This window comes from Marmota marmota, unplaced genomic scaffold, assembly GCF_001458135.2.
Source record: "Marmota marmota marmota unplaced genomic scaffold, marMar, whole genome shotgun sequence".
Classification (NCBI taxonomy): domain Eukaryota; kingdom Metazoa; phylum Chordata; class Mammalia; order Rodentia; family Sciuridae; genus Marmota; species Marmota marmota.
Genome location: NW_026000242.1, coordinates 20266157 through 20338245, shown reverse-complemented (window position 1 = coordinate 20338245; position 72089 = coordinate 20266157). Strand labels below are relative to the sequence as shown.

The 72089-nt window shown below is 37.5% G+C and overlaps 1 protein-coding gene across 1 annotated transcript; it reads right to left on the bottom strand.

Moving 5' to 3' along the window:
* Positions 1-15371: 15371 nt before the first annotated feature.
* Positions 15372-57407, bottom strand: Mmp20 (matrix metallopeptidase 20). Its single transcript, XM_015490058.2, has 10 exons — positions 57276-57407; positions 49851-50098; positions 45875-46023; positions 44168-44293; positions 43219-43380; positions 40952-41093; positions 31942-32078; positions 30807-30963; positions 16956-17059; positions 15372-15948 (listed from the first exon to the last, which is right to left on the bottom strand). Exons 1-10 carry the CDS (start codon positions 57399-57401, stop codon positions 15848-15850), a joined length of 1452 nt encoding a protein of 483 aa, XP_015345544.1. The 5' UTR covers positions 57402-57407; the 3' UTR covers positions 15372-15847.
* Positions 57408-72089: the final 14682 nt, after the last annotated feature.

Here is a 72089-nt window from a genome sequence, read left to right as displayed (position 1 = left end):
TCAGGGTATCAAAATGAACTTCCCCACGTCCCTATCCATTCTCTCTCTAGATTGCGGTGCACCTCTATTTCTTGGAGGTAGGTATGGCTTACCTTAATTTCTATCTTCTGAATCTTGTGGTGATCTGACCCCATTTAACCAAGTCTCTACTTACTTTGAATTCACTCCTGGGCCAGTTCCACGTTTAGGGTGCCATCATAACGAGGGTGACAGCCAGCATCTCATTGAAGGGTTCTTCTTCTCACCCAGGAGAATGTAAGCCACCCGAAAACTTAAAGTCTTAAATAATTAGTGAAGAACAAAACACAAATAGTCAGAAATATATTTACAAAAGCAAAGCCCCTGATAGATCTAGTTCACATGGGTGCTGAAACTAGAGAAAGAAAAGATGGCTCCTGTGGTTTATTTAAGAGGGTACATCAAAGGCATGGGTAAGTTTTCAAGGGTAGAGTTCTGCTTCCTTATGTCTTGCCTTCAGCGGGTTGATTGACATCTTGGCAGGTCACACCCATCTCAGGTACTGTGTGGGTCACGGCAGAGCAGGATAGAAATTCATACTGTCCCTGGCAATTGACCAGAGAAATGTCCACTGGTCATTCCCAGACATCAGATGTTTCTATCCACTAGGCTTCCATGTGTGGTGACCCACATGCAACCCCCAGAAGGCTCATGACAGCTAAGGATTTCCTTTTGTCTACTTTGTTTTGAAGAAACTGCATTCACATATGGTGAATAAAAGACTTCTCTAATGTTTACTATATTCCCAGGAAGTAATTATAATATTATATTTTATACCAGTCATTCTTTTTTCTTTCTTTCTTTCTTTTCTTTTTTATTTATGGACACAATATCTTTTTTTTTTATTTAAATAATATGAAATGATTTACTTGCATATATAGAAATGTATAAAACAAACTAACTTTATAGAATAATAATGAAAAAAAAATAAGTAAATACACATTAGCTTTTAAAAACGTTGTGAACAACCAATAGCATTCAATCTATATTCTTTGGGGAAAGAGATGAAAATCATAAATTAATTTAAAATGGATAGATGAAATATGATTGGAAAATGACATATTGCTAAATAATTTCTGGGCACCCAAATAAGTGACAAAACAATCTAAAGCAAATAAAAAAGCAAGCAGATCAAGAAGTTCAGAACTTGGACACAATATCTTTATTTATTTATTTTTATGTGGTGCTGAGGATTGAACCCAGTGCCTCCCATGCGTGAGGCAGGCGCTCTACCACTGAGCAACAGCGTCAGCCCTATACCAGTCATTCTTGTCTGAGGGTTTTCCAAGGTATTTATTTGTACAGTCAAAAGAGTTCCCACTGATAAACATGAAACCCCACTAGTTCTCCTTTCCTGGGAACCACTTTATTTACTGAACGTCCCGTGTCCCCATATCTAGCTCTTGTCACACACTGATCTGAAATGACATCATGTCTCCATAGATGACTAGCAGAGCTATTTTGCATGGGGAAAAATATCTTTCCTTAGGGACCTATGTTTGATATATGCTTATGAATTGGGAAACAATTTCATTTCTGGTAGGTTGTAAATAATGTAGGAAGGTAGCACAGTGCTGGAAGAATTGGTGCAGCCCCCATGACAGACTCAAGGCCAGGTCTGATTCTGCTTTGTGTTCATAAAACTGGTTTGTTGACTCATACGCAGGAGGCAATATAAGGCAGCAGGAAGAGTTTGGGCTTTGGAATCAGGTACATCTGCATTTAAATCTCAGATTTATCACATGAGTGGGTTAGTTAACTCCCCTGGGCCTAATTTGTCACCTGGAAAATGGGTTAATATAGAGATTCTAGAACTTCCTTGTCTCTGGTCCCTTGGATCTTAGTTACTATTTATTTATTTTAGTGCTCCTAGGCCAAAATAAATTTCCAACAGTTCTATTTACTAAGTAGGTAAGTCCAAATCAACTTATTAAGCATTTAGTTTCCAGCAACTTAATAGCTATTTTACAAAAGAATACAAATAAATTAAAAGGGAAAATATTCTTATTTTATTCTTAAACAACCACAATTCCTTTCTAATGGCATGTATGTACCTTTTGAACACTGTATAGCATTTCTATTTTTGGAATAAGATCAATTCACATTGATTTTCATATAGTACTTGTTTTATCACAGCTACCAGTTTTTGCAAAGTTTGATATCATTTAAAGGAATGTAGCATGACATAGTATTGAAATTGTGAACTACCTTGAGCTACTAGTTTGTACAGTGTACAAAAGTCACTGTATTTCCCTTGGAAATTTAAAATATTCTGTGAGTTCATTTTTGCAGTTCAAATTGCCTCAGCATGCAGTTTGGGAACCATAGAGTTGAGTGACTTTAAATGCCAGGATGTTACAGAGATGAAAAGGTGAATAGGTGAATAGCTGGTGTTTGATAATTCACAGGTGCTCAGTAAATGCAACTATGGACACACATTTATTGAAGGAAGGAAAAAGGGAGAGAGGAGAAGAAGGTGCATGAAGAAGAATATGGCCCAGAAATTGATCCAGTAATTGTTCCCCTCAAAAATAAAATCCCCTCAATAGGCTGAGACCAAGTCCTCTTGTATACCTCTTGCTCTTGCACTGACAACTGTGTTATGGTGCCATCCCTGTCCCACAGTGAGCAGTGCACTGGGAAGAACCTGGAAATTCTACTTGAAAGATCTGGGGTGGGGAGTTCAGTTTTGCTGTGGTTGCCTGATGAAAGTATGAAGCCCCTTTGAGCCTCAAGTGAAGACGGATCAAGTTAAGGACACTTTTAGCTTTTGGCTCATTGCAAACCAACAGTTAACTGACAAAACAGCCAGAGTCAGGGTGGAAATGAGGAAGAGGTAATGACTGCAGTGAGCTAGAGAGCCACAGCCAGGCCAAAGAGGGCAGTTATGACTCAACTCCAGCTCATTTTTACTAAATTTTCCAACTTTTCAAAAGATGCCAGAATACCTTGTAAGGATACCTCATAAGAATTCTGATTTTTAAAATATCAAATAATTAAAAAAAAAACCAATGCTTTTTGGTCCAACACCATGAAGTTCAAACATAACATACGTTTAGGCTAGTTTTCCAATTCAGGAACCAGACCAATCCCTTTACTTCCTGGTTGACAGAGTCAGGAGCAAACTTAGTGTATATGGTCCATAGAATGAATCATTTTTTAAATATTCTCTTTCTCTATATAACAAAATTATTTTCAATAATAATTGGGAAATAAAGCTGCTGGGGCTCAGAAAATGATACCCCAAAATATGATGTTTTGACATACTGAGCACTTAGAATGAAAGAAAACTGGAAGGTCTCAAAATTTCTCTTAGAACCAAGGTCTCTATAAACTTTCTTTGTTTAACCTTCCCTGGACTCTTTCTTAAGCCCAGGAACGAACTCTCTCTGAAGTCCTTTTATCTAACTAAAGGAACTTCTTCCAAAAGAAAGCAATTGTCTTAAACTCTCTTGTGTTACCATTCCATTACTATAACCAAATGAGATAATCAACTTAAAAAGATAAAAGGTTTATTTTGGTTCACTGTCTTAGAGATTCCAATCCAATGAGTTGGTTCTGTTTCTTTGAGCTTGTGGTTGAGACAGTACATCATGGCAAAAACACAAGGCAGAGCAAACCCGCCTACATCATGAACCAGGAAGTAAAGAGAGATTGAGATCAGGGTTCCACAAATCCCTCCAAGGGCACATCTTTAATAACCTAAGGACATCCCAGTAGGCCCCACCTCTCAAAGATTCCACTGCCTCCCAGTAGTGTCATGCTGGACCACACCTTTTATCACACACACCTTTGGGGGACAGGTTGAAGATCCAAACTATAGCACTCAGCTCTTAGGAATCTCAACAAGTAACCAGAAAAGATTAAATGTTGAGAAAGACACTAAAAGTCATTGTCATTGCCAAGACAGAATTTTTATCTGTCCTTCTGAGGGCAATTCCAAGGGATTACCTGAGAGACTTTAAATTGCATAGCAAGTCAGCCTTTGTTTGCAGTGTTTGCCCCTCTGCTTCCTGAAACTTGTTACCACCTCCCATAGAGCCCAGAGGAACTTTGTCCTAGGCTATTGTCTGTTCTCTAGGCTCATTGGTTTCCCCTAATAATCATTTACCCTGTTAAGATTGGTTATAACACCTTCCCTCTCCCCAGTGGGTATTTAAGTTTCAACTGTCTGACCCTTCTTTGAGTTTCATATTTTGTGTGACTCGGGGTACATGTGCATATTAGTGAGTTTGTTTGTGTTTTCTCTTGTTCACCTGAATATTGTCAATTTGTTTTTGGCATACTTAATTACTGAAATGTCAGAGGGCAAGTTTGAGCTTTCCTGCAAAATGAAGAAGAATATCAACTGGAAAAGAAATTCAGAAAGGGAAAATTTCAGTTACTAAGCATCTTGTAGATAAATATACCAGGAAAACAAATAAAAAATAAAACGAATGTACAAAATGGAAAATCATATTGATGTTGAAAAAAGGAAAAAAGTTTGTCTCATAATAATCTCTCATTGTAATGAATAATGTTACAGATTGTTTTTGAGCCTAAACTTCATCATAATTCATCTTTGCATATTCATGTTCAAAAATACAGCAATCTATTTCTACTCATGGTTAATTGAAGAGCACTTTTTATTAATTTGAATTTTGAAAAGTTTCTTTTATATCGAGCAAATATATATATATATATATATATATATATGCATATATGTATATATGTAAGAAAAATCTTAAACATAAGAATAAATTATCAGAATCATAACGAATCCTGTTGCATATCAATTCCAGAAATTACAATGACTGCTTCTTTGAGATTAATTTTAATAACTTTCATATGTCTCCACTGTTGAAAAATTTAAAATACAAATAAAAACTGAGTGTCACAATATCAGAATCGATGCAATTCAAGTTCTGTTTTCTCATCTTTTTAAATCCTATGCTTCTATATTTTATTTGGAAACTATTCTAAACCTATTAAAAAAGAATGAGTAGTACCACAAAGATTGGAGAAATAAGTTGTACCAGAGTGAGCTGGAACCATTGCAAACTTACTTCCTAAAGGTATCTGTGCAGTCAAGTAGTCATTTGTACCAGTGTGACTGCATAGCCAGATGTTTTTCAAATTAGCTTCCAAGTGGGACACAAGATCTATTAAAAGCAAAAAATATAAGTGTTCTAATTTGCAGTGTACGTATATTTGTTTGTTTAATGTGTTTAATACAGATCCATATGAGATTTTTAGGCCAAGAAGATTTTTTTTTTTAACAATATTGTTTAGAATTGCTGGCATGCTGGCACATGTTGATAATATATAGCAAATGGAGCTTTAGTCTATAGAGACAATGGCATGATAGGAACAAAGGGCAATTGCCCCTGAAGTTTGGGTGGAATAAACTGGCAAGGACAAACAGGAGAAATGGCATATGAATTTATTAACAAAATAGATGAAAAGTCACAGCAAAAGGGAAAAATCACAGAAGTATCATTACCCCCAGCTCAAATTTCTTCAGAAACACGTATATTCTTCTTTTCATAAGTGGAGGGAAGAAGAGGGAAAATGGACAATTTTGAAGAGTTGTTAATGATTTTGGGGGGAACTCAATGGGCTTGGAGAACCTACCATGCATGACCTGGGACAAAGTCTGTTTGACCTGCAGGAGAGATAATTATTTTCTTTGGGACTGAAATAGAAGACAATGGTGTGTGATGAAAGTCTGTCCAGGTGTGTTGATGGACTTCAATCTCTCATCCCAGAATGAATTTAAGTAATGGAAACTCCCAGAAGTAACCAGATTGAACTGTTTCTTCCTTGGGGTCCAGACTTTAAGCAGAGGAGAGAACTTTGCAGAAAGCCTGTCCCTGTGCCAGGAGCGGGAACAATGAGGGAAAATGGGAAGAAGTTGGTTCTGAGTTGGGTTCTGAGGCCTCTCAGGACATCGAGGCACCAGTATTAGGGATATCATTTGCTGAGCTCCAACACAAGTCATCCAAGAACACAGCTCATCAGCAGACCTTTAGCAGAACCCAGTTTTTTGTTTCCTGACACTGAGTACCTAGATGGGCAGCACAGAACAGGGAACATGCTCTCAGGGATTTAGAAAGGAAAAAAAAAAAAGATTAATATTATAGCAATTGCTAACAAATTGATCATTTGTGGTAAACTTGTTAACTAGATTATCTCGATTCTGTCAATAATTCTGTAATCTGTATTTTCATTTTACAAATAAAAAAACAAAGGTGTAGAGAAGTAAATCATTTGTCCAAACCACAGCTCTTACAGGTTCAATGACAGGCCCCATAGACTGGTGAGTTATTAAGGTTTGTATCACTGGAAAGGTAAAGGTGGGTCAGAGCACACTGAAGAACAGAATTGCCAAAACCTGTGAGCTCCTTCTGAAGCTGCCGTTGCCCTCCTGCCTGCCTCCACTTTCCTAGCAATTCACCTTTGCACTTTAGGATTTCAGGAACTAGGCTGAGTCTGAGTTCTGGTCTCTACTTTGACAACCTGTGGGAACATAGGCATGCTACTTAGCCTTCATTGTTTGTGAGTAACGTCATCAAGGGCCCTTCCAAGAGGAAAGCATGAGCCCCTTCTAATAATAACATGTTGACTACAGCAGCTCCCATGAGGTCCAGAGAAGGAGTGGATGGCTCTTGTAAGCTGAAAAATCCTGCTTATATCCGATCTTTCACAGGTTGTCTGGAAGATTTTGAAACTACCTTGTTTCAGGCATCTGGTTCTTGGTCATGCTGCATGGATCAGCAATCATCTCTCTATATGCTGAGATTTTCTTCTCCTTTATCAGTTGGTATTCTTCTCACTTATGCAATGACAGCTGGACTAGAAATTCTGTCCTTCCTTCACAGTATTCTTGAAGTTACTCATTTCTAGTATTTTGTGATTATTCTTCGTATCTAATTTCTCTACCTTGGATGGGCGGAGCACTATGGGTTTCTGCAAAGGATAATTATTAATTTGAGTACTTTTATGAATTAACAGGATACAGCTATATAATAAACATAGGCTGACATATTCAAGGCTGTATTTTTCATTTTCTTCTCTCCTTCCTGGGAAACCTATCTCTAGAACTCATTATCCCCTTGCCTCTTAGTTCCCCTATGAAGGAAAGAAAACTTTTTCTCTAATCTCTGAAAGTTTGATAATTGAGTCTATAAAAAAACACACAAGAGATAGTTTAACAAAGAAAAACCATTTTAATGACATGCATGGGCATGGGAGCCCCACAGAATATGAGACTTTTTTTTTTAGAAAGAATTTTTTAATATCTATTCTTTAGTTTTCGGCGGACACAACATCTTTGTTGGTATGTGGTGCTGAGGATCGAACCCGGGCCGCACGCATGCCAGGCGAGCACGCTACCGCTTAAGCCACATCCCCAACCCCCAGAATATGAGACTTGAAGAAGGATGAGATGATTGAAATTTTTATAACATCTGAGTTACAGAAAGTAATCTAGAGGATTGGAGCTGATGGGTGGTCATTACATTATGAGGGAGGGGAGGAGATGCTGGGTGAATAAAGGTGGTCTTGTTATGCAGATAAATTCTCTCAGGTAATAAAACTTGTTTGGAAATGGCCCTCAGAGGCATAGGTGACTCTGGGAGTGGGGTCTCCTCTCTGTGAGTTTTCCTCCTTGGTTGATGAGATTCTGAGTGGGGAACACAAGGACATTGAGTTCTTTTTGGAAGATCTATCTTCAGGCAGACAGGAACCTTCTTTTGGAAGGTCTAGCTTCAGAAAGTCCCCTTAAGCTTTGGGGAAATAAGAAGGGTGTGAGAGGGGAAGGAGTTCAGAGGAACCATGGCTCTTCTTTAGTGCTAAAGCCCCATCGTATGGAGTATCATTTTCTAAACTCCAACACCCCTTACCTGATATATTGTTTTGGAGAACTTGCACTAAGAGGCAAATGCTAAGAGGTAGCCTGAATGTGTGAGTTAACATCTGTACTTTGGGGAACCACAACTTGCTAGGGACTTGAAATCTGAAGAACAAGTTTTAACCATTCTTCTGGCAATTATTTGTGTTAAAATAGGCAAAAATCTTAACCCCTATGGGCCTCACTTATATTGCTTGTTGGGAGGCAATGACCCCATCTCCCAGAGCCATTCTGAGAGTTAAACTCTAGGCATAGAATAGGGGAACAATAGCATTTCTTTTGCAAGGACCATAGGAAATAGAACTTTATCTTCCAATATCAATATCATGCATCTTGAACTTAGAGGTATGTTTGGTTCTGTTGTAGGTGACATGATTTTGTTAATCAGTTTGATTCCATGTATTTGCTCCAAAATCAAGGGATGCCTTATTCTTCAAGAGGGAAGAGTGGAGAAAATAATTTTTGAATCCTCTGGTATGACCAGTCTTTAAGTTGAACTTTGATCTAATGCCATAGACTTGACTTTTTTAAGGAGACCATGTTCTTAAGAAGTATTTGTATCCATAAGGGAAGAAAAAAAAGTTCTTTGGGTTAAGTGTTTGCTCAGGAAATGGGAAGAGTAGATTATTAACTGCTCTCCTTCTACCTACAGATTCCTGGGATAGGAAAGTATCACCATCTATCCTAGCTGGCAACCCGTGCTGGGTTCACAAAATCTGACTATTCCAATAACTTAAGAAAAAGGTGAAAGAAAGTTCGCAGACACACAGAAGTACTTTTTCAAAATCTGGGGACAGCTCTGTGACTTTGAGGGTCTGTGGAAAGAGAAAGAGCCACTGGAATTCTGTATTCTTATATAGGGGACACACAAAGGGAGGTTCCATGGAACATTATATCCCCAAAAGAGCAAAGGAGTAGGATTACAAAGGAATAGGTGGGTGTAATTCAACCCACCTGGGTGATGCCCACTCCTGGAGCCACACCTTCCTTATCTGAGCGGAGGTAAAGCCCAATGTATTGTGGGGTGCAATAACTGTTCAGTATCCCTTTACTCAGGACTTAAAGGTGTGCCATAGCTTTTGTCTAGAGCAGCTCCCGATAGGAAAGTACAGGCATTTTGATCGCGAAAGCAAGAAAATTTGAAATGGAAAATCTGAAGCTGAAAAAAAAAAAAAAAGAAAATTTGAAGCTGTTAAAAAAGACAAAGTTACAAGAAACAAGAAACAGAGGCAAAGGAAGCTAAGTCAATCTATGGCATAAAGTAATGGGAATTGTATATTTTTCCTGGTGGTCCCAAGGAAGTATTTAAGGGTCTCTGAATTTGGAGAAGTGGGAAAGGAAATAAAGGCAAGAGAAGAGAGTAGACACAGTAACTGTGGGAGATGACCTAGGAACAGAATCAGCCAGGAAAGGACACTGTGATAAGAAAAGATCAGTAAAGTTATAGGAATGAGGTTTGGTAGCCAACTCTCTGTTGTTTCCCCTTCTGTGCTCTAATCTCCCTCTGAAACCTGCAAGTTACTGTTGTCACGAACATTGTGAAGTGGTGAGTTGGAGGTCAAAGGAGGTGAGCTGTGTCCATGTTGAGGAACATCCCAGGTCCAGGAAAGATGACAAAGTACAGGTAAATATAGAAGTGCTCCAGGAAGGAACTCAGAGAGGAGATGATGAGGACAATGTTGAGAAGATAAACACCCCCCTAATAGGGACATTCTCAGAAGGGGTTGGATGCTTGTGGCATTGTAGAAGGGAAAGGGTGACTGGTGACCCAGCGCAGGCTAGGGGCTCTCATTATTATATCCAGAGATTAGAGAAAAGTATAACCTCAAAGGTGGAAATTTGGAGACACTTTAGCTCAAATGTAATACTCTAAGCCAGTTCTACCCAGAGAATAAGGCCAGATCCTGTCCAGATCTCAAAAAAAGCAGAGTGAGTCTCCCAGGGTGCTTCACTATCAAGGGAGCCAAGGGTTTCAAGAGAAGAAACAGATGACCTGTGCACAGAAACTTTCCACTTGTGGGTTGTGGGTTGTGGCACGGTGTTCAGACAGACAAAGGTTCAGGGCAGCCTGCCCGGAGTTTACCTTCAGATGCAGGCGAGGCTCTTCAAAGAGACTGTGGGCTTTTAAAAAAAGGAATTCCCATCAGAGTCATGACCAGCGAAAGACAAACGCTGGTAGAATGAGGAAGAGAGGAAGAAAATTTCACTCAGGAACAACAAACAGGCCCAAAGAACAAAAGGAGGAGTTCCACAAGAGATAACTGAGTTATTTTTCCCCGGGGAAAGGTGAAAGTGTGTGAAAACCACTCATTCCTTTGGGACCCTTGGTGGTATTATCTCAGAGAAGGAAGTGGCATTTGTACAAGTGGCAAGTGCTGAGGGCAGAGTGAGCCAGATGCACAAGCTCTCGGATTCACTGGTGTTCCTTACCTCTCAGCCTTGCCTAGGCCACCCTTCCTTCCTCCCAAATCTCCCAATCACTCTTCACATGCTAACTCTGTCTGGAAGTCCCCAGTCTGTTCTCAGCCCTCCACATTTCCCTGGTGGAACTGATGGCTGAATTATGCACAGAACTATTGTTCTTCCTTTAGTGTATTATGAGTATTTTCCATAATCACTTGCTCTGAGGTATAACATTGAAGTCTTCCTCAGGAAAGGCTCAAAGGCTAAGCATATTGGACATGAGTTCCAGTCCCAGCTATGACTCTAGGATATGTTCAGATGCACATATTGGTCATTTTACTCCCTTCTCCATTAATCTTTTGGTTTTCTTGGTACTGGGGATTGTACCCTGGGGTGTACAGAACTATGCACAGAGATTTGGGAGGGGGGAAGAGTGGCGACATCCTTTGTACAAGGATGAGTTCACTTAACCTGAAAATGGAGAAAACAGTAAAACTCATCTCACTAAATTGTGAAAATCAAATGAAACAGCATGCATAAAGCATTTAAACAGTGTTTGGCACGTAATAAATGCTCAATAGAAATAAAAATCAATAAAGACATTCATACACTACTAGTAGGAGTATACATTAGGACAATTACAGTCATTTTGAAAATGATTTAGAGGTATACATCAAATTTAAACATATGTAAATTATGACGCAACAACTTCACTCCTGAGTATATGTTTCCCTCAAAGCACACATATTAATGATCTTTCACTGCATAACAAATTCATATATGAAAATATGTCTCAAATTTAGAAAAGTGGCACACCACAGTCAATGGGCCATCTGCAAGTCAGATGAATTGTGCTCTTTTAGGTCTTTTGAATTTCATGCTCTGTCGAGACAACTATAAACACATTTTAACCTTAAGAACTGATGGTCATCATTGTATTACAGACCTGAGATTTTTATCAAGACTAAACAAATTGTAACTATGTAAACCAACATGTTGTTTTTCCCCACTGCAGATAATCTTGAGATTGATTTAAATGCAACATTTCTCAACTTTTTGCAATTTTGACGTTAACTTCCTCCTGTCTATTCTCTTTTGATCACTTCCCCATCTCTTGTCATAATAATAACTGCATTGTGCAATAAGTTTAATTTCATCCCCAAGCTTGTTAAAGGACACATGAATTAGAGGAAAGGATATTGGATTAACAGTAATGGAGAAGCTAGGCACAGTGTTGTGTGCCTGTAATCCCAGTGACTTGGAAGCCTGAGGCAAGAGGTTCGCAAATTTGAGGCCAGACTCAGCAACTTAGAGAGACCCTAAGCAACTTAGTGAGAACCTGTCTCAAAAATTAAAATATATAAATAAATAAAAGGGCTGGTGATGTAGCTCAGTGTTAAAGCACCCCAGGTACAATCCCCAGTACCAAGAAATCCAAAAGATTAATGGAGAGGAGAGTAAAATGAGGATATGTGCATCTGAAAAGAACCTTCTTTTGGATGCCAAAGAAGTCCACTAATTTCCCGTTGTAACGTATTCACCAGCAAGCTTTCCAGTCCTGCTCCTATTTCAATTCTAAGAGCTAGATGTTGGGGGAAAAGCTGGAATTATGGAATTTTGTATATAACATGATGCCTTTTGGTCTGATCATGTTGAAAAGCTACTTGGGGATGGACATGAGACCACAGACAGGGTTGGCAATTGGAAGATGACCAGAGGATGCTGTTTCTTTCTTTTATAAAATTAAGGCCCATTGGGGAAAAACGCAAAAAATATTTTGGCCTGGACTCTTCTATGTTCCATTATGGGAGTCTAAAATTTGAACCTATTGATCAACTTTATGCATTTTTCTTTCAAATGGAACTTTACTGGGTAATTTTAGCTATGAATCACAAAGAATCTTCAATATCAGTGTCTATAGAATGAAATGGCTGAAACAGGAATGAAGAGAAAACACCTGGGTGGTATATAAATGGAAGTACCCTGAAGACCTGGCTATCATTATTATATTCAGAATTCTGAATAAAAAGCTGCATAGTTTGTCATATGCTTTGTGGCATAGGAGTCTAAGGTGTTTCCAAATAAGCATTTGGAAAGAAACAGAAGAACAACAAAGTTTGTTCTGGGATTTCAGATCAGACTAGATGGAATACAGCTTGGATGCAACCACTGAAATTTAATGGGAGCTGTGAAGGAATCTCTGCACTGGGGCAAATCCATACAGCTTTTAGTAGCCTTCTGGTGAGCTCCACTTACGTTTATCAAGAGGTTAGTAGGACAGTGCACAGAGGCTACCAGAAAGTGAGTTCTGTCCTGCTTCCTCTTGATCCTCAAAGGAGTACTTATGTGAACCACATGTTGTTCAAAACTGTTATTTAAAAGACACTTTTGCACTTAGTTACTCTAAAGATGAGTGAAGATTACAGTTGTCTCTGTATCTTCAGGGATTGGTTCTAGAACCTCCTGTGAGTACCAGTATCCATGGATGCACAATTCCCTTATGTAAAATGTGACCCCATGTATGTAACCCGTGCACATCTTCCCATATATTTTAAATCATCTCTAGATTTGTTATCATGCCTAATAAAATGTTAATGTTAGTTCTATGTAAATAGTTGTACTGTATTGTTTAGGGAATAATAACAAGAAAAAAAATCTGTACATATTCAGTACAGACGCTTTTTTTTTTTTTGGTGAATATTTTCTGTCTCTGCTTGTTTAAATTTGTGGATGAGTAACCCATGAACTCAAAAGGCTGACTGTACGTGTAACAAAGTTCTTATATCAAAAAGAGTAAGTGCTCTAAGTTATATCACTAATACATACAACCACTGTTTCTTGTGCTTTAAAGAGATTAAATCTTCCCCAAATACACACCTAATTCAACAAAGGAATGATGATTTTTAAGACTTATGTTCTGTAGATGGGAAATAACCACCATATTTTTTTGATAATTGACTTAATTTGAAATTTGGATGAAAAAAATTTCAGGTCATTATCCATTCATATAATATTATAGGTTATAGGATTTTTTAGCTATTTCAAAGGATATTTTCCATAATGTCTCAAAATAATGTCTCAAAATAAAATTAATTGTTTTAGGACAACAATTACAGAGCTCCTATAGAGTTTCAGGAACTACTCCAAGAGCTGTGAATTATATTTATATATAAATATATAACTCACATATATATATTGTGAGTTATATATTTAAGCCTCTATATATCCCGAGGAGGTAAGAACTATTCTTATTCCGATTTTACAAAGGAGGAAACTCAGACAGACAGAGATTCGAGAATTTAAACAATATCACACAGCTAGAATTAGAAGATCTGGGGTTTGAATCCTTCTATCTGTCCTCAGAGCACATGTGTAATGCTTCAGTAACATCCATCTATGCAGTGAAGCGTTTTCATTGTATGCTTCTGGGCAGGCGCCGGACACACGATGATGGCTGCTCAGTACCACATGTCTCGAGGGTGGTGCTTCGCTGCTCTGTGGCCCTTTCAGGATGCAGGAACTTCATGGATTATTGTACCACTTTGGTCTCCCTGCTGGTTTATTTTTTAAAATGTAATGTCTTTATTGAAATATAATTCACATAACATACAATTCACCCATTTAAAGTGTACAATTCAATGACTTTTAATATATTCATAGAGTGTATAACCATCAATATAATCTGTTTTAGAATATTTTCATTGCTCATAAAAGAAACCCCATACCCATGAGCAACCATTCCCCACTCTTCCCTCCTCACACCTCCCAACAAGAACTAGTCTGCTTTCTGACTCTATGGATTTTCCTGTTATGAATATTTCATATAAATAGAATCATATAATATGTGACTTTTTGTATCTGACCTCTTATTATGAAATTTTCAAGTTTCATCCATATTATAGCATGGATTAGTTCTTTTTATTATTGAACAATATTTAATTGTGGGAATTTACCACATTTTACATATCCATTCATCACTTGATGGAAATGTTTCCACTTTTTGGCTATTATGAATAATGATACTGTGAACATTTGTGTGCAACTTTTTGTGGGGGTGTGTTTTAATTTCTCATAGGTATATATAGTGGAGATGCTGTGTTTATGTTTAATCTTTTGAGGAATTGCCAGACTGTTTCCCTCTTTGCTTCTTGAAGTGCTCTTTAGCTCACTGTTTTTGCAAAAGTGACTTTGCTTCTCTTAGAGGCAGCTTGGAAAGCAAGAATCCCAGATGTTGTCTTCAATATCCGACATCTGGTTTACTATAAATAGTGACTTTCAGTAACAGAAACCAAATGGAAAGCTTAGAGTAACCTTGAGTAATTACCTCATTCCTTCTTAAGTCTTTTTAGGAGAATATGAAACAAATTTAATACATGATGGTAACAGTAATAGTTAACATCTGTTAAAAACCATAGGTGTTCCAGGCACTCCATGAAGTATATTACATGCATTTTATCATTCAACTTTACAACTACTAAAATGTTTTAGAATCCTTCCATTCTAGGATTAAAAAATAACCATAAGAATGACAGACAGCCATAATTCTATCTGTATTGATAACTAGGTAGTGGGAGGAAAGATTTAGCTTGAAGAAAAAAAAACCTAAAACAAAAAGATGAACTCCTCTAAAAGGAAAACTATTAAGAAGAGATTTAGCTGGATCAAAGATAGTTTCATTGAGGGTTTATCAGGAACAGGAAATAGAGTATGTTACTGTCCTCATTTCTTCTGGGTATGGGTGCTCACGACACTGTTAGGGTTTACATTTTCTATAGGTACATACAATTTGTTGCCAACAAAGTACTATAGAGGTTAATAAATATTAACAGAAAAGAAAAGAGGAACTGTTCTAATACAACATATTTATTGGCTGTTGTAAAAAGTTTTCCTGTTGCAAAGTGCCCATCTGTTGCTGGGTATGAAAATCCATTTGAATGTTTGTTTACCAACCCACTTCAGACACCAGTGAGTAGGCAAAGTTAAACAAACAAAAACAAGAAACAAACATTATGTGGTATTTTGCCTGTGATATGTTTAAAGTAAAAGTGAGAAAAAATAGAGTAAAAAATGGGTAATTTATATATATCATAATAAACGAGGGCCAAATTATGGCTGCAAAAACCACTGTTTATAAAGAATGACTATAATTCATATGGTATGACGTTTCCTATTCAAAGAGTTATATATCAGAGAATGCACAAGTAGACTTCTTCCTAGAAATAAAAACCAAACTGATTATTTTTCTTCAGTACATTTGATAAAAAAAAAGACAAATAATGAGTGTCTAATTGAAGAGTGTATTGTGTTGATTCTGATTTTGTGTAAAGTTGGCCCAATTTCTCATTTGGAATAAATTCTGAATACACAACTACAAAAAAAAAAAATCAGAAGCATTATTTTCAATGAACTCTAAATTGCCCTTAGAATTGAAGGCCCTGGGAAGATTTTATCCTACATTCTGCTTTAGTCCTTAGGAATCAGTTACCAGCTGCTTGCAGTCATTTTCACTCCTTGGGAAAGACTAGATCTTTCTGTTTAGCAACCAATCCAGGAGCTGGATTTCACCACACTAACCACATCTTCCTTCTCTGTATCATACTTGTATGTTTTGGGTCCTGAAAAGAAGTAAATGTGGCCTAAAAGAGATAAAGTTGAAATTGTGGTTACTGACAATGACTTAAAGATATAAAAATGGGAGGATTTGTAATTACAACTTTCTTGAGGGGCCGCCAATGGAGAATTGGGTGGGAATCTATCAGGTGGCTTGTCTTGTGCATGGCTCCCATGCCCTAGGACCTGACACTTCTAACTTCTTAGCCATCTCTTATCTTACTCTTGCTTCCTGGAACAGTAAAGTATCATCTTTGGGGTCCTCCAACAAACCATCCTCAGTTATGCTTTGTGCTTTTGTTCAGGCTATTCTCTTCAAAGAAGCCCTCTCTCCGTTCCTCTCCCTAGTCAAATCTCTACCCAATCTTCAAAACTACCATGAAATCTCCAATTACTGCTGCCGATTCTAATATTTTTTTCCTCAGATCACCTCTTTCAATTTTATGAGGTCTACTAGGTAAGTTAATACTGAATAATAGACTATCTTATTTTCCAGTAATTTCATCTGTTTTGGGTGAATAGATGTTTCCTGATGATGCTAATAATTCTGTGAGAGCAGAGGCCATGTCTGGAACTATTTTTGCATTTCTGAATAATGTCCAGTTCTGTTCTCACATTCAAGAGGAATGTGTCGACTAAATTTAATCAACTCAGTTCATTAAACTTTCCTAGCTATGTATTAAATTTCAGGAGTTGGCTAATGGAAGGGGGGAAGGCACTGGGAAGACTGAGACTATGTATTTTAAAGACGAAAAAGGTAATCTGGACCTGGGCAGACTTTATGATCTAGCTGACACATCAACTGAAGCTATCTGTACTTCTAAACTTTTCATTAGTAAAGACAGAACTGCAATGGTCTTTTCCAATTCCTCTTTCTAGTGGATAATCTGGTGATCTAAACATAGAGAAGTACCCAAGACCAAAAAATAACAAATGACTCCTATTTGGAAACCCGTTTTCTGTTCCATTCAAGCAAAGCCCAGATTTCTTGTTATGATTTCTACAAAGAAAAATTTTCAGTGAAAATATTTACCATTTAATTCCACAGCAGCATCTATTTGGCCACTAACTCCTGAAAATTCTTCTTCAGTATTTTTGGGGTAGTCTTTATCCATTTTCCTTTTTCGTTCATCATAGCTGAAAGGAGTATTTAAAAAATATTAGTAATTAGAGATTTTTCTTGGTTGTGGATGATGGCATGTTTAGCCAGGGCTGAGTTATGACTTGTTTTAGATGACACACATACCTGCTTGCTCTCTCTGTGAATTTCTTGGTTCACTAAACAATTGAAAGCCTTTTATTGGGGCTTTAATTCATGGAGTTAGCACTATATACTCCTGGAGAAAGGATTCAACAAATAATGTATATTGAATGAATAAATGATTGTGTGAACATTCATCAAATAAGAAGCAAGAAAATCTGTAATAACTGAGCCTCTGCCTTTTAAATCAATTTAATTGAATTCCATTGCTTTTGTTTGCTGGAAAAATTATGCACTTTACCAAACAGTAGATTAGGTTTCCTTCTCTGGATAAGTAACCACCATTGAATGATAATTGTGAAAACTGGTTACTATATCTCTTTGTGATCTAAATTATACCGTATTAAAAAAAAACACTGTGACCCATATGAGTCAGTGTGACTATATGAGTTCAGCATTAGGAAGAGATGACTCTCACCTCTTTAGTGAGACTTTATTTAACATGTGAGAAAGTCCCTTCCTATTTAGCCCAGAACTCCAAATGGGGACATTCCCAGGTGTACATCTCAATCTTTTTCCACCAAAAGGTCAAACAATTTTTCCTGGGCTACTGGGTAGTTTTTTTGTTTTTTTTTTTTGTGGCAGCAGATTATGCCCACCATCTCCTGAAATGTGCCTTTCATGTGGCTCTGGATGCATAGGCCAACGGACAGATCTTTCATGATACTGAGCAGGAGTCAAACTTTAGGAAAGAAATATTTAGCTGAAATTGACTAGGGATTAAGCAGCTTTTTGGAATGTTGGGATGAGGTACGGAAGCTAATTCTTCCAACATATTGACTGTAGAATGTTAATATTTCATTTAAACCTTTCGTATAAACACTTCAAACTCAGGGGCCTATGTGACTAATACAAGGTTGCTATCTTTTCATTTACCAACTAAGAAAAATACTATCAAGTCATCAAAAAAAAAAAAAAAAAAGCCATTACTACCTGTCTTCATTATCATTTTACAAAGAAAAGAAACTAAGTCACCAAAAAGGTAGAAGGGACAGTATGAGACAATTCTTGCTAATAATCTGTCTTTATGTTCACAGAGTACACCTCCATATATTTATTAATATTGTGTATAATATTGTGCTTTTTTTCTGTGAACTAGTGTAAACTTTGTGATGCTCTAACCCTTTGTTTGTAGAGAATTCTGTTAGATGGCTTTGGGTTTGAGTTTGACTCTCATCTGCTGGTTCTGTGATTAGGATAATGTACCCTGTGCTCTGAGCCCTGGTTTCCTCATCTGGAAAACAGTTAGCCATGAGGATAAGAGACAATGTGAACATGTGTGTGCACACACACCATGTGCCTGGCTCATGTGGCATCCAGGACAGACCTCAGCCATAGACTTTGTGATTTATTTTGACTCCGACAACCATTAATTCTGACTTGTTAGTAAAAGACTGAGTGGACTTTGTGATTTGACCTGGAATCTTAAGTCATTAATACATGACTTAATACACTTTCTTTTGTTTTTCCTATTTTTTTCTTTCTTTCTCTTAATCTCTAAACACACTTTATCAGATAGCATTATATACAGTTGTAGGCAAGGTTGAGAAAAGGTGGAAAAAAGGTGGGTAGAAAAGGTTAGAGGTGGTCCAGAAAACATAACCTTTCCCGAAAGCACATGCACTGTTGTGTTGAGATTTTTTTCTCCAGGAGATAGAAGAAAAATTATGGGGAATGAGGTTAATCAAATTATGTTATGAATATGGCCTAATGAATCCAACAATTATATATAATTATAATGCATAAATAATTTGTAATGCATAAAGAAAAAAATTAAATAATAGGTAAGAATCATGGACATTTTGGCATTAAGTGGGGAAGAGAACTAAAGAATGAATGTATGTGAAGTCTCTTTACATTATGGATTCAAAAGACATGAAATACAGCTTCAGATAGCCTTTTAAGCTGTGTGATCTTGAGCTAATTGTGCAACTTCTCTTAGACACAAAGTTTTTTACTATAAACAGAGCTAACAGTCTGTACTTTTCAAGATTGTTGAAAGGCAGATGGGAGAGTGGGAGATTATAAGAGAATATGAGAAAACACCTACCATGATTCCTGACACACACAGGAAATCATCAATTCATATTAGCTGAATTGAAATATTGAAGAAATATTTTTTATTCAGAATCTTTTATGTGCTAGGGATCTGCTAAAATAATTGCATACATTTTTTCATTGAGCTCTTTATGTGAGATCTAAATATCAAACTAAAACTCACAATTTGCAACTATGTTTATTTCCTTTATAAACATTTGTTTAATTTTGATTAAAGGGTATCAATGTTAAACAAATCATTGCTGATTTAAACTAGTTAACCTTTTTTCCAGTGATATAATAGTGCCACATGTATATGATGTAGTTTTTTTATCCTACTCTGCACATTTGTACAAGTCTAAAGACTTAGGGACAATTTTGGTCTAGTGCTTGCTGTTTTGTACGTGCGGAACTTAGATTTGTTAGGTATTTCTGATGGTTTGATTGTGAAGATTTCTATCATATGTCAATGACCTACCTGCTTCCACCTGCCTCCTTTGAAGGACTACATGTAGAATTCAGTCAGGTATAGGATGCTTAAGGAGAATATCAGAACAAATGGTAAAAGGGGATTTAGGGACAAGGTATCTGAGATATTTTCAGGAAGTTTCATTAAGGTGAACTTTCCTGTGTGAGTCAATGATACAGAAATCTCAAATTTCCCTTTGAAGTTATTCATTAACTTCTAGCCAAGAAACACATGGCTTTCATGGAGGAAGGGGCCTTTGTGGTGTATACTAGGGAAGAGTCATGGTGAGAGTGATCATGACTGAAAAGAAGGCAGGAAAGTGAGAAGCTACCTGTGCCATCCCAGATGAAAGCCAGAAAACAGGACCCCATAAGGAAAATGACAGTGAGAAGTTTCTGGACTGAAGCATTTGTAACAATACAGAAAAATATCTATGCATAATATTAAATTTAAAAAGTCAGGTTATAAAGCTATATACTTCAATATTTTAAAATGAGGAAAAGGGGCTGAGGCTATAGCTTCGTTGGTAGAATGCTTGCCTTGCATGCACAAGGTCCTGGGTTCAGTCTCCAGCACGTGCATGCACACACACACACACACACAAAATAAAAAATAAAAATAAAAATAAAAATGAGGAAAAACCCCTGGGGAAAAAATGGAAGAAAACAATACAAATGGCTGTCAAAATATGTAGCAAATGTTGACAATTTGATAATTCCTTCTCTTTTATGTTTTCCATGTTTTCAATAGTACACATCACATGCTGTCCTTTTGACCCCTTCTTTCTGGGCAGCCTTATACTCTCATATGGTCTCAGTTAACCACCTGATTATACAGTGAATTCTAAAATGATCTCTCTAGCCTGAGTCCCCTTGAGCTGAAGACCTATAAGCCCAACTCTCGCCTGGATATTTCCATTCTGGGATCTCACCAGCATGTACGAAATGGAGCTCCTCTTTATTTTCCTGATTCTGCTGCACTTCTCAAATTTGCTACTTAGGTAAATGTCAAAATCAAAAACCATTTATCAAGGACATAATTCCCAACTAGTCGGTTACAAACACCTAAGTTTCTTGTTGCTTGAAAAGAAGTCAGGTCTATTCCTTATCCCCAAACTCATCCTCCTGGGATGGTTCTTGCAATAGTTCATGCTTTCTTTCTAACAATCCAATAGGTTTTTTTTGGGGGGGTGGTGGTGGTGGTGTACTGGGATTGAACCAGGGGCCTCTTCACTGAGCTACAATCCCAGCCCTTTCATATTTTTAAATTTTGAGACAGGGTCTTGCTAAACTTCCCAGGCTGGCTTGAATTTGTAATCCAAGTCACTAGGATCGTGGGCATGTGCCACCGCACATGGCAATAATTCAATAGTTTTTAAAAATATATTCACAGAACTGTGTTTCATCAACACAATCCACTTTAGAATATTGTCACTGCCCCCAAAAGAAAAATCATGCTTTCAGTCATCAATCCTTACTTTCCCCACCACTCTCCACGCCCACTCAGCCTACCCAGCCCTAGACAATCACTAATCTACTTTCTGTCTCTTTAGACTTGCCTATTCTGGACATTTTATATAACTGGAATCATATGTGCGTTTTTTGGTGACTAACTTCTTTCATTTAGCATAATCTTTCAAGATTCATGACTATTATAGCATGTGCCAGTACTTCACTCATTTTTATGGCCACATAATATTCTATTGTATGAATTTATTATATTTTAGATATAAATTCAACCCTTGATGGATGTTTGGGTGATTTCCATCATTTGGCTATTATGAATAATGTTGCTATGAACATTTATGTTCAGTTCTTATGTGAATATTTTATTTTTAAAATAAAATAGCTTATTTCTTTTGGGGTATATATATATGCCTATGAGTGAAATTCTGGATCAAACGGTAATTGTAATTTTTTCAGAAACAGAAAATAATTTTTCAAGTGGCTGCACTAATTTACAGTCCCATCAGCAGTTGTATGAGGGTTCTGATTTCTGGTTTGTCCATATTCTCAATCATATTTATTTGAAATTTTGATTATAGCATCTTAGTAGGTATGAAATAGTATCTCATGGTGGGTTTGACTTGCATTTACCTGATGACTATTGGTATTGAGCATCTATTCATGTGTTTATTGGTCATTTTTATATGTCCTTTGGAAAAATTTAGGTTCTTTGCCCATATTTTAACTGGATTATTTGTCATTTTTTTATTAATTGGGTTACAAGTTTTTTTATATAATCTAGACACAAGTTCTTTGTCAGATATATGACTTACAAATATTTTCTCCTACATTCTAGACTGTCTTACTTTCTTGATAGTGTTCTTTGAAGCAGAAACATTTTTAACTTTGATGAAGCCCATTCATCTATTTTTCATATCTAAGCATCAAATTGCTCAACCCAAGTTCATTGAGATTTACCTCTATATTTTCCTTTAAGACTTTTATAATTTTAGCACTTACATTTAAGGTGTTTCATAAATTTTGAGTTAATTTTTGCATATGGTGTGAGGTAGGGGTTCAATTCCTGGTTTTGTATGTGGCTATCCACTTATCCAGGTACAACGTGTTGAAGAGACTATTCTTTCTACATTGAGTGGTCTTAGCACCTTGTTAAAAATTAATTTGCCATAGATGTTTGGGTTTATTTGGACTATAAATTTTTGATCCATTGATATATACACCTATCCTTATTCTGATAGCATACTTTTTTGATTACTATTTTTTTTGTACTAAGTTTTAAAATCAGGAAGTTTAATTTCTTCAAATGTGTTTTTCTTTTTCAAGATATTTTGGTGATTCTAGGTCCTATATTTTAACATGCATTTTAATTCTGATAGGGATTGTATTGAATCTTTAAACCAATTTAAGGAGAAAAGCTGTGTTAAAAACATTAAAGCTTCTCATGAATGAACATGAAATATCTTTTAATTTAGATTTTGTTTAATTTTTTTCAACAATATTTTGTAGTTTTCAGTCTATAAGTTTTCCATTTCTTTTGTTAAATTTAAGTATTTTAGTCGTTTTGATGCTATTTTAAATTAACTTGTTTTCTTAATTTATTTCCATATTGTTCATTGAGGTGTGTAGAAATATAATTTGATCTTTGCTTGCCGAGTTTATTTATCACTTCAAAAGATTTTTTAAAGAATATTTCTTATGATTTTTATACAAAAGATTATGTCAAATGAAAACAGAAATAATTTTACTTTCATTTCCCTCTGGATGACTTTTATTTCACTTATTGTTAACAGGATTTTTTGTTGCAGAATTTTGTTTGTCACAATCAGAACCTCCAGTAAACATTGAATGGAGTGCTAAGAATGGAAATTTTTGTTTTGCTCTTAATCTTAATGGGGAAGGCAACCAGCCATTTACCAATGAGTACCCCAGTCATAGGTTTTTCATAGATGCTCTTTATCAGGTTGAGAAAGTTTCATTCTATTCTAAGTTTAGTGGGTGTTTTTTTTTTAATTACAAAATGGTGATATATTTTGTCAAATTCTTTTTTTTCACCTATTGAGATGATCATGTGGTTTTATTTTTTTACTCTATTGATATGATAGATTACATTATTTGATTTTTGAATATTAAAACAATATTACAATTTTGGCCCAAATCCCATTTGGTCTTTGTGCATAATTCTTTTTATAAGTTACAGGATTTTGCTTGCTAGTATTTTTGGAGCATTTTTGCACCCACATTCCCAATACAAATTGGTTTGAAGTTTTCTTTTCCTTTGATGTCAGTCTGATTTTGGTATTAAGGTAATGTAAACCTCATACGATGGGTTAGGTAAATTTTTTTTTCTATATTTTGGAGAAATTTGTGAAAAAAATGGCATTAATTCTTCTTGAAATATGTTGGTAGAAATCACCAATGAAGCAATCTAGACTTGAGCTTTTCTTTGTGGATAATATTTGATTACTAATTCAGTTTCTTTCTCATTACTGATCTAATCAGACCATTATTTATTCTTGAACTGGTTTGACTAGTTTGTGTCTTTTTAAAAATTTTTCTGCCTTATTTAATTTATTGGTATGTAGTTGTTCATTGTATTCCTTTATATTTTTTTTTCTATAAGGTCATCAGTAATGTCTTCTCTTTCATTTCTGATTTTAGTAATTTGAGTCTTCTCTTTTTCATTCAATTTACTAAAACATTTGTCAATTTTGTCGATATTTTCTAAGCCACAACCTTTGATTTTGTTGATATTATCAAATTGTTGATTTGTTTTCTATTTTATTTGTTTAACTGTAATTTTATTATTTCCCTCTTTCTGCTTGTCTTAGGTTAATTTGTTCTTGGTTTTGCAATGTCTTGAAGTAGAAATTTAAATTTTTGACTTGAGATCTCTCCTCTTTCTTAATATATGCATGTATAGCTGAGAACTGCCTTTGCTATATCCAATAAGTTCCAGTACAGTATGCTGAGTATTAATTTTCATGTATTTCTAAGTATTTTTTAATCTTTTGTGATTTCTTCTTTGACTTATTGGTTACTTACTAACTAGTGTGTTGTTTAAAACATACATATTTGCAAATTTTCCAGTTTTCCTTCTGTATTGATTTCTAGTTTTATTCCATCATGATTAGAGAAGATAACTTGCATGACCTCAATTGTTTTAAGTTTATTGAGACTTGTATTGTGGCCTAGACGTTCTCTATCCTGGAGAAAGTTTCATGTGTGCTTGAGATGAACCTGTATTCTGTTCTTGGTTGGAGCTTTCTATAGATGCTGTAGGTCTGGTGGTTTGAAGTGCTATTCAGGTTCTTTTCCTTGTTGATTTATTTGTTTCATCCTTTACTGAAAGTGGGGTATTGGAATCTCCAAGTGTCACGGATCTATTGCTAATTCCTTTTTTGTTTCTGTCAGTTTTTGCTTCATACATTTTGGGGCTCTGTTGTTAGATTCACATATGTTTAGAGTTGTTTTCATGGTGGATTGACCCTTTTATCATTACAAAATGTCCCTCTCTATCCCTAGTAACATTTTTTTTAAAGTCTGTTTTGCTCCATATCAGTATAGCCACTTAAAGCTTCCTTATACCTGTGATTTAAATGATATATTTTTTTCATTCTTTTACTTTTAATTTGCTTGTATCTTTGAACATAAAATGTGTCTTCTATAGATATAGTTGGATCTTCTTTGCTTCATCTTCTTTTTTAATTTTTTTTTTTGGTGTTGGGGATCAAACCCAGGGTGTCATACATGCTAAGCAAGTGCTCTACCACTGAGCTATACCCCTAGCCCTTCTTCTTTTTTTAAAATTCAGTTTGATAATCTCTGCTGTTTGATTAAGATTGTTTAAATCCATTTGTATTTAATTTATATTATTGATAAGGTTGGATTTACACCTGTTATTTTACTTTTTGTTTTCTGCCTATCACATCTTTCGTTTTCTCTGTTTCTCCTTACTGCTTTCTTTTGTATTGATGAAGATTTTCTAATGTAACATTTTGGTTTTTTTTAAATAACTTTTTAAATTATATTTTCTTCAGCTATTTCCTTAGTGGTTGCTATAGGGCTTACCATATACAGATTAGCTTATAAAAATCTGCTTCAGATATGTACTAACTTGATTCCAATGAGATACACAAATATCAGCCTTAAATAGTTCTATTTCATTCCCTTCCCTTTGGAGTTTTGTTGTTTTATATATGACATCTCTATATTACAAGTCCCAAAATAATTTTATAATTATAATTTTATAAAATTTAGTGTCTTCTAAAGAAGTTAGGAGAAGAAAAAAGAACAAGTATATATTTGTGACTTTTTAAATATCATCCTTCTTGCTCACTATTTCTGGTTTTCTTCTTTTGTTCTGTGAATCTGAGTTACTATGTGGTGTCATTTCCTTCCCCTAATACAGCTTTGCTCCTACCCATTCTCTTTGTACTGTTGGCATACCTATTTCTACATAATAGTGCCAATGACACCTTATACACACAATGTTTTATACAATACTTAAATTAGTTAAGAGAAGAAAGAGGAACTGTGCTTTTGTACTGTGTCAGGACTAAGTAACTACAATTGCTGGTTTTGTGTGTGTGTGTGTGTGTGTGTGTTTGAATCATTGTCTGAAGTCACTTGCTTACTTTTAGCCTGAATTACCACCTTTAGTATTTCTTGTAAGGCAAGTCTGCAAGTAACAAATTCTCTTGAGTTTATGTTTACCAGAGAATGCTTTCATTTTTCTTTCATTTTAAAGGAGCTTTGCTAGTTATAGCATTCTAGGTTAAGAATTTTTTTCTTTAAGCACTTCAAATATGCTTTTTGCCACCATTTGGCTGCACTAATTTAGCTGGTTTCCCCTAACTAGTTAAATCCCCCTCCAAACCAGTCACGTTCCTGCCTGAGTAATTTTTACGACACAAATCATTGCATTGGTCCCTTATTTAAGATATTTAAACATGTCCCTCTTTTCTACAGAATAAATACGGATCATCCTGAAAGTCACTGGCCCTGCAATGTATACCCTGCTTTCCTTGGGGGTACTCTCTTGTTTAGTCCAAGTTCTAGTCATACTGAACTTGAGGTTTTCCCCACACTCTCAGGCCCTTTTGTGCCTCAGTGCTTTTGCTTCAACCGTTCTCTCTGCCTGGAAGCCTGCATCCCCACCCACTCTGGGAAACTCCTACACAGCTCTCAGTGGAGTTCAATCATCTGATTCCCCTAAGAATTCTTTCCCGGCACCTGTGCTAGAGTTGGCTGTTTCCTCTTTGTTTCGGTCCTCTGATGCTCATGCGGTCTTTGGTTAGGGCAATTTTGGCTCTTAGATTTGTTAATTATTAATCTATGTATTTACTCTCAACCGTATGATCTGTTGAGGGCATTAATCGCACCAACATGAATTGAATGCTTAGTATGTGATTGGCACTTCACAGTGTTTCATTTAATCCTATAACTCCATGAAAGTAAGTGGGTAATATTTTAAATTTCACTTTGAGATGATGAAGCTAAAAGAGAGAGGTGATTCAGATTGTCAGATGATTGCAGGTAGGGTTAAGATTAACACCAGGGCTCTCTTATTCCCGTTCACCCACTAATCAGGCAAATGCTATGCCTTCTCTTGGGTGTCATGGGGACCCATACAGAGCCAGACACATAATCATGCCTGATCAGTATAGTTGAATGTGATAACTCGGTAATGATTTTTTAAAAAATCAAGACATTAAAAGGCAAGATTTCAAATTGCACTCCATATTCTTATTTTTTGTTACTTATTATTTATTTCTATGTGGTGACTAAATATAAAATCTTTAAATAAAATTATCTCTTTCCAGTATTCCTGGGGCATCCCGAAGGAGAGTATGTGGAAGATGTATCTTACTTTGCAGCAATGATGCCTCTAGTCTATCTGTATAAAAAGAGTGACTTGGGGTGGCCATGAGATTGAAAAGGGCTGGACCTGTAGATTTAAAAATCACTTTACATAAAATTTAGAAGTCATTACCTCTCTGTGAAAGAATGATGGAGGTAATGGCAGATTCCTACCCCCCTAGGAACCCCTTGATAGAGCTACTGCTTTGCTATTGGGAGGTGAGGGAGAACATCTATAGGAAGAAATTAGCTAGAAATGACAAAGTAATGTAGAGAAAGAAAAACTGACTGTCGTTGGTGCCCGCTAGAAGGAAGAGGGGGTTTAATAAAAACACATCAGGGGGCAGTAGCCTCACTGGCAAAGTCAGCCAACATGTCGGTTGGTGATGTGGTAAGTGGAGGCATCAACAGGGTCGAGCTTCCTTTTAAGATTTCACTCTGTGGTTTTCTATGTGCTTTTCCCCTGTGAACAACTTCTACATGACCCTTAGGTGTCACTTTAGAGCCTAAACCAACCTGGCTCCAAGCCAGCCCTAGATCCTCTAGAGGAAGAACTTCAATCATTTTCTCATGAGTTTCATTCACAGAAACTGGGTCGAAATCCTAGGAATTCATGGAGTAGCTCCCTCATAATAAGCATATTTTAGTTTTTGTTTTGTTTATGTCACAGACTGAACTCGCATGAGGACCAGCTCTAAGAAGTGATTAAGGAAAATTAAGACCTAACACACTGTCAGTGGATGTCGATGTAGGATTCTTGAAGCTGTGGGCTTCTGTATTTTTTAGTATGGCCATATGATGCTTTGCCCTTCCTTCCCAGCCTTCTCCTTCTTTCTACCCAGAACAGGGATGTGCTAATGGAAGCTCCACTGGACACCTCAATTCATGAGGCAATGTGGGAATGGAAGCCACGTGCTAAGAACTGGGGAGCAAAACATAAGAAGCAGCTTGGGTCCCCAGTGACCACAGACTCACCATACTGACTCTAAATCTGTTGAACTCCTGACTTTTTACATATATTAAAAATAAGCTCTTGGGGGATAGTAGAGGATAGGAAAGGCAGCAGAATACAACAGACACTAGTATGGCAATATGTAAATCAATGGATGTGTAACTGATGTGATTCTGCAATCTGTATACGGGGAAAAAATGGGAGTTCATAACCCACTTGAATCAAAGTGTGAAATATGATATATCAAGAACTATGTAATGTTTTGAACAACCAACAATAAAAATTAAAAAAATAAATAAACTCTTATGTGTCTTTGTTACTAGCAGCTGACCACAATGTCTAACATTGACGTTCACGTGACAATAGATGTCATCAATGTAAGGACCTGCAAAGCACAATGTGCAGAATTTAGAGGGAGGACAAATTGGGCTGATGTAATAGCTTGTTCTAAACTTCTTAGCTGTAGGTCAGCTTGTCTGTCTTATTCCTGAGTGGATGTGCTTGTGCATGGGTTGTAGCATGTAAAGTAGAAGATTCCCATTGCTGAAGGGATTTTTTAAGCTTTGCCAAAGACAGTAATTTCAATCAACATCAAGGGTTTTCAGCATTTAAAAAGGAAATTCCCTTTGATCAGCTTTGTGACTGGATTGCCACTCAGAAATATTGAGGTTTAGGCAATTACTGGTTCATTATCACAGCTTTTAAAATAATTATTTGTTAATTAGCCATATTAGTTCCTACTGTTACTCAAGAGTTACTCTTTTTGAGCACCTACTATGCACGAGATTCTGTGCTGGGCGTCTGCATGTATCACTTAATGCCCTGGGAGGGTTAAAAGTGACAATTCTGGGTTCTTTTCCTAATCAGCAGGTCGAGCTCCTTGAATCAATGTCCTAAACCAGCTTTTTAATATTTTTTTATGTTTTATTTTTTTAGTTGTAGTTGGACACAATACCTTAATTTTATTTATTTATTTTTATGTGGTGCTGAGAATTAAACCCAGGGCCTTGCACAAGCTAGGTGAGCGCTCTACCGCTGAGGCACAACCTCAGCCCTAAACCAACTTTTTAAATGAATCCTCTTTATCTAGATTGTACTAAAGACTCTTTCTTAACATACTCACAGAGACCTAGTTGGAAATGTACAATGTTATTTTCTCTGGGAGCACCAGGCATCATAAAAATCAGTGACCTTCTCCCTCCCCAACTTCAATTTACAGAGAATTTTAAACTTTTGTCTTCAGGAAGACTCTTGCCCTGGCTGTTTAGCTTGCATCCAGCCTAACTGGAAGTCCATGCTTTACTGAGAGTCCTGGTGGGTGGTAGATTAGTCCAAAGACAAAATGATTAGAGGAGAAGAGAAATCATGAGAGAGAGGGCAATACTTCCAGTGAGAACAAGGCTGTGAACACTCTTTGGGAAATTAGCTGAATGACTCACATAAATGCCCTCCTCTCCCCTCCCTTTCACAGGCATCTGTTGATCTCAGTACCTTGAAGATCCACAACAGGAATGGGGTTTCTCAATATCTATCTCCCCACACATTCACACCATGATCATATCCTCCTTATCTTAAAGACGACCTTTGGAAGATCATATTCTGCCCAGTAGATATTAGTGTCTCAGTAGATGAGTTTCAATGCTACGTTTTAGGGAGGTCTGAGAGGAAAGTAGCTGATTTAGTGGTTGAAATGCTGGGCTGGAAGTGACAACTCAGGACAGCCCCTGATACTTTGAGCAATGCCTCCAGGTTCTCAGTGACTAAGAAGAGTCATAAAGGTCCATATTTGTTTCAGATTCTTTTCTATGAAATAAATTTTTTTTTCTCTTCTCATGAAATATATCTGTGTTCTAGTTATAGCACTCTCTCAGCTCCCAATTGGGGAAGATGATATCAGTAAGGTGGGAGAAGATGACAAATATTTTTTATAAATATGATCTTGTGCCACACAGATGGTTATTAGAAATGATAAAAGTGAAAATATTAGACCAAAGAGATCCTCTAGATCCTCTTCACAGGTATATGGTGTTTAGCATAGTCACCTGCTTGGAATCTGTTTTTGTGTCTCTTTTGAAGTTCAAGGAAACAGAAAGTGCCAAAGAGATAACTGAGAGTAGAGGAATGTTTGCAGCAGAGGAGATGTGCCTTTGAGGAGTTTGGCAAAGAGGCGCAATCATTCCTCAACAGCAGTCAACTAAGGATAGAAACTTTGTGAGGCAAAGCATAACCCTGTGTGCAGTGGTTAGGTGGCAGATCACACCTTACTCAGATCTGCTTATAGTAATACCATGCAAGACAGGCATGAAAATAATATGGTATTCCCCTTTGGATAAGATGAATCTTCTTATTTTAGGCTAGATAAAAGGACTTAGCCTAAATTATTTTCCTTTCAGCTGAGTTTTCCTTCAAAGAGCCCCACATTGATTTCTACATACATTTTTTTTTTTTGGTCTCAAACTGCAGAGAATTCTGAAATGCATTTTATGCACATGTAACAGTAGAGTCAGTTCCCACTCAGGCATTCCCAGAGGGTAGTTAGGTACTTGGGGATACCAAATCCACAATTTTGTGCCAGTGGGTCCAGTTACTGAGTTCATTGAAAGATCAGGATGTTTGATGTCCTAGAGACCAAACAGTGGGATTATTGAATGAATACTTCATTTATCATTTGGGTGATTCTGTATATTGAAGAGCATCTACTGGCCATCTTAAAGACCAGTGGTCAAGGAAAGTCAGTAGGCCTGTTGAAAACTTGCCTTGCAGTCTTTTTTTTTTTTTACAAAAGACTTTTCTCCCTTCCTATTGAATATACCTAGACAATAAAAAGAGAAAGACCATACCTGTAATATTCATCTCCCACAAAGAAAAGGGTCTTCTGTGGCTTCTTGAGATAGACAGCAGCATCTATTCTCTGCACATGCCTTGGAAACCCAAAGTCATAAATAGTCCGAGGAGGACCTTGCATTTGGAATCCTCGTGTTATCCAGTAGTGGGGGCCTGAAAACAGAAATTAAATTTTACACAAAATTCTGTATCATTTAGTGATGCCTGTCACTCCTGAAGATGTATATGTAGGACCCTAAGTGGAACTTGTGCCTGAAGGTATTTGCCATGACTATAACTCAAGATGAGATATAAGCCTCTAATTATTCAATTCAGTAAAAGATTTGAAGTTTCCATGGAGACAAAAATCTCTAGTTATGCTTTAAGGAAACAATAATATCGATACAATTGTGTCTTATGTTTAACATCTTTAGTATTTCAAGATACCTTTCATTTTTAATCTAATTTCCTCTTCAGACTTATGAGAGAGGAGGGTCAAGTGATGTGCAAAAGCTATAATTCTCACTTACATTGGCACCAGTCTTCCACCCTTATCCGTCAGTATCAAGAAAATATAAGCAAAAACTGATAGTTATCACTTCTTGGATAATTTCATTGGCTAGCTATTGTCACAATACATCTTCAGAGTTGATGTGTTCAAGGACCTCAGTAGAATATGCCATGTTACTCTGAGCAGCATGGGGCAGGGACCAGGTTTTAGATCCCTGACCACAGTACCTCATGTGTTCCTCACAAAATCAACAGCTAAGTTCTGAAAACAGTTGATGGTCACTGATATTTATGTCATTGTTACAAAGTAGGGTGGCTTTTTCTTTTTTTGGTACCAGGGATTGAACCCAGGGGTGCTTAACTACTGAGCCATGTCCCTAATCCTTTTCATATTTTATTTTGAAACAGAGTCTCGATCAGTTGCTGAGGCTGGCTTTGAATTCAAAATCCTCTTGCCTCAGACTCCCAAGCAGCTGGGAATACAGATGTGTATCACCTAGGGTAAAATTTCATTCCCAACCTGAGAAGGAGCAACTGAAAACATGCTCCATGATCCTGAACTACTACTGTCAGAACTAGATATTCCAAATAGGTGGGTACTGTGCTCCTGTTGTTTCTTTCTCTGAGGGATCTGTAGGATACCTTTGAAGAAGTAAGCAGTGCCCCTCTCAGCCACTTCGTAAGCTGCATCCACGTTGGACATGAGCTGGGGGAAGGAGCTGGTGATAGTGCTGGGCCGAATCCCTGCTGGCACGTGAACCTGCCTTCGCCAGAAAATCCTATTGGGCATTCCAGAAGAAATCAGAACAAGTTTTAGATCTTCAACTGCTTGTGAACTAAGATGTTACTGCTAGCCACACTTCAGGGGTCATTGCTAAATCCCTTTTGTAACCTTATAAACAGTTTCTTCTCATCTTTGTTGTCTTAGCATCTTTATGGTCCTCTTTCATTTACTTAGGGATGTTCAAGACACCCAAGATATAGCAAGGAAAATCCACCAATGATTTATACATCAATGCTGTGCATTCTACTTCCAGATACTGCATGAGATGAATTTCTCTTTCCTGTTCTGATTTCTTAAAAATTAAAATTTCAAAAAGAGAAATAGAAGAAAGTGAACATAATAAATACTATGTAATAGTATGTATAATGAATCAGATTTTGTGTTTGGGAGATCCTAATTATTCCTTATGAAAACATTAAATAATCATAAGTTCTGGTATTGCTATGTAACTGTCTATTGGAAGTGTTTACATCTTTGAGCTGGTTGGATAATTAACAGAAAATCTAATATCTACATATTACTTTAAGATTTAGCAACTTAGTCATCTGTTTGTCCAATATCATTTTCATAAAATCTTGGCAGGGTACACATGAAGGTACTGAGCCAAACTCTCAATGTAAATGTGGTCCATTTTGCATTTTAGAGGTGGAAACTGTTTTTCCCCCCCTAAAACATGTTTACTTGGATTCTTAGAAGCCCATAATCAATGCATAAGATTATTTTGAACAGAGAGAAACTGTAATAAAGTTCTGACATTTAACTTTCCATGTAGTTAGCTTAGAAACTCCCCAAATCTTATGTTGAATTTTCCTACTCAACTAACAGATATTTTTGGAGCACCTATCAGATGCTGTGATAAATATCAAGGATGAAACACTGAACAAGACCAAAATGCTTATAGTCTGGTAGTAGAGACTGAAAAAAAATTAGGCAATTCTAATTCAGAGTGATCTATACTACACAGTTAAGTTCAGGATGCTCTGGGAAAATGAAAGAGGGATACCTGATTACATCCAGGGGTTTAGTGAAGGTGTTCAAGAAGAGGCAATTTAAACAGATGAGGAAATCTCAAAACAAACAAACAAACAAACAAACAAACAAAACCCAAAATATTAAGGAAAATGTATTCCTTATTTCCTAAGAGGTATTATGACATAGAAGAAAAACCATCATTACAGAAGATGTTCTAGCTCAAAATTCGGTTTCATAATATCTTAAATGGGAATAATCATTTACTGGCTAATTATCATGAAATATTTAAGAGGATTAAATGGGATAATGTATGTGAAAAAACATTATAAACTGCAAAATGAGCACCAGACATTCTTCACCATGCCTGGTGATCTCTGTTTTTTTTTGTTGTTGTTGTTTGTTTGTTTGTTTTTTCTTTGTTTATAACTCTACTTTTTTTTCCAATGAGACTTGGCCTTTTCTGAAAGAAAGAGAAACTGTATTCCCTTCTCTATTCTTTGTGTTACTCACTTAACACTTAGGGTTTTCAGAAGTGTTCAGAAACTACTTCTTGCCCTAATTAGGAACCCGGTGTGGAATCTGAAAAGCAAGTGTTTTCCAGTTAATGTAGTTCAGTAAAACAGTTGTGATATGCTGACCCTGTTCAGGCCCCTGAGGTAGAGTGGGCATTTCAGGGATTTGCAATAGTCAGGCTGAGGACATGAGGTAGTATTAAGAGGAGGCATAGAAACAGACATGCCCTTCCACAACCAGGCTCTGTCTGAATTATGTCTCTGATGAGGTGTACCCAATTTCCAACTGCTTTCTCTCTGGGCATAGTAAAGCTGGGAAGAATTTCCTTTCGTTTCTCATTTAAAAATCAAGAAGGATTCTAGGCAAAATTAACCCTACCTATTTATTTATTTATTTTTGTTAATGTATTATAATTATACATAACAGTGAAATTGATTGTTAAATATTTGTACTAATCATAAATCTGACCTTTTATATGGAGTTATTAAACTTTGATGTCCTGAATAACTCAATATGAGTGACACAATGACTAAAGAAGAAGGCAAACCAAAATATACTTTTGAAAATGTTTACAGGTGAGAGAATCTTCAATTTCTTACTGTATCAACCTTGATTAAGGATACTGTGAGGACTAAATTTAAATAGCACATTCTAAATCAAGAATGATTTTTGTGCTCCAGGGACAAAATGATCTTGTGCCTAGTGACAATTTTGGTTGTCAAATTAAGGCCACCCGGACATCAGAGCCAGAGATGCCACTCAATACCCTACATCACAGGATAGCCCAATGTAACAGACTTGCTTGAGTGAAAATATCAGTAGTAGCAAAATTAAGAAATCTAATGAAACACTGTTATGATGTATTATAATGTATGCATTGTTTGCATAAGAAAAATAAATGCTATCCATCACTTATATAAATTATCAAAAATTTCAAATGGAACATGTAATCAGTCATAAAAAAATCCCCATAAACCAATGGGGAAAATTATATCTGCCAGATAATAACACAATAGAACACATATTAAGAGAATTTACAATTTTAGAGCTATTTATCTCAGTAAAAAAATGTATTAAAATTGACCCCAAAAAGTATAGCAAGTAACATCCTGATTTATCTGTAAGTGGATTTAAAATATAAACCAAAAAATCTATAAGTCTGTCAGAAAAGAATAGCTGTGTAATATATTGGAACTATGTAATGAAAACAGATAAAAGAGGCCATATCAGTAGTCCATATTTGATCTTTGATAAGGAGGGCAAAACAATGGAGCTTATTGATATTTTCAACCAGCTGATTAGATATTTAGCTGCACTATTTATCTTTGTGTACCAATAGCTGACGCTGTGCCTGGTACATGATCAGGGTCCAGTAAATATTTATTGGCTAGATAAATAAGTACCAGAGAATTGAGCGGAACATATTTGATCAGCAAATTTCATATTCTCTGAAATTTTCATTTCTTTTTACTGTAGAACAGTAACTAATTCATCAAATTTGAGGTTAGTAATAAACTTCCCCCTGCCTCTTGCAGGATCATTTAATATTCATCTTTTTATCCTGGGATTTAGCATAGTGTCTGGTGCGTTTTGATCCATATTGTGGAACCTTTGTTCTTCTTCTTCTTCTTTTTTTTTTTTGGCACGGGGCATTCACTGAGCTACACCCTCAGCCTAAACCTTTGTTCCTTTTGTGTTATACCCAATCATCACCACTCTCCACCTACCCAAGCAGAACCCTGTCAGTCTTTCATTTTCAGGAGATGCCTTCACCTATTTGGAGAGTATTCAGGCAATTCAGCCTGAGCTGAATGAGCGCTCTCATTTTCTATTGATAAATCTTCAACCTCACTTTCTCCCTGACTCAGTTATTCTCTGTCATTCAGAGGAAGAGATGTCTTATTTCTTTCTGGCTTTCTGATGCTCTCAATTTAGTTACTGCTTGCTCTCCTGAGATCAGGTAATATGGTTGCAATGAAAAAGAATCAAGGGATGCTTGGAACCCTTTTTTTGTTTTTTATCCTGGTCCTGTGAGTTATTTATTAATCTATGATGTATAAAATTCAAGCAGTTTTTTTCAACATCGGTAAATTTCCTACTTAATTTGTCTCGTTGGAAACTTTGAAGTACACACCATTACATCATTGCCTGAGAAGCCATTCATTTTGTGGGTTCACTGATCAGGGCTGATGATCTCAGAATACTTCAGAGGCCAAGAAATCAACCACGCATCCTCTACTCCACTGAACCAAGAAAAATACAGCTTATAAAATGAAAGGCCCAGATGTAGACAGTGATGTGGGTTAAAAATAGTCAAAGCTGTGCATGGTGTCCTTAAATTAAGAATGTTTACAGCCATCTGAGGAACCCACAGGATCCATGTTTAGAAGCCACGCCCTGTGAAGGCGAAGCTTGCCATCCCTCACTCAGAAGAGAGTGCAGGAGAAAGAACACAGAGCCAGAGAACTTTGTTCACCTTCTGGGTTTTTTTTTTTTTCCTGAATCTTTAATTCATCACAGAGAACTGGTCTACGTAACTACAAGTCTACCCTATAGCCAGAAAAGACATAGCCCCAGGTCATAAAATGACCATGAAATGTCAGCTATTATCCCTCTCGTGGTTGTCATTTCTCTTGGAATGCTGCTTCACTCTCACCTTTATTAAGTGCTTTTCTCCACTGCAGTCACTTCCTTTCTTCCTCTTTATTCTCTCTTCCATTCTGTTACGCACTTCCTATTTTTAACTGCCTCCTCTGTGTGGGAGATTCAAAACCCACGAAACTGCCAGCTGTGACCCCTTCCCTGGGCACTTGCTTATTTCTATGAAACCCCTCTACAATTGCCAGTACTTTAAATCTGACACATCTAGGATAGACTTTGTTTTTCATGTGTCCCAAATCTCGTGATTCTCCTGTGTGGACAACACCATCACAGCACAGCCATGAGGCTGCTCCGTGCTGGGGCCCTCCTCTCTCACTGGTGAATCCATCAGCAGCCTCTTACACCCATCCTTCCCTTACAGATGATTATTATTATTAGTAGTAGTATTCTATGAGATATGCAAAATCTTTTAAAATGTGAGTGTGAGTTAGCGATCAACAGATTGTTAAAAATAAAGAATCCTATTTTTGAGGAGAGAGAGAGAGAAAAAAAAATCCTTTCCTTGCTGCCTGCTGGCTCCCAACCTGTAGGCAGATGGTCTGGGAACAGCCTGGAAAAGACCAATGTGCAACAGTTCAAAAAGCCCATGTTCATTCATGTTAAAGTCTAGTGCTTTCCTTGGTAGTTCCATTTCCTAACTTGCAGATTCCCCATATTAGGAACTGGACAGACTCTGGCCTGCAGTGGATGGTCTGCGGGCTGAGATGGGGGTCTAGTTTCTTCATCATTAAATAAATCTATTATTCATAAATCTATTATTCTTCTAAGATCTGTAGCTGATTGTGATGGTCTTGATTTTATCATTAAAATTATGATGGGAAAACCCCCAAATAGCCTGGAAGATATAATATAATTTTAATATGACTGCAAATCCAGTCATTTTTCTCTTTTCTTTTGTAACTAATGAAGGAAGAATGAAATAGCCTTAATGTTTTGTCATGTATTATAAAGAGCAAATGAAAGTGCATATCTATCTAAATATCTACTTATGCCTTTTAACTGACTGTAGGTGAGCTTTGTTCTTTTCACCAGATCATTGGAATGTACATGTACACACTAGGGAGAATATCTAACAATCTCATGGGGCCTTTACAAGGTCCTGCATTCCATCTTGCTTTGGAAACAAACTGCATGGTTATTATGCCACAGCTTGCAATGTCCCATTAACAGATTATTGTTGGTGACGGGGAATTCCGGGCTGGTGAGTGGGAGAGAGCAGATCAGAGCCCTTTCATAATCAGTGACTCTCTGATTGCCATTCTAACTGTGGCTTGAAAGAATTCTTTGTTCTTTGTCCAGACTGAACAAATACTTTGGGACTTGTGGTGGCAGCTGGTAGGGGATCAGAGCTAGGGAGTCCTGGAATCCCAGCTCTGGATGGCACCTTGGAGCAGTAGAGCAGTGTAGTTAGGAACACTGACTCAGGAGTGTGATAGCAGGTTTGCACCCCAGCTTCACCCTCTTGAGCTATATGCTTCTGAGCAAGTTGTTTGTCCTTCCTGTGTCTTGTAGAAAGAGAATAACAGCTTTGTAAGGATTTGATAACAAGGTGCTTCACATAGTAAGTTCTGAACAATTGAATTCACTATTAATAATCAGACAACATCCTAATTTTACAGAGAAGACAGGCTCAAGGTCTCTGGCAAGTTAAAGGCAAAGCCACTTCTGACTTTTATCCTCCTTACAGCTTTTCCTCATTCTTTGGAATGACCTGTCCAGCCCCAATAGCTCAGTACATCCTTAGTAAGCCATTTCCCCTTCGCTAATGTCCCACCTTCGCTTACTCATTCCTACAGGTCTCTTGTATCTGCCTTCTGTCCATTCTGTTTTCACTCTCAGCGTTCATAGTCAAAACGCCAAAAGATGTGTCCTCTTCAAATGGTCATTAGTCATTGCTAAGTGTTCATAGTGTGATAGAGGGTTTTTGGTTTGGTTCTGCTTTTTAAAGAAAATAATTATAATTGAATGCAAAGGTATAGTATCCTGACTACACCGTCTCCTTTGCCACTACCACAGCCACTGATATTTATCAGAAGAAGCAGCTACGCTCTACACAATGGCCTCACTTCTTTATCCCTGAATGAGGGCTGCGTGCTGTTCAGTGTCCGGACACTCTTTCACTGTGGACTCTAATAATGTTAAGCTTCAGGTGAATCCTCAGCCCTGTGTCCCAGCTCTGCCTGCCCTCCACCTTGTCTACTACTCCTGGGGCAATGCCTAGGGTTCCATTAGGTTTACTTTTTGGTAAAGCAAAAGCTGCCAATGCCAAGATGGAGTTGCTTATATTAGACATGAACCAAAGCAGAGCTGGAAATCATGAGAGGTTCTTATGCTTCTCTGTGTGAGATAACAACTACTACCAGAACACTCTCACAGTTCAGAAAAAAAAAAAAAAAATCCAGGTAAGTTGCTTCTGTGAAGCAATCAGTGTTATCAGTGAGTGATCTCCAGCACCTGCAGTGAGCCTCTGTGGCTGAAGAGCTTTGGTTCTGGACAGCTTGCAGAGAACATCTCCTTTTTTGCCTTCAAAAGCTTCCCCTTGCCCTAACCTCCTCAGATGCATCATAATTCAAGTAGCACGTGTACATGGACTGTGGTCCTCTGCTCTCTCTTAGATGAACTTGTGGTTTCCCTGGAGATCCTTTCTCTCTGTTGTTATTTTGATTGACAGTAATAGTAGGAAAAACTTCAATGATCAATAAATCTTAAAAAATAAAAAAATACATAAAAATGACAAAAATCATTTAGGTCTTCTAAATACCTTAGCCGTTTCTAAGCCTTTTTGCTTACATGAATTACATATTTTTTGATTCCCACTCCTATGCACAGCAACTGCCATTTACTGAGCCCTCACTTTGTGTCTGTGGCCTTATCAGTAAGAGGGAGGTTCCCAGCCTCTGCTGTGATTTGCCTTTGAAAAGTAAATACCTTTGCATTGTTAAAGATTTATTGCAAGCTGCACTTAATTTTAAAAAATTGGAAGCAATATAGATATTCTGAAATATGGGATTGGTTAATTAAGTAGTGGTATATCTATTCATTGGAATAATAGATAATATATGAATGATTAAAATTAAAATTAATTGACATGAAAAAGTGAAATGATGTTGAGGGAAATACATTTCAAAATCAACACAAGTAGTAAAATCTTATTTTTGGTAAATCTTTGCCTTCTCATATTAACAATAGATAACTTTTGATCCAGAGAAAGAGTCTGAAAGGATTTACAAAACCATGGTTAACAATGTGATCACTCTGTTACAAATTGAGTGTTTGGGCCACTCCTTCCCCTAGCTCATAGGCTGAAGCCCTAACCTCCAACTTGATGATATTTGGAGGTGGGGCTTTGGGAGACAACAGGTTTGGGTAAAGTCATGAGGGCAACACCCTTATACTAGCATTTAGTGCCCTTATAAAAGGAGACATCGGAAAGTTCTCTCCCTCTCCCTACATGTGTATGAAGAGGCCACGAGAGCGTAGTGAGGGGGCGGCTGCCTATAAGGCAAGAGAAGAGGCCTCAGGATGAGACCTACTTTACAGGAACCTTAACTTTGGACTTTTCAGTCTCTAGAACTGTGAGAAATACATTTCCATTGTTTCAGCCACCCTGTCTATGATGTTCTGTTATGGCAGCTTGAGTGGAATAATGCATTCTGGGTGGTGGGATTCTTTTGTATATTTTGTTATTCTCTCTCTCTCTTTTCAGAATAAACAAAAAGTATTCTTGTAATAATAGGTTAAAGATCTATTTCCCAAAGAAACATCAGATTTCTCAGACATCATCTCCTCAGTGAAGTCTCTCTGGACCTCTCAGGTACTTATTCCGTGTATTGGTCTCATAGTTCTTCTATATTTTAGAGCTTGTGTCTTGCCATGATTTTTGAGTGTCCTTCTGTCTCAAGCAACTATGAGGTGAGCAAAGGCAGAGAGGATGTTGATCCATTTTTACATCCCTAGACATTGCAGTAGTGCTTGGCACCCAATATGGGCCTAATGGAGAAAAACGATAATGCCATACACACATTTCTGAGCTCCTCTGACTATCCTGGTGTGATTGGATTCCATCTCCAGTGTAGATAAATGTGGCTATTTCTCTTTTCTTCCATGAAAAGAATAAATTACAGTAACCAGTGTTATGGAGGCAGCAGCCATGTTCCCCTAGAAGCCAGAGTGGAGAGGAAAGGGATCTGTCTTCTGTATGCTATCTGACAGCTAACGGAAAGGGGGAAAGTTGGAAGCCTTGAAGAAGAGATTACCACCCACCATCATCCAATCATCTTCCTATTTGCCTCTTTGTCCAAATAGTCAACCAAATATTTATTGAACACTTACAACATGCTTTCTCTAGGCACATAGTAGTAAAGAGAACAGATATCAGATAAATTTGGGCTAGTGTCTTACTTCAGCCACTTAACTGCTATCTTGGGAATTTTCTCTTTGAGTTACTTTCTTCCTCCCTAAATTGGGAGTTCTGATCTCTACTGTGATAATGTTTAGAAGAAACACTGCACATGTATGGAAAGCACTTCGCACGATACCAAGACTACGATAGTTTGGGCAGTTCTTTATCTCTGCAAAGACCCTTCCTGTTTACCCTACTGCTATTCAAGACTGCATTTACACATGAACTTCAGACAGGGCAGCAACAATGACCTCTAAAGGGATGTTTGTCTGGAGGTGATCCGAGGCCTGACAAGAGTTGGGGGTATGTCTGAGGCTTACCGGTCCCTGAAGAACAGAAGCTCCTTCCCCAGCATTGTCACGGCATCAAAGGATGCTCTGGAGTCACAGGGATCGGGGTTGGATGGCTTGTGAGGAGGGACATGGGGAATAGTGGGTTTTCCCAGGAATGGTTTCCGAGGTCCTAGGATTCAAAGTGTCTTGGTCAAAATGGTACCAGGAATTTGGAGTTTGTACACTTCTGCTCTAGAGACACAGGGGCTTGTGCACTTTCATTCTGTATGTGTTATGTCATAAAATTGGCAAGTAGATCTGGGTTTGAATCTTGGCTGCCCTCGTTGCTGAGCTGTGTGATTTGAGGCAGATAATTTAACTCTTTAAAGCTTCAGTTTCCTTGATTATAAAACAAGAACTGTAATAATAGACTCTACCTCCAAAGACTTTTATGAGAATCAAATAATGCCTGAAATCACGTATGAATGCTTAGCCTATAGTCAGTGTTTAAAACATGGTTGCTATTATTTTGTTGTTATACATAATTTCTTTGATATATAAGTTATATTTTAAAAGTGTAACTTAAAAATTTCCTTAATTTTTCTTGGTAATTAATTTCTATTCCCCCCCCCCCTCATTTAGAGTGTCACTTCCTTGGGTGCTTTTAAATTTGTTTATTTATTCTTTGGCATTTTGTACTGTGCTTAAACCTTTACTAGGCACCCAGGAAAGACTGAATGAATTCATGTGGAGATAAAGCACCCTGAAGGTTTTTGCTATTGAAAGGTATCTTCTGGTAGATCTGTTTGTAAAATAGGGATCCACTCCTTGGAAGAGCAACTAGTGAGTCTTCATCTCCCACACTCCATCTCTGAGCACTACCTGCCATAACAAACCTATGTTATTATTATCTGTTCACTCCTGTATAAATACCCTGTGAAAATATGTGCTTTGGCTCCTGGCTGAGAAGGATGGTGCCTTGCAGCCCACAAGCACCTATAAAGGTGAGTCTTTGGCTTGGCCCTTCTTAGCAGCCCATAAGAATTGCATCACATTGCAGTTTTGCCCCTGGATGCTCTGGAGTAGAGTATGTGAAATAGAGGCATTCACAGTATTTCCCCTGTCCCAGCGTGGAGTGGAAGTGGCATCTAACCTTTGTGGAAATTAAAGCTGGCTGGCTGAAGGCTTCTTTGGATAAAAATTTGTCTTTTGTGTGCAAGGTGACATATGAGTGCTTGCAGATGCAGCGCCCCTTTCTAGTTAGCAGGTGGACTGGCAAATGCTCAAGAAGTCACAGGGCTCTGGCTCTCCTGGCTCTCTAGGCTTAGAGGATGTGGAGAGGCTCTGGCAAGACTGAGTAACCAGGACTCCAAGGTCCAAGGGAAAAATCAGTCCCCTAAAGTTTTCTACCTTTTTAGTCACTGAAGAAAAATTATCATCTTATAAAAGAATTCAGTCTTTCCTGGGTGCCTAAGAGTGGGTCCCTGTTTTACACACAGATCCACCAGAAGATACCTTTCAATAGCAACAACCTTCACAAGAATTCATTCAGTCTTTCCTGGGTGCCTTTTTATGAATGGATTGATTTGTTTTCCCTTTAAGGAAACGTGGATATAGTTTCTAGTAATATTTTATTACCTTTTGAAAGAATGTTAACACTTGAGATAATTTTGAATATCTTAGACCCTCAGCTTTCTCAGTTATCAAATGAGGAAAATATCCTACACCCTACAGTCATGTCATGAGGATGACATGAGATGACATATGTGAGTATGTTTCATAAACTGCAGACTGCCTATGCGTCTGGGTGGTGGGGTTATAATCATCATCATTTCTATTTTTAGGAATATAAGGCTACTTGTCTGCAAATGGGGAAGCACCGTATACATGAATTGTAAAATATATGCATCCTCTCTCAAAGTATAAATTTGACTTGCACTGAAACCTTTACTAGGCATCCAGGAAAGACTGAATGAATTCTTGTGAAGATGAAGCACCCTGAGGTTTTTGCTGCAAAACAAAACAAAACAAAAAATAAACAACAAAAAACAAACCAGATAATGGCCATTTTTCTACAGCCATCCAGGTTCAGAATGCTCTGGAGGAAAGATGCAAATTAAATTGCACGTCTTAGGAAAAAAAACAATGTTCATAACTGGTAAATAGGCTCTTGACAGAAGATATCACTGGGTCTGGGTCTCCAGCTTAATTATTACCTATATAGGTAACTCCTGGCAAAATGCCCTTTCTCTAAGTTGGAGACCAAATGCCTGTCACTTTCAGGATTAGTGGGCAAAGAAATGTAGCGATCATACCGTACAACGCCTGGATCCCTTTTACATCATCCTTGGGCAGGCGGAATCCATAGGGATTCTGGTACTTATACGTGGGGTACATCAGTGCTGTTGGGTCGCTGGAATGGGCCAGGCCCAGGGCATGGCCAAATTCATGAGCAGCAACAGTAAATAAATTGAAACCTAAACAATGTGAGAGAGAAAGGCAGCATCAACACAGGTTTTTGTTTTCTCTCTCTTCTCTCTTTCCAGGAGAATTTATGCCCAAATCACAGTTAACTCATGTCCTTTTCATAGCTGGATTGTTCAGAGGTTGGTAGGCCATTGTGGCAATTAACTGACTTTAGTCTAGTTCTTTCCCCTTGTTGGAGAGTGGGGGATGATAGAAATGTAAAACAGTCCAATTTCTTTTTTTCTTTTTTTTGTCAGTGATGCTTGATAGATTGATAAAGAAGGGCCTTTGAGCTAGTAGTGGCAAAATAATACAGATTTAGACCACAAATGCTTGAACAGTTTTCAGTTCTCACAGCCTACTTCTATTTATCCACATTTCACACTGATCTCCAGATGACCTGCATGATATTCTGGAAGCTTTTTACCCATCCCCATCACACTTCTTAGGAGAGTACAGATTCCCTTGGGTCACTTCTGAATGTAGCTTATTTCCAAGTACAAGTGAGAAACAATAAAATGTCGAATTACTGAAGAAAAGGAGAGCTGTGTGTTGAGGAGGGCATTGCTGTTTCCTGAGATTTTTATGCTATTAAACAGATCAGACAAGTCTACAGCACAATCTTGGGTGGATCTTTTCCCTTATGGAGTTCCCTTTTGGATTTTTGGCTTACTTGTTTTTCCTAGCCAGCCTCCCTAGTTAAAGGGTGGCTTGGGACGTTGAACCTCAAGGTTTCATGATGGAGGCCCAGGAGAAGGTACAATATTTTCCAGGTTATGGTGAATTGTGCATATATACCATTCATCCCCATAGTCCACTTCTCAGCATTGTCGAAATGTGTGTCTCCTCCCAGGCCTTCTCCAGGTGCAAATGCATGGGCTAGAGTCCCTCGAGGCCCATCAAATGGATAGGAATCCCCATGATCTAAATAACAGGAAATAGGATTAAGTCCTAGCAGTTCTGAGGGGCAGAGAGAATGAACAACACTTTGAATAGCATTGACACTTAAATTTACTTTCCCAATATTCATTGTTATAAGAAGTTCACATATCAACAGTAACTGCCCATTGAAAAATAAAAAGTACAACTTCATACTTCAGAGGTAGCATTAAAAATGAAAAACCTTTTTTTTGTGTGTGGTTGTTTTTATGGTGACAAGCATACTGTGAGCTATGCATGTACCTTAGATTACAAAAGAAGAAAGAACAAGGGGACATTAGATAGTAACCTGGTCACTGATTGGAACGCACACATTTGGCAGAAAGGACTTTTGAAATACGAGTCAGCTGAGAGGGTGTAGTCAATTTAACAAGCTTTTTGATTATCCCACAATATAAGTCAATTTAAGGAAGTGTTGAAAAGGAAAAAAGGAAATTTATGTATAATTTTTTAAATACCTTCATGTGTGAAACTCATGAAATTTAGGGAAAATTCTAACCTTTGAAGTTCTAGGTTTTTGTTTTATCATCTATATTTAAATTAACCTTTCATTGGGAACTTAACAGAAAAGAAGGAAGAACAAAATGAGGGATGTAGTAGAAGCTACATTTTACAATTTTTTTTCAGAATCTTTGTGAGTATGCCCTATTCTTTTTCTTAAACCAACAAAACCAAAGTCCAGTTGCAGCATTTCTCCGGTGTCAGTGCAATGAAGTTTAACTTGGGTGCCTGTCCTGAGGACATAATGATGACTGCAGGGCCCCTAGTCAACCTTTGTATTAGGGGCAGGGTACCAGCTTGAAAGATGAGAGCCATATATTAACTACATGGCCCCCAAAGCTGCCTTGAGTCACTGTGCCCTGACACTTCCCCAAGAGGCATTGGTCCTCTGGGAGCAACAGTAACCGCCAAGGGCCAGGGCCATTTCTTAAGGATTTGTGCTCAGGACTTGTTTGATCTCTCTCTCTCTCTCTCAGCCCTTAACTATGTTCTGCCCCAGAGGCAGCAGACTAAAATTAAGATCAAGACTTGAAATGTCAAGGGTACGTAGAAACATTGTCAGCAGATGGCAAGAAGCAGCAGCTCTCCTGTATCTCAACCATTAGGAAGCTGAGAAGGGAAGGGGACTTCATAGGCTATTTGACTTCCTTTTACTTCCGACACGTTTCTCTGTAAAGGGTTCAGAACTCTCCGTGGATCACTGTGCAGCTCATGCTCTACTCCTTAGTATTCCGTGTGAATGCACCTCCCAATAGGTAGTCTACAAGGAACCATTGCTGTGGGTGAAAAGCTGCCTCAGGGACACTGTGGAATTCAGTGAAAGCTGGTCACCGTGAGTCTGTTCTACAGCTGAGTCTCTTGATGGCCAGATAATGCTCAGAACTCGTGGGTTCCGTTTTCTGACCAGATGAAGAACATAACTTTACCATGGTCTAGGCCTCTGCCCTTCACCACACCACGTGATGGAGAATCGTGCTGATCTCTTGGATTAAGTATGTAGAAGGAACACTGTTGGAACAGTTGTCCTTTGCTCTAGTAGATGAAATTCAAGAAGCACCACAGTACCTCCAGTTTCAAAAGAGATCATAATATCGGCTTCTCCCGAGTTTATTCTAACAAAGCTCAGAGGGACGGCGCTGCTCCAGGCCTGCAGGGCCATCTCTACTGCTTTTTCCACTTCAATAGGACTCATGGAAGATGTGTATTTGGCTATTCTGTGAAAAGAGAAGGAACGAGTTCTTCAGTCAGTAATTGTTCCCAAGCGACGAAGGCAAGCACTATGTTATAGCTTGTAAAAAACCAAAACGGTTGAATGTACATCTGTAATTTAAGGTTTTTTCCCTCTGAAACAATAATTCTTATTTTGCTTTTTATAATATGTTAAGTTGCTTCGTGTTAACCAACAAGACAAGTGAAGGGGAGAAACGGAAGTCGCCGTGATCTGGTACTGAAACGGTTTTGTTTTCATTGTCATGGCACTATTACTCAGTTTAAAGAATAATACTTGTATAACATTACAGTTAGTAAGAAGTGTATTTTCCTGAAATTGGTTTTAATTGAGAGAGGGCCTCTTTTTCCTCAAAAGGGCAACTGAATTTTTCAATTATAAAAAAATAAAGATGTGCATTTTGGGGGCTTTTCAAATTCTCATTCAAAGGGCAGTGGGATTTCCCCAGGTCTGTTGGGGAATGTTTTTTTTCTTAACATAATGCCTTCTCAAAGAGGAAATCCTAGCTTTAAAAAAGGATGCTCATTGGGACTGGAAAAGGAGGGCAGGGAGCATTTCAGCAAGTCCTGGTGTGACAATGACACCTAAAGGCAGAAAAATATAGTGCTTTTTGGGCAAATAATGGGTAGAAACAGAGACAGTGGTTCTCTGCTCTGAAGCCTGGGGCCTGGGGTTTCTGGCAGCAGTATGGAAAAGGAAGGGCAGGAGAGAGGAACATCCACCTGGGACCTTGGGCTGGGCTGCACCATTGTGTGCCAAGCCACCTTGGAGCAGGATCTGAGCCTCCTTTCCCTCTTCCTCTAGTTACTGCTCCAGTGTTTTGCACATAGAAGATTCTTGGGAAATGATTGATAAATTAAAGAATAAAAGTTAGCCACTTAGGGACTACTCAGTGTGTAATCAAACTTTAAGACCCTCGATTACTACCTAGGAAGCTTGTTAAATATACAGGTGTGGTCCAGAAATCTGCATTGCAGCAAGCAACCTTGGTTATTCTGATAAATGGTACAACTGCAACCAGAAACCAATAACTGGGGTTCTAAAAGAAAGGACCATGTTGGACAGAGAGGATGGTAAATAGCTCATTTCAGAACTTAGAGGGGAAGGAACAAGGAGATCTTAAAACCCAGGAGTTGGGACCAAAAGGAGGTAGTTATAAAGGGGAAAACCAGAAAGACCCTTAAAATAACTATTTAATGTTGTCAAAATATGCCAAGCCTACGTTGCAGTATCAATCTGTAATTTATCACCTTGTATAGATAGTACCTTGGAATTTTCTCACATTATAGACAAGTCAGGTGTATCTTTGTGTCGATTATGTGTATAAAGAGAAAATCCTGACCCAGAATCTATTGAAAAAGCAACAGTAATCATAGTTAATATTCTTTGAACAGATACTGTAAGCACTATTTTGTATTTTTTTTGTGTGTGTGTGTGTTTGTGGTGATAGAGATCAAACCTGAGCCTCACACACCCTAGGTGTGAGCTACACCCTAAGCTCAGCTCTATTTAACTGTTCTCTATTATCTTCTTCTCAAAACAACCGATGAGACAGATAATTATCATCATCATCATCATCTACATTTTCTGATTAGTCAGGATTTGAGCCCAGTTATGTCTGACTTCAAAGTTTATGTATATAAGCATTATATTGTATTTTTCTTTTTAAATCATCTAGTATTTGTTATAAGAAGTTATTCTGACATCTAGTAGCTACTGTATTCTGTACAGACAGGTTGCTAAGATCACTTCTTTTGTCTTTGAAGGGTGAGGAAATAAGGAACTTGAAGGGAGCAAGAATGGATGGGTAGTATCTGTTGAGGGATTATGGAGTTGCCTGATTTATCATGGAACATTATGTTTCTCCAAGTGCTATGTTATCTTGATCCATGCCCTTTGTTTTTGTGGTGCATAGTCATGGACTAAAATTCTGGGACAGTTTGAAAAACAAAACAAAAAACAAAACAAAACTATGAAAAGATTCCATGGATTTATATGCCAGTTCTGCCCTAGTGGCTTTGATTTTTTTGTTCACAGCGCCACCTTATGGATTTTTGGGCTCCTAGCAGGTAATGGCCGAATCCTCTGCTCTCTGAGTGTGTGATCATGGTTACTCACCAGTGCTCCAGAACAGTTTAACAACTGGTTCTGCAAAGGAAAATAAAAGTCTCCTGATTTGTATGGTTTGCTGATTTCTGTGTTATAAATATTATCACTGTGGCTAATTTCAGACTAGCGACTTTCCAGCCCTGATTGGGGAAAAAATGAGCAGGAGGGCACCATTGTGTAGTGTTTCTACCATACTGATAAAATAGATGCACCCAGCTTTGTAAATATAGGTGATAATAAAATGTAGGAAAACAGCAATATGTTTTGATTACTTTTGTTTTCTAAAATAATCTAATTGTTAATTTAAATAGTTTAATAATGGGTTTATCTTAGCAATGAATTCATAAAATTCTTGAGAACTTAACTGGCCCCCAAATTCCTGTCATTTTAAAGACTGCCCCCTGAATTGTTAGGAGCCAGCTCCAGCACACCAAAGCCTGAACTTCTGCAGCAGGCCTGCTTTCCTTACCTCTACATACCTTCTGGATGTGCTCATCCTTAAAATGCAATAGAATCAGGCCTGGCTCTCCACTACTGGGAAATAAAGTCCAAACATCACATTCTAGTTGCTGTTCAGGCTACTTCTCCAGCCTCGCTTCCCACAGTCCCCTTCCTCTGCCCTCTACGTAAATGGTCAGGCCATTTCAGGACTTGTACACTGGTGCAGGAATGCTGCCTAACACCACAGGCTGTTGTCCTCTCTGCTATTTGCTTCCCTTGCTTTTCTATGAAAAAAACCCCTATCATTTGCAAGAACTGGAGCCAGACTACAAATGGAGACCATTCTTTTCCAAAGCTACAATCATCTGGCATGTGTGTGGCTCACACTTGCAGGCACTATGCACTCTCCTGAAGCCTATTCTCAGGCCGTGGGGTATGCACTGTGGATGACCCACCCTTAGTTGAACTAATCTGTGAAGGAATTAGCCCAGAAGTAGGTCCAGGCTGCTGGAGAGGAGATTCTGGTCTCAATACCCAGAGCACAAGGAACAAGGACAATGGTTCCTGTTAGCCATGTCCTGTTGGTATGCACAGGAAGAGTCCAGAGGATGGGGTGAGGCAAGCTCGAAAGAACTGCTTTGCCTTCAGATCAGGCCTAGAGGTTACTGCCCGTCCCTGGCAACGTGGTTGCTCCCTCCACATTCTCCCACGGTTCTCTGCTTAGACCTATAGTTTCATTCTTTTCATGCAGAGTTGTAGCTGTCTTATGTCTGTCTCCCTGAAAGTTTTGTGAGATTCCTAAAGACTGTCATGGGGATCTAATCACCTTTACATCCCTTCAACTGAATGCCTATAGTAGACAGATAATAAATCATCACTAAATGATTTTTGGAATCAATAAAAAAATTGTTAATGAATAAGTTTTATCTTTCTTTTTGAGCAGATTGTTTTAAGAAAACTGGTGGTATTCTTAGGTTATTAATCCTATACTAAATTACTTTTCCTTAAAGATTGATAAGTTGTTTCTAACTGCTGAAATTATCTATAATGCCTAAGATGGCCAGTCATTGTGATAATCATGAGATTTTATTTTCAAGCAAATTGACCATTGTCATTGTTTGATGGACCTACAAAGTTCTTATTTTTTCTCATGGTTGTGAGGAGTCATGCTTTTTATACAGATCAGAAGGAAGATTTAAAAAAAGAGAGAGAGAAAGGGAGAGAGATATTCTTTATGAATTTGAAAAGACTGCATCTCATTACCTGTATGTTAAAGTATTTTTTTTCCATTTGGGTTCACCTGGGAAGAGGCGATAGTTGGCCACGTCAGGAACTCCACAGCGAGGCCTCTTGATCACATCCATTGTATTCTGGTCCAATTTCCCAGTGACTTGGACGCCAAAGAATGCTTGTAGCTCCTTGATCTTCTTGACCATGGCGTTGCCTCCTCTTGCAGCCATCTCACCAACTTGGTGACCACCTTTCTTTGTGTAATACTTGTCAAGATACTCCTGAAATGGACAGGCAGGCAGACACGTCTGTGGCATAGACTCTTGCTCAAGGTAAGATGGGACAATATTCTTTGTATAAAAGTAGTATGTAAAGTACATTCCCATTTTGAAAAAATTAGACATATTTGAATAGATACAGTATACATATGTCCTAAATTATTAATGATTATCTTTGAGTAATGAGGCTTTAGACTATTTTTTTCTTTTGTTCACCTGCATTTTATAATTTTCCACAGCTAATCTAATGGATATGTATTATTGCTTTAATTTAAAAACTATGGAAGGAAAATGATGTGAACATTTCCCTTAGGAACTGAATATTTGTCATTGAAGTTCTTTATCCAATTTGCAAGACAAAGGCTGTTTTCTTTCATTATGCATAACGTGAGATCTGTGAGTCCTTAACTCTCAGAGGTATCCTATTCCCTCCTCTCCTCTGATCTAAATGCAGGGGTCAGTCTATTCAGTGGAGGCGTTAAATCAGTTCAGGTGGGTTGTGGGGTGGAGAGGTTTTAATTTTTTGTTTTTTTTAGTTGTAGGTGGACATAATACCTTTATTTTATTTATTTATTTTTATGTGGTGCTGAGGATCAAACCCAGTGCTTCATACATACTAGGCAAGCGCTCTACCACTGAGCCACAACCACCACCCGGTGGGGTGGAGTTTGTTTTCTTGGGGCAGGTTTCCTAAGACAGGCTCTTTATCCCAATAAAAAAAAATGAGCCATAAATTATAAGGCTTCTTTTGCACATACGAACATAAAACCCCTTAGTATACACTGTCCGAAAACCCTTTGCTATGACGCAGGGCTGGGATTAGGATAAAGTGAATGAGGCAGCATCATGTAAATGCAGGATTGAGGCCTGCCTTTGGCTCAGGAATTTCATCTATCCAACTTATTCAGGAAAAGACCCAAAGGGCAGCTAAAGATTTATATACCTTTTACCATATATATAATTTCCTATTTATATAGTATAGCATTTCTTATTTACTAGATATATATATTATATAGATCATTTCTACATTATCCAGATACTTATATATTACATGTACATTATAAATATTATTTACTTATACATTATATACACACATATAAATAATAAAATGTTAGAAGAAACAAGAAGTGAGAAAAGCAGAGGAGAAATCTTTATATAGATTATAACTAAAATTTCATAAGTAAACCGAACATACACACCCAATAAATAATGAAAGATAGTGTGTCTGACATTGGTTATCTCTGGGTGGTGAAATTATGAGTGTGTTAATCTTGTCACTCAAAGATTTTTTTCCCCCATTTTCTGGGTTTTATTTTATTTTTTCCACTTCTGGGGATCAAACTCAGGGCCTTGCACATGCTAGGAAAGTGCTCTACCACTGAGTTACATTCCCAGTCCTGTTTCAAAGTTTTTTACAATGAACATGGGCCATTGTTAAGGACAAACAGAAACCAGTAAGTCTTGCTGGTGTGGAGACGGAGCTCTGCTTCCTCACTCTGCCCTCTGTGTGAGAGGAGCTCATTTTCTCTGTAGTTGAAAATTTTAGGCGAGATGAAAACCCAAGAGGAGGAATTGTGATAGGCCACACAGAGCACCAGTCCTGAGGCCTGCACGAGCTGCTCTGAACCAGGGAGGACCACCTGACTCCGTTTTCATTGTTGCCATCTCAAGTCATATTTTCATGTATTTTTTTTTTTTTGCAAAATAAAGTTTGATTCAGTGAGTCATTCTGTTTGTGCAAGCTGATGTCATGATAATGCGATGCTTGTGGTGATGACTGAATGTGCTTCTGAGAGTTGAGCTCTGACAATGCTCTGTATATATAAGACAGTTTGAATTGCAAATACTTTGTTCTCTTGCTGGGTTATGTAATATGCTCTACGTTCAAACTTTTCACAACATGTTTTCATAAAACGTCATGTAAAGGAAGATGTTTGTGGCATATTAAGTTAAAATGCATTTACCAGCACTATTACAGTAATGTGATATGTAGGCCTGAACTGGCACTAGAGGGAAGCAAGTGGGGGAGTCACCAAAAACTCAGTAATAGGAATAAATAAATTTTGAAAATCAATGCAAAAAAGTTCATGGTAAACCAAATCTTGAAATTTTGAGTGAAAAGAAGTTGCAACTCTGTCTCACACAAACCTGGCTCTGAATCATACAAAACTATTTTGAAAGGTATAGACTAAGTAACAGTGGTTATATCTTACTGATAGAATTGAGATCATTTATTTTTTAATTATAGAATTTTTGTAACTTTTTTGCTATGAATCTATATAATTTTTATAACAAATATTTTTTTTCTTTGAAATACACACATGAGGTTAGAACTATAGATCAGAAGGTTGAAGACTGGTCATAGTAGATAGGATTAATATAAGCAATTAATGAAGTAAAAATAAAATTAGAAACTATTCCTGTTTAAAAAGAATATGAGTGAATTGCTCCCTACTTGGTGCTCCCAAGGACATGGCTCTTAGTAAATGCCTGTCACATTGCACCATAAACCTCTAGTTTCCACTGACTTCTTGTCCATCTTACCTGTTGTTTGCATGCTCCTTCCTTCTAGGGACACTGTGCCTGACTCAAACCCTGGGCCTGACACAGTTCTGGGCCCATAGTAGATGCTTGGTTAATGTTTGAACTCCTTTTCTTTAGGCAAACTATGCTTTGAAGAATTATCAGAGTTACTGAGAGCCCAGTATTCTAGGAACTTCCTTGCCAGTTGCTGACAAGGCTTTAGCATACTTTCTGGAGTCAAGATGTTCCATCAGGCACTTAGATCTGTTTATATTCCAACACTTGCATGCTATTGGTTCAACAGTCAATGTTGCACTGGGTCAAAGATTTCAGGACCCACCAGAGTTGTCCCATCTGCCTCTCTCCCCTCCCTTGTTGTTAAAAATCACAAAGTTTTGGGGTTGATTATCAAGTGGTTTTCTTTCTACTTCTTTTGCAACCTTTGACAGATAAAATAATGAGGGCCAGAGGATCTGTCCCTGAAGGCTGGTGTCCTTCAAACTCCTTTCTTAGTATGCACTGATAATATACCTCCTGAGAATTAGGACTTTACAACCCAGACTGAAGTATGTTTTGAGACAAGGTGAAGTTCAAGACATTTTCTTCAATATTTTGTCCTTTATGTCTAAGTCACTGAAATGGACTTGCGAAAACTTTTAATGTATCTGAAAAATCTCAAGTTCTAGCAATGCTGTATCACTAACAAGCTTGGGCAATTCTCTCTCTCTCTCTCTCTCTCTCTCTCTCTATATATATATATATATATATATATATATATATATACATACATACATATATATATTTGATTTCAGCTTTTTTATATATTGGGTGGGGTTGGTTTCACCCCACTGATCACACCAATTTGTGAGTGTCCAATTTGATCCTCAATGTGAAAATATTCTTAAATATATCAAGAGACTTCAAATGCCTTTTCATTCATCAATGATACATCTGGAAACCTATACCGAAAAAATAATCCTTTAGATTAGGCTGTTGTGTACAACCGGTACCTATAGAAATATTATTCATATGGAAATAATCTTTCTAATAAAGGAAATAGAGAAACAAATGATAACTCACTCACATTCTGGAAAACTTTAAAGAGATATTTTATGAAAGTAGCATAAACATAAAAATTTTCTTAAAAAACAATGAAAAAAGTAGGAACCATTTTTTTTTTTTATTGAGCCCAAGGTTGCTTAACCACTGAGCCACATCCCCAGCCCTTTTTATTTTTTATTTTGAGACAGGGTCTGCTTAGGTTGCTTGTAGCCTAGCTAAGTTACTGAGACTGGCTTTGAACCTGCGATCTTCCTGCCTCAGCCTCCCGAACCAGAAGCATTGGGATTACCGGTGTGCACTACCATGCCTGCCTTGGAACAAAATTTTAAACACAATATTTAAATCTTTATCATAGAAAATATAATGGTAATAAAGACACATGAATTTAACAGTTTGCATTTGGAAGGTTTCATTTTTATTTTTAATTTAATTATGCATTCATAATAATGTGGTAAAGGTAAACTTTTATTATTTTTAGAGATAATTAGAAAAAAATCTTTTAAATGTTCTATTGATACTACCAGATGATCTCTGACTATGATAATTGGACTTCATGATTTTTTTTTTTTTTTTGGCTTTATGATGGTGTGAAGTGCATTCAGTAGAAATCATACTTGGAATTTTGATCTCTTCCTAAGGCAGCAATGTGTGGTACCATGTCCTCTCTTGATGCTGGGCAGGAACAGCAAGCCGCAGCCCTAGTCAGCCATGTGATTGAGAGGGTGATCACCTCCCCACAGAGAGGTACTCCATAGTGTACTATGTTGTTCAACAATGACATTTGGTAGGTTAGGTGTATCAAATGCAGTTTTGGGACTTGTAATATTTTCAAGCTACAATGAAGTTATCAAGATCCAACTCCACTGTAAATCAAGGAGCTAATATAGTAATTTTTTAAAACAACCAAAAAACCTAGAATCAATCCTGGATTATAAGAATAGGTAAGCATTTTATAATTCCATCAGTTTCAAGGCCTTTATATAAATCAGCAAGTCAGAGTTTAAAGGATACAAGTGGACATTAATAAACCAGCTAAGAACCTACTTATATTTTCAAGTATAGATGTCTGTGTCAAGGGTTTTTGGAGGGGGAGGTCTGTGGTGTTTGGAAATGTGGCCCCTTCTGGTGTTTCCAGGCACAAGGAGCCATTTGCTCTCTTCTATCCTGTGACCTAGAAAGAACAGAGCGGTGGGGACAGTGTTTATCCTGACCCAGGCTGCCAGGCCTCTTCTGTCCTGTCCTGTCTCTGGGGATCATCCAGTGCCTTCTTCTGGTCTCTCAGCTCCAGTGACATGGGATCTCTGATTGTTACCACTCGATGCTCCTTTATGCGAGGGCTGGTGCATTTTCCTGTTCCTTCTGCCTGATTGCCCTGTCTTCAGGTTTTCACATGACAGCCTTTTTCTTATAGTTCAGCTTCATCTCCAATGTTGCTTCCTCTAAGAGGCCTTCCTGGACTGCACCCATGGTCCCTTTAACTCTATCATCCTGGTTAACTTTTTTCCAAAATCACTGATCACTTTCTGAAATAATCTTCTGCACTTATTAATTGGCTTATCTCCTCCCAATTCCTTCCCACCTCCTCTGTCACCCCCATATAAACCCTGTAAGAGCAGAGACTTGACTTTTGCTCACTCCTGTTTCTGTATCACATGTCACATGATAGGCATTCAATAAATAAAATTCAGTTGTCCATTTTAATTTATGATTTTATAAAGCGATGAGGTTGTTATATATTTTTATAAACTATAAAGTGAGATCATTAATTCTTCCTAGTCTCTAAGATCCATATTGAACAGATCATTCTCACCTCCTAAAGAGTGATGACTGTGCCCCAGAACTAATGACTGGGGCCTGCAGCAGAAGGTGCCAAGTGCTGGGTGACAAGCTGTGGATGAGTCTTCATGCTTCTTGGTTTAACGTCTTGCTAAGAGTGTGTCATAACAGAGACTGGGGAGGCCTCAGTTTATTTGGAAAGGCAGAAGTAAGGAATCAGTAAAAGTCCCCAATATTTGAAGTCCACCTCATTCTTTCCTGATACCCCAGTAGACCCCTAGCTGACCCTTTACTGGCGAGGCTAGCAAGGATGTCTTCACCAGAACTTTCTGACCTTATTTCTACATAAATGGGACCAGCTAATTATTATTATTAGTTTTTAAAAGGGGCTGATGGCCAATATTTTTGATGTTGCAGGCTGAACTCTGCCACTGTGGTAAGGAAGCAGTCATAATAGACAAGATGTAAACTAATGGCCTGGCCAGGTTTGACTCATGGACTGTAGTTTGCCTGAACCCTGGACTAGAATCAGGGCCTCACACCACCTTATGTCTGTTCTGGCCTCAGGATGGCCCTCCTTCTGGAGGTCACAAACCTCTAGTTTCTGAATCAATGGCATGAATCTGGGTGGGGGAAATTACATATGAGAAGAAGGGACTCAAAGCTAGGTGCCAACAATAAAATACAATTTCCAATAGATCCCACTACTCTGAGTTACTTTGAATTTAGTTCATTTATAAGTGGGCTTTAGTTAAAGAAAGTTGAATTCAACAGGCCTGTAATAGGCATCTCTTATTGAGTTGAGTTTCCTTGTTCATATGCAAGCCTAATACTGAAAAATTTTAATGACTGGTGTGGAATGAAAACCGATTAGGATGGATGAATTGTAAAAACAACTGTTGGGGACAAGCCAGTGTGCAAGGTGAAAATCAGCTTTACAGTGTGCAGGCCTGTGGTCCACTGTTATATCTGAGGAAGCAATGAAGCAACCTGAGGGAAGAGTTGTAATTGCACACATGCTATATAGTTTGGGCAGGCTCTGGAGAGAGAGGCCCATGGAGAACATATCTGCACACTTTCCACCAATGCTGGGATTCCATTATTAGAAATTCATCTCTATTTGTCAAGGATCACCATTTCATTTTTAGTGCACAAATATTCAAAATAATTTTGAGTCATGTTGCCTTTAAAAAAATTCCCATATGAATTATTTGTATTAGATTCTTTTTCAAACAGTCAGATGGGAGAGATCTTAAAAGAGGGAGACATGGAAAGAGTGAGTAAATGAGGGTTGTGGGGGAATACACTTTAGAGAGGAAAGGTCCTCAAAAAAGAAGAGGGTTTGCATATAGGAAAAACTTGGTTCATTTCAATTTGATCAAGGACCTTGAATTAAGAGCCATTTTTTCAAAATATGAAATCTTTTTGTTGTGACTGTTAGAATCCTAGTAGTAAATTCACAATCTGTCTTAGTGTAAGAGTGTTATATTTCAGCTTTTATATTTCTGCCCTTATTTTTCATCCATTATTCCTCAAATACTATTTAATCTTTGTGTTTTGTATTTTTTTTTGCAAACCACCTACAATTCTGTTTAAAGCAAGATACCTAGATATTTTATTCAGTTATTTATTCAGTCATGCAACACATGCAGTTAATATGCACTGACATCAATCTTAAATGATACCATTGATTAGACTTCAGTGGATTTATAAAATGATTTAAAAGGAATCATAGATTTTTACTTATTTTCTTATTTCATGCTTTTAGGTTTTTCTGGGCCACAAGGAGAAAGAGGAAATTGGGCAAAGATTCACAAACCTGTGCAAGGTGGTAGTTGTTCCTCCAGGTCCTGGGGGTGGCTGCAAATAGGGAGGGGGCTGCAGTGGAAAACTTCAAAGCTGTGATGAGGAGGACAGCTAGGCCAGATGCAGGGAGCACCTTCATCTCCTCTTGGAAGCTGGGTAATTATATCAGCCCAGGGGATGGCAGCCAGTGCACATTTGCACTTCGACCCTGAGCTCCTTTTATAGAGTCCAACAGGTCTGGGCCCTGCAAGCAAGGATGATTCATGTCTCAAATGGTAATTATACAGCTTGCCTCTCTCCCTGATGACGGGGTAACACAACCGTTCATAGGAATCAGGGGAAGCTTTGTTTTTTGCCAGCTACTGTCCCCAAAGGAAAGAAACAGTTACTTTTATTGAAGTTTGTTAGCTACTTACACAAATTGGGATAAACTTGATTGATTGACTCCAATTCAACCAAAAATTTGATATGCCTCAGTTTGGGGACATTTTACCATTCTGATTACAGAAAAGGTAAATGATTAAATATAATTGAATTAGAATATAATTGAATAATCCCAAACTCCCCCCACATTCAACTCATCACCTGTATCTTCTGCATCCACTTTGACATTTCTCAGGAATGAATGCTGATGATAATGATGGTTCTGAGACTCATAAGATTCTGAATCATCAAGGCAACATTACATTATACTGTGCTGACTTAGGGTGGAAAGTGAACTGGTAACAGAAAGCTTTTGAATGAGTTAACACAATAGTTAGCAACTTAGTTAGCCAGAACAGTAGGCAGAACTCCCCATTCTCTGTGTGCTCTAGTTAATTGGGATCATATTCTTTTTCCTGGCTTTGAGTAAGATGAATTTTGATCTAAGGATAGCATGGGAAGGGGAGGTACTAGGGAAATAAAACTGACCAGGTTATGTTATGTGCATGTACAATATGTAACTATGAATCCCACTAATATGTAAAATCATAATGTACCAATTTAAAAAAATGATAACAGAGAAATGGTGTTGTAAGGTGGGAAAAGCACTTCAAAGTCAGAAAAATTGAGATTAAATTTTTAAGATATCTCCTAGCCATGTGAAGTTGGGCAAGCTATTTGATCTCTGTGAACATCAGTTCACAATTTTTTTTTTAATCTGAAAATAATACTACCATGTGTAAACTCCTTAGTGTTACAAGGGTAGCACAGCATATCACATGGTATCTGCTAGTACCGCTTGGCATCCATCCTTCCTGGGTTCTGAGAAAACAGCTGATGGCAATGAGGAAATCACTCTCGTCCAATCCAGATGAAATTCAGAGCTGAGAAAGTATAAACTCATGTTTTTCTTGTCTAAAATAAGAGCTGACTTTGAGGGCTGTGGATATAGCTCAGTGGTAGAGGGATTGCCTAGCATGCTTGAGGCCCTGGTTTTGAGTCCTAGAACTGCCCACCCCCACCACCCTGGCCCCAAAGAATGATCTCAGGGATTTTTACTAAAAAGCTCACCAGAAAGTCCTTTACTCTCTATGCTTTGTGTACCTTGCACATATGCACAGATTTCTATAACATAATTTAAGACTGCAACAATTCAGATAAGACGTTGTCCCAGGAGGGCCTCCACCAATGAGATGATGTCAAATCCTGCTTTGGGTCTCCAAGATCACTGCACTTTGTATCCAAGCAGCTTCATGAATTTCTCCCTTTTGCTAATAAAAGCTTCCTTTACCCTCTCCTCTTTGACTGCAGGGTGCACGTTGTCCCAGCATGTATCCTGGATTACAATCCTTTGCTCATTCCTGAATAAATTCTTATACTTGGATACATTTTTTCCCTCTGGGGTTTCTTTTTAGCTTTGACCATTTAAATTCTATTTCTGACAGAACTGTGCATTTGACTTTTAGTTGGTTGATTAATCTCTTTCAGCTGTGTTATTTTTGCCTTTAAAATAGGGGAAAATGCCTATTTTGTAGGATTGTCCTGAAGGAGTAAACAAAGCTCTTAGCAAAGTGCTTAGTAGACATTAGTTCTTGTCTATTTTTTATGTTGGCTTCAGGCAACTGGTTGACTTTGAATGAATTTCTTTGGATGGATCATCACTGGCCTAGATCAATGATTCTCAAAGCACAGTTCCTGGGCCAGCAGCATCACTGCCACCTGGGAACTTGTAGGAAACACAAATTCTCAGGCTTTCCCAGGTTTATTGAATCACAAACTCTGGGTACAAGGTTCATGGGTCTGAGTCTTGACCAGGTAATTCTGATGCATGCTGAACTACTGAATTAGTTGAGTGAATAGAATTAAGGAATTCGAGGTTAAAAAAAAAAAAGCCTAAAAAATTCCAAGAACACCTGGTCATAGAAAGTACTCAATACTGCCCTTGCCACCTGGGGCTGTGCTTTTCAATGGTGACACACCTAGTATTTGAAAGTCATTTTGTTGTGGTTGTTGTTGCAAATAACTTATTAAGTTAAGACCTGTTAAACCATAGAGTATGTAAATTATTTGCTTTCCACTTAGATGAGATTCAGGGTTACTCCTTTTGTGAGCTTTCTTCTCTTCTGTTGCCATCTGCTATACTTTCCTGCATAGAAGAGAGTGATGAAGTTATAGCTTGGTCTGAGAGGAACTAGTGAATAACCCTAGGTACTCAGCAAGTCTACTGTCATGTGTATCTAAAAAGAACAAATAAAATAAAAGAGTCTGTGATTCATGCAAACCTCATATCTGTCATGTACTGTGAGATGTACAAAACATGTGTCTCAGAAGGAAAAAAAAGAAAATCACAGATTAGATTCATTCAGCTAACTAAATGATAAGCTCCTTGAAGATTATATGATAGAAAAAGGTCAGTTAATCAAGTTTGCTTAATGAATGAATGTACAAACATATACTTACTATTATTTTTTGATTCTCAGGATAGGAAAGGAATATTATATTAATGATCTTCCAAAATTTGTGTGCTTTCTTATCCTCTACCGCCCTATTACTAAACCTTTATAGCAGTTGCCAAAATTGAGCAAGGACTGAGTCCTTAACACTTCCCTTCAATTATTCATCTCATTTCCTTGTTTTCTCCCCCAAAATATTGTTCCAATTTATCCTGTTGGCCCTGTTGGAAAAGCATACAGGCCAGTGTTAGAGTGGGAGGGATCATGGTATGCAATTCTGAGGCCAACAAAGAGAAACTATTTTCACCTCTAGGACTCTAATGAGTACAATAAATTCCACTTTTGGAAGTAGATTGAAGGAAAAAAGGGTGTGATCTGGAAGCTTCCAATATTCTCATGTACAACATTTCAATTGCTAAGCATGAATAACCTGAACAGAAATAAACATTTATGTTCTTAAAAGTTATTCACATTTAGCACATTGAATTTCACTCAGAGTTGCTGGTGGGCAATACCTTGACAGAGAAAGAATGACAGCCTTAATATTGATAATTTATTACCAGGCTTTCTCTCTTCCTAATTTTTCTGTCTTCACAGGGGAACAAAAGTCTGATTTTTATCATCCTTGTATCAAATCTAAATTTAAATCCAGATTATTCAAATCTAAAAAGATATATCAAAGCAAGTCAATGACTAAAAGGGGTAAAATGTGAGACTCTACTAGAGAAATGTGGAAAGTGAAGTATGTATAGTATAATTAGACAATAAAAATATTATATATGAGGCAGGAGGTTGGAAGCCTTTAGTCAAGAACAACATTTGGGGATCCAGAAGACTCTTAGAAAAAGGGCTTTAAACTACAGAATCAGGCTTATTACAGAGAATTGTTCCTTGCTAGATCCCAGCTTAATTCAGTTCCATTGATTTTTAAAATTTTTTTTTGTAGGTGGACACAATACCTTTATTTTATTTGTTTATTTTTATGCGGTGCTGAGGATCGAACCCAGGACCTCAAGTGTGCTAGGCAAGCAAGCACTCTACTGCTGGCCACAACCCCAGCCTCTCCATTGATGTTTTAATAGATCAAAAACATTTAGATTTCTGAGATTGTCCCTGCCTTTCATGGAATGGGTGGATAAATAATTGTTGGGTAAATGACTAGTTGCCTTTTTGTCTTTCTCAAGTAAAGAGCACAGGTTTCATATTTAGGCAACCTAGACAAAAACACTGATTTGGTCACTTTATAGATGTGTTACCATTCAGTGTTCTTAAATTTCAAGCTACAGAAACCATCTTTGATTAATTTCTTCCCCCTCTCCCTCTCCCTCTCCTTTTCCCTCCCCCTCTCCCTCTCCCTCTCCCTCTCCTTCTCCCTCTCAGGTTGGCAGACAGTTTAGAGAATTTCCAGGAAGCCTGGAGATCTAGGCTGGGAGAACCAGCAGGAATGAGAAGAGACCAAAGCCAAGGTGTGGTCTGCTGGTGAGACTCTTGACTCTTACCACTGGACAATATTATAGCTAGACAGTCAGGATGCTGCTGCTGGGCTCTTGTTTCTGGTTGTCTTTGTCTCATCCACTCAGCATCCATGGTGCTAGGTGTGAGAGTCTGTTGGGTAGGCCTGGGTTGTGTGCACTTGCCCTGATGTCCAGACACAAGAAGTAGAAGGACCTCCCTTCAGTTTGGTCTTCCTACTGGGAGGCAGGATACCTTCCATGGAAACCACCATTAACATAGAATGAGGAGTGTCATGTAGAGAAGGACAGATCAAAACCAATTAAGACCATGTCCAGAAAAGGATCTGTGACCTTCCTAAATGTCTATTTCCTGCTCTGCAAAATGGAGGATAATCATATCTACATATGAGAGAATTAAAATGGCTAATGGATTTTTAGTGCGAAACTCAGTTCATAAATGGGAGATTTCAAAATTTTTGTTGCCATAATTTGCAAAAATTTCAGAAATAACATGGTGGATTAATAAAAATTAATATATTGCATTTTCCTATTTTTTTTAAGTACTGAGAATCGAACCCAGGGTTTATCCCACGCTAAGGAAGTACTTTACTACTCAAGTACATCTCCAGCCCAACATTTTCTTTCTTCTAAGTCAACATTGATAATCAAATTGGCCATGGATTAAATAAGGTTTGGGAAAAATAAAGCATTAGGTTATTAAATGTATATGTTAACACAATATATATTCTTTTTGTATTTGTTATCTTTCATAATGTGGAGAATGTTAGCTCCACATGGATAAGGACTCTTTACATGCCACTCACGGCAGCACCCTTAGGGTATAGAATGGCACAAATATATAGTGGCTGGCACAAATAGGAATTCAATAAACTGTTGTTGAATAAATGAATGTATGAATGAGTAACTAATTGAGTGATTAAGGCTAGGAATAAGAAAAATAAGGTTGATCTTGGAGGGATAAATTTTAAAGCAATCCATACAATAGATCAAATGAAGATATACAGCATTAACCTAAGGATTTGGAGTGTTTATTAAACCTTTATTATATGTCAGACATTGAGTTATCAAACGCCTTAAATATGTTTTAAACTCATACAAATTTATGACACCCCATTTTCAAGTGAAGAAATTCCATATGCCCGTACCAGGCCCAATGTTAGAGGTAGAAAAGGTAAATAAAACCTATTCCTCCCAGGGTCTTATACGGCCTAGGGAGAAATTAGTGGAATCACAGTGGTATTGAAGGTCTTAATGAGAACACAAGAAGGAAAGCCCGCTTTTGCATGGGTATCTAAGGACAAGAGTGGGGTGGAGAAAGGAAGGGTCAGGGTGGGCTTTCCAGGGCAGTGGGGCTTTGGTTGAGGGCTGACTCTCAAGAGAGTTGAGGTTCACCAGAAAGACAAGGAGATGAGATGGAAGGATGGTGACAGGAAGTGAGGAGGGAATTCCAAGCTGAGGGGATTATGGGGTTAGGAGATAATAAAGGCCGTCTGTTCTTAAGGTCTTTCTATGCTTGAGGTTGTTTGGGGGCAGCAACAGGAAATGGGGTGGAAAAGGAAGGCAGAGACCTGTCTGTTGGAGGGCACCTCTCACCCACAGTTCCGGTGGCTGAAGCAGGAAGGCAGAGGCCAGGAGTCATTTGCTGCGTGAGCCCTCCTGGCCACAGGTGAAAGCCAAGAGAGCAATTTCCAGCCCAAGCTGCAGATCCAATGAAGCTTCAGGCACAGAGCTAGAATATAGTCAGCAACTCAAGGAAGGCAGCAGACGGGCAGAATGGCAGGGAACAAGTCTGGAGCAGTCACTGAGCAGCAAAGGCTTTGGAGAGCTTGCTGGGTTTATTTAAAGGACTTGGAGAGGGGTGGACTGGACAACGTCATGGAGCTTTGTGTGTCAGAGCAAGGAATCCAGACATTAATGGTTTGTGATGGGAAACCACCAGAGAGTCTCTTCCTGAGGAATGACATGATGGAGTCTGTATTTACAGAATTGAAAGGAGCACACAGCATAGATTGGAGGAGAGTGGGATGGAGGCATAGGGCCACCAAGGGGTGGGCTGGTAGGAGGCCTAGACAGAGGGCTAACGATGATGTTTATCTTAGATCATGAATAGTAAGAGACGAGCATGTCAGTATAAATACTTAGCATTTTGTTTATTCGTGTAAAATCCTGGGCCTATAATGCAATGCTCACCAATGTGAGCTTTTGAGGTTGGGAGGTAAATGTGTACATAGCTGTTTGTGTCAAGGGTGGGATGTCGAAAGCCCTATTAGAGCACATTCCACTTGCCCAATCCTTTTAGTGAGTCAATTCACTAAATTATAGATCTATTTCAACATACAAATCAGCAATTTCTGGAGGTTGAGAGTTTGCACTTTAGTCTCTTTTTTTTTAAGTTTCCTTCTTTTCCTCTAGAGTTTTGTCTACATGTAAAATCAATTTAACTGTTTCAAAGGATCTAACGTACCTTCAGTGCTATGGGCTGAATGTGTGTGTCCAACTCAAATTCATACATTGGAACCCTAACCCCAAGGGGCTGCAATTAGGAAGTAGGGCCTTCGGGAGGGGGAAGGGATTCGGTTAAGATTTTCAGAGGAGAACCCTGCCTGCATACATAAATATCCATGCAAGATGAGAAATAGAAGAAATTCATTGCCCTATATTTTTTTAGGAAATATTTTCAGTGCCCTTCAGAGAAGAAACCCAAAGGGCTGCCATTTCTCTTCCTCCAGGCACACATACATCAAAAAAAATGCTGTTCCTGGATCGTGAAATGGGTTCTTGATCTTGGACCTGTCAGGCTCCAGAACTGTGAGAAGTGAATTTCTCGTTTAGAAGCCACCTAGTTTATGGTATGTTGTTGCAGAACCCTGAGCAGACTAAGAGCAACCTGGAAGATCTTGTGGTGCCAGGTAGTAAGAAAGTGCTCAGAGAAGGACGGAAGTCTGTCTGAAGGACATGCACCAGCTTGTCAGCACCCCCTTGGCCTAATCTAGGGCACTCTGAGCATCAGCAGACGTAATGGTGGTACAGAGTTGCAGTGAACTGAATAGAACAGGAATTTATGGATCTTTACTGTTATAAACAAAGAAGCAAACAAACACAGTTGGAGGGGAGAAACTCTCTTTCTTCTAGTAGAGTGCCAACTAATAAATGCAGAAGGAATGATGGCTTTAGAAACCAGTGTTAGGGAACCATCTTCCCAATAGTTGGCTCAGGCAGGAAACATCAAGGAATACTGAAGCCAGCAGATGAAAGAAGATGAAGAAGGGGACGTTCACATAGTTACAAAATCACATCTCACAAAACAGATGTTAATAACTAACGAGACAAGGCACCATCGCCTGTGGTGGGATAATCAGACATGGGTACTACCTGATACATTGGAAAGAAAAGAGCACACATTTTATGTCTCTGGAAAAAAAAAAATCACCTGAGCCTCATCATGAGACTGCATCAGGTAAATCCAGATTGAGACACAGGCTACAAAGTAACTGTCCTATGATTTAAAAAAAAAAAAAATTAAAGTCAGGAAGGTCAAGGAAAGACCAAGGAGCTGTTCCAAACTGCTCCAGAGAGATGTGACTTCTGGCTGCCTCTCGGGCCACCTTGCTGTAAAGGACATACTGGCACAACTGGCTGACCTTGAATGGGGTCTTTGTGAGAGTTCTCTGTACTGTTCTTGCAACTTTTCTGTATGTTTGAAATGGCTTCAAAATTAAATAATTAAAAAACACTAAAAATGATAATCTGAATAATTCAGGCTCAACTTACTATGCTGGAAATCAGATACCTACTTCACAGTCAGGCTAGTGAAAGTTTGTGAAAGTTATTTGTAAATTTAAATTGTGGTGTCAACCAAAAGGAAAATAAATACTCTTAAAAATAGTAAGAAGTATTTAGGGAATATTTTTTTAGGAAATATTTTCAAGAAAATATTATAAGCAGTCTATAAACCACATCCATGCAAACTAATTCTAGCTTTATCTAATTATGAAAGGGAAAGACTGGAATGAAAGATAAGTCCAAATAAGTTAAACATTTTTGATTCATTAGTTACCTGTAATAATTTTTTTATATATAAAAGTTATAATCTTTATTAATAGAAGAAGTTTTTTTCTCTGATCTTCTTTCAAAAAGGGTTGAAAATATTCAAAGAATATAGATTTGAAAGGGTGAAAAATTTCTGATTAAGTATTAGTTTAGCTTTGGTCTTTCCCTGATCATGAAGGAGAGTTATACGATCTCTCAAACACCCAGAAAAGATTACAATGGTCTAAAAATTTGATATCATTTCAAATGTATGAGGAACAAGTAATCCTAAATTGGAAAAGTTAAAGAGCAAATTTATTCCAGGAGCAGTGGCACATACCTCTAATCTCAGCTTCTTGGGAGGCTGAGGTACGAGGAGTCTGAGGCCAGCCTCAGCAACTTAGCAAGCAACCTTTCTCAAAGTAAAATATTAAAAGGGTTGCAGGTGTAGCTCAGTAGTAGAGCAGCCCTGACTTCAATCCCCAGTACCATAAAATTAAAAGAAATTAATTCTGAAAACAATATTTAACAATTCATTTTAAGATAATGCATTACATTATTGTGAAAATAGAAATATTTTCAAAAAGTTAGATAACATTGGCTTTTTTATTTTTAAAAATCTCTTCAATATCTGATTTCATAGAAGGAAAGTTTTTTTTTCATATCTGTGTATTCAACCCATGCAATATCATGTTGTGCAGCCACTGGAAAACTCCACTGCATGTCATGAAAGAAGAAGATAAAGAAGGAAAATAAAGGTCAGCACTATTATAAGCAGAATTTTGACCTCATAGATCTCCTGAAAGTTTCTTGAGGATCCCCAGAAGATCCAGGACCACAATTGGAAAACTGCCAGATTAGATAAGAGTCTTTACCTGGATAAGTTCAAAACCAAACTCATCCTGTTTTTTAGTTTACTTTTTTACCCCCTGTCCAGCATATTACCCTTCTTACACCCTCCAGCTCAGCAATGGTTCCAGCCTTCAGAGGTGCTTTGTAGCCAGTATGCACAGGTAGAATGGTCCTATTTGTTCACCACCCTTTGATTTGTCAGTATCAATGTCATAGTTGGTAAACATTTTGAATATCATTGCTGCCAACCATCCAGAAACCACGAATTTATGATTGATTATTTCTTCCCTACCTCTATTTGTTCTTCCCTGGCTTTTTAAAAATTAATGATCAACAGTTTGTTATTATTTTAGTTTATTTTATTGACAATGAGCACACCAACTTGATCAAAGTTAAAAAAATATTAGATAGTATCATTACCTTGGCCCAGATAATACAAGACATTTTGCATTTTGTCCACACTTAAGAGAATTTATAGTATTCCATTCAAGAGCATCATTTAGCCCATCTTGAAATTAATTTTAATTCAGTATTTTATTTTTATTTATTTTCATAAAATATTGATGTTTAGAATACTTGGAGATATAGTTCATTCATTTCAACATCATCACACATACCAATTTTATTAAATATATTAAAGAGGGAATTATTTTAAGAACTATGGATTATGTTTAGAATCCCAGAATTTGGTGAGAAGCCTATTATGTTGGCTATAAGTTAGAGAACTTTGATCTATAGGGTCCAATGTGCCTATAACATGTCATTGATTATTCATAATAAGTCATATAAGTCTTACATCATCTCTTTTATAGAACATGATAAAACATAAAAATATAGTTATTAATTTATATAGATTTACATAAAAGCCCAAACTTTCACATTTTTTTCTATCATCTGTAGTATTTTATTTTATTTTTATATATGACAGCGGAATGCATTACAATTTTTCATATCTCTGGTTGCATACAAAGTATATTCACACCAATTTGTGTCTTCATACATATACTTCATTGGTGGTTCAGTGGTAGAATTCCTTGGCTTTTTAACAGTGAAAATTCTTCACTTAATTTTTACCAGTTTTTGTTTTTATTTTGTTGGTGCTAGAGGCCAACCCCTGGGTCTTGGGTATGCTAAGCACATGTTCTACCACTATGCTACACCCTTAGCCCAATTTTTACTATCTTTTAAACTTTTTTAAATTTGAAAAGATTCCAGACTTACAAAATAGTTGCAAAAATAGTACAAAGAATTTACCTATACCCTTCTTCCAGATTCTCCAAATGTTAACATCTTATATTAATCTCAGGCAACTGTCAAAGTCCAGAATCTAACTTTGGCATAATAGCATTATTTTTTTGTGTGTGTGACTCAAAGTACACCATGAAAACATCTTAGATAATGAGAGTAATGACTACATATATAATCTTATTTATCATTCACGATACTTCTACCCACTGATTTCAGCATCCGCTGTTGATTCTTGTTTGAAACAATTTTTGTTATAATAGTTTTTCTTTCCACCATTCCTTTAGCATTTGTAAGAGTTCAACTGTAAGTAAGAACTTTTCCTTCCCCCTACCTGTTAGGTATTCACTCCTTTATATCAGTTACAGACTCATGGATTCTTATTCTCTAGATTGAAGTCTGTTAGTCTAATTATTTATTTTTCCTAATAAATAGTCTAGATATGGCTATTGGGGGCTCCTGCTCTATTAGAATCATCTCCATCATTTGGGGACTATCTGTGGCTTTTGGCACCACATACAGTTTACACTTGAATTTTCCTTGGAGTCAGTCATTTCTCCAAAGAGCTCTGGTTCCTTTTATTGGAGGATGGTATTTACAAATCAGATCTGGGATATCAATTGATATTGGATTATTTACTGATTTTTTTATTATTACAAAAATTTTACAAAGTCCCTTTTTTTAATCTATAAAAATGGATTTTAATAAATTAAAAGCCACTCATAATCCTACCACCTAAGGATAATCAGTATTATTTAAAATATTTAGTAAGTCTTGCCAAGCCTGTCTTTGAGGTGAATTTGGAGTCTATTTTCTTTTTCTCTCTGTTAAACCATGATGCAAAGAAAAGACCACCAACTCCAATTTTAAAACAAATTAAAGCAAGTTTGTAATTCCAGCTGGGACTGTTTCTCCGGAAATCCGTGGGTTAGAGGACAGTCCCCCAGCTCTCTAGGAGCATGGTTTTATAACGTAAAAAGTTGCAAAAGGGGGGGGTGTCTTGAGAACTTACAGATAACAGGATTTTGACAAGCATAATACAAAGGCAGATAGTAGGTTAATGATCTAAATGGTTCAACATTTCAAGTTAGGGAGTGAATTTAGATCCTAACATCAGAATTTATGAGGTTGTCACTAAGGTTTCAGAGAGGGTTGTTATCTGGTCAGGGAAAGCCAGGCATGGGTGAGTTCAAGGCACAGGCACACATTCCAAGCAAGTTTAGAAATTGCAGTAATTTATAGTAAAACAGAAATTAACTTTTCATGATTTTGTGACAAGATGGCTCCCAATCTTAAGATGGAATTAGGCTGGGTTCATCACTCTCCTTTGCTGCCTCTTCAGGCCTTATTACTTCCTGCTTAGATTACTAGAACAGGCTGCCTATGGTTTCCTACATCAGTCTTATACCTTCTAATCCAAACTCTATTCTGTTACTAAAGAACATTTGTAAAACAAAATAATCATATCGCTCTGTACATAAAATCTTTTAATGGCTCCACTTAGCCTTGAGAAAATGACTGTCATTCGTTGTATAACATTTCCTTTCTGCTTGTCTTGAAACTCTTTTCCCACTTTCTCCAAATGCACCTTTGCCACAGCTATAATGAATTTCTTGTTGACCTGAAATGTGCCATGAGCTGTAACCCCACCCTGTCTTTCCTATTTTATGCTTCTATCAGGGACCCCTTTCTCCACATGCCCCTTAGCCTGCCTGTCCCTTTAGATTATCTATTCATCTGTAACTGAGTACTTCTCACCCCATGGGATAAATTGTTTCTTCTGCTCTTATACTTGGAGCTCCTCAAGAAAAGAAATTTGGCATCTAGTAATGTTTGATGAATGGATTAAAAAATGTTTAGTAAGTTAACAAAATATATTTGTTGAATGAATTAACATATTTGCTGAACAAATTAACAAAATTACATGGTAAAAGATGGAAACAGAATGAAGATTCAGTATGTAAGGATAACATTACACGGTGGCTTCTTGGGAGTCTAGAAAAGGGTTACACTTAAATTTTTGAATTGGAATATTTGATTTTTGTGGTACATTTAATGAAGTGAGAATTTGGAATCTCCTCGAGTTGGACTCTGAGAGGGACAGGAGCATGCTCTTGGGTCTGCCACTTATGGGAGGAAACAGAAGGAAGTAACTTATGCAGAGGGAGAATCTGGGATGTAGTATTGTCTCAGGAAGATCTCAGCACCCATGGGAGGTTCTGGACCTGACATGGATGTTCGGCATTGTCCTGAGTTGGAGTGTGGCTCAGAGCCCTTGTCATCCTACATGGACCAGTTGGCCTTTGGAAGGGGATGTGGCCTGGGGAGGGGCAAAGTCTCTCCAAATGGAGGTAGTTTTAAAGAGGAAGACAACTGAGGGCTGCAGTGTTTCCAGGAGTTGGGGTAAGGGAGAGTCAAATCTTTTAGTCTGGGGTAAGATTATCTAGACGTGGTACCATAGTGTCCGCTACATCTACAAAATCTACAAAATATGATGACCTACTTGATTTGGACTCTAACAGCACTGAGTTGGGGGGAATATGCATTTCTCAAGAACTGCCTAGGCTCCAATAGACATCAAAGGGAATATGCAGGAGGCTTGCCACATAGACAAATCCTTCAACTTGAGTCAGGTGGGCAAAGCCTTTCTTTCTTTGAGATAGCCATAAAGGCAGAGTACTGGGAGATTTCAGTGAACTAAAATATTTCTCATCTGGAAGAAAGTAGTGTAAGGGGGACAGAAGAAAGTTGGGTCAAATAATCATTACTATTAGCCATTGATATTATTAGCTAACGATCAGTCATTATCCACAATTTCTATGAAAGGACAGAGTAGAACTCTAGAAAACACTGTGAACTGAGATGAAAATAAATTTAACATTAATGCTTAAAATAATTTGATCCTAGCCTTTTAGTTTCGTTGCTCATAGAGTTTATGATTACATTGATTGTTTCTGCTCAAAGAAGAAAAAAAGATTTTCAATGAAGGGAAGATCAGTTGAGAAAAGGGACCAGAGATTGGGATGAGGGAAGGGAGGATGGAAGTGCTGGGAAATGATATTGGTCAAATTGTATTATTATATTGTGTGCATGTAAAAATATCTAACAACAAACCTCATAATTATGTACAACTATAATGCACCAATAAAAATGTGGAAAGAAATAATAAACAGGTGAACTACAAAAAAAATTTAATATTAAATTCTCCAAAAGCAATCATTTCAAAATCTTCAAAAACTGAATTTTAATAGAATTAAGAAGTTGTCAAACAAAAATTTGCATTTTTGATGATGATGAATAAAACACATTATGGGTAGCAGTGATTTAAAAGATGCATATTTAAATAAAGACTAGTTTTATTTTTTTAAGCCTAGTTGTCCTAAACTACATAGTCATTCATGAGCACACAATGAAACAACTACAGTGCTTCCTGCTCAGTGTTCCTTGCAAATAAATGTATATTGCATTCATCAATCTTCTTAAATAATTTTATTTTAATCTTTATGATGGCAGAGCCATAAATCCCTCTAGTCTTGAATCCCAAAGTACTTGCATCAATAAATTATTCTGAGACCCAAATATTGGTTAAATAAAACCTCAGTTTTGTTTTATAGGCCATTTCCTAATAATTTGAGGCCAATTGAAACAATTCACTAGTCATAATTCATTTGTAACCAACCAGAATCTAAACCAAGGTAACATTACATTTTGGGTAGAAATTATTGGTACATGTGAGAGGTAGGTGATATTTTAGTAACAAGACAATAGCTCTGGAAAGCTCTTTCCAGAACACCTACTGTTTGAACCAGTCTGTTTGAGCACCGTGATAAGACATTTCGGTTAATTAAATTACTGATCTCTTTGATTACTTATATATGCAAGAAAAATAGGCATTATAGTTGAGTGATCTTGGGAAAGTTACTTAGCTTTTCTTTCATTTATGAAGTACAGCTATTAAAACCTACTCTATCCAGTTGTATGAATTCAATAAGATGGTCTGTGTAAATGCTTAGCACAATGCCTGGTATGTACAAAGTAATTGAAAACTTCTTGTTCTTATATAGTATTATATGTTATGGACATATTCAACATGAAATTATAATTTAATACCATATGTACTAATTATTAAATCACAAGAAACACTTTGTCCACAAAGCTTCTCAATAACATTCCCTTTGAACTTGAATCTCTTCAAATGTGCATGGAACCGCTGAGCAAATGTGTACCGCCTAATGAGCTGTTATAAGAGTACTCTTTGTTTTTCTTCTCTTTCATTCATTTCTCCTTACCAATCTTTTAAACATACTCTAAATTTATCTCTCCAACCCCCACCCAATAAATCCACAATTA

Bases quoted from the DNA above. Each gene is read 5' to 3' on its own strand.
- Mmp20 (XM_015490058.2), bottom strand. From the start codon at position 57,401: ATGAAGGTGCTCCCTGCATCTGGCCTAGCTGTCCTCCTCATCACAGCT. The intron at 30,964-31,941 runs GTATCCTACAGA...TTCTGTTTTCAG, and splicing joins CACTGCTTACTTCTTCAAAG to GCCCCCACTACTGGATAACA. The intron at 17,060-30,806 runs GTATGGTCTTTC...TACTCCTTTCAG, and splicing joins GTGGGAGATGAATATTACAG to CTATGATGAACGAAAAAGGA.